General features: G+C 46.5%; 3 protein-coding genes across 3 annotated transcripts; 1 reads left to right on the top strand and 2 right to left on the bottom strand.

The window, feature by feature from the left end:
* Positions 1-12734: 12734 nt before the first annotated feature.
* On the bottom strand, positions 12735-23214 carry LOC135904904 (isatin hydrolase-like). The gene is made up of 4 exons (XM_065435908.1): positions 23093-23214; positions 21757-21993; positions 16670-16934; positions 12735-13112 (listed from the first exon to the last, which is right to left on the bottom strand). The coding sequence occupies exons 2-4, from the start codon at positions 21969-21971 to the stop codon at positions 12798-12800; spliced, it is 795 nt and encodes a 264-aa protein (XP_065291980.1). The 5' UTR covers positions 21972-21993; positions 23093-23214; the 3' UTR covers positions 12735-12797.
* A 3514-nt stretch (positions 23215-26728) lies between these two features.
* Positions 26729-39078, bottom strand: LOC135904905 (isatin hydrolase-like). Its single transcript, XM_065435909.2, has 3 exons — positions 38704-39078; positions 30951-31215; positions 26729-27885 (listed from the first exon to the last, which is right to left on the bottom strand). The coding sequence occupies exons 1-3, from the start codon at positions 38955-38957 to the stop codon at positions 27568-27570; spliced, it is 837 nt and encodes a 278-aa protein (XP_065291981.1). The 5' UTR covers positions 38958-39078; the 3' UTR covers positions 26729-27567.
* Positions 39079-39601: 523 nt separating this feature from the next.
* LOC135904906 (isatin hydrolase-like) lies at positions 39602-60255 on the top strand. Its single transcript, XM_065435910.1, has 5 exons — positions 39602-39702; positions 39949-39976; positions 55747-55967; positions 59059-59323; positions 59928-60255. The coding sequence occupies exons 3-5, from the start codon at positions 55747-55749 to the stop codon at positions 60240-60242; spliced, it is 801 nt and encodes a 266-aa protein (XP_065291982.1). The 5' UTR covers positions 39602-39702; positions 39949-39976; the 3' UTR covers positions 60243-60255.
* The last annotated feature ends 6109 nt before the right edge of the window (positions 60256-66364 follow it).

The raw sequence follows: 66364 nt of genomic DNA, 5'->3' as shown, positions 1-66364 counted from the left end.
GTTTGCGGGCGTTCAGCTACCATAGCTAGAAAACGATATGAAATACCTTGTGCGAGTGTGCCAGCCTGCTACCTAATTCACGACCAGAACTTGAGTAAAATTGGATTTGATTGGAGCAGCGTTTCAGCGTAAAACAAATGTATGCTGGTGTCCCTGAGGCCCTGCGATGTGCTCTTAACAAAGTGAGGGCACTGCCGCCACCAGTCGACGAACTAGGTAGCTTGCGGTGTGTGGCAAATACACCTAAAAACTTCAATTGTTACTCTGGATGTTTGCCTGGTGACATGCCGACTGAGGCATGCCACGACCCTGGCAGTAACATGCCGTAAATTTAACTTCATGAACAGACAAGATAGAAAACAGGCCCAAATATGCAAAGCCGTACATCAGATTGTGTCTCAGAGAGAGAGAGAGAGAGAATCAACTTTTGTGCTGAGCCCTTAGTGACGGGTGGTGCGCGCTTGCACCAGATGGGGTGGAACCTTATTCTCAGGTCCCATATGTGTCCAGCAGTTCCTGGCCCCTAGCCGCCAGCGCGAGCTGGGTCGGTAGGTCGGGGCTGGACAACAAGGTCTCCCATCGCTCGGGGGGGTTGGGGCTGGGGAGGGTGGGGGGTAGGGGTGGTGGGGGGTTCTTGAGCTTAGTGCACTCTGCAAGGATGTGTGCTAGAGTGCCTTTTGACCGTCTGCAAAAAGGGCATGAAGTGTCATGCTCTGTTGGGAACATCTTATGCAAGAGCACTGGATGCGCTAGCGACCCCGCTTGCATGCGTCGCACGATCGTTTGCTGAATTCGGTTGAGTTGCGGATGCGGACGGGGAAGCCTACATCTGCCGCTTCTGTACATTTGCGTGATGTCTTTGTAGCTTGTCACGGGGTGCGGTAGCCCTGGCTCGTCCTCGGCCCGGATCGATAGTTCTCGGGCATAGTGGTCGGCGAGTGCGTTGCCTTCCACTTGCGAGTGAGCCGGGACCCACACGAGCTCAACGGCCCGCCCCGGTGATTTGCATTTGTTGAGGATCGCTAGTGCCACGGAAGAGATGTTCCCCTTGCGGTAGCTTGCGTAGGCGGTCTGGGAGTCTGTGACAACGGTCCTCACTCCCGGTTGTGCGAGTGCGAGGGCCACGGCCACTTCTTCTGCTTCGGCTGTATTCGTCGTCCGTATCGACGCGCCTGTGACAAGTTTATCTATGGTGGTGACGACCGCCGTTGCTCTGGTTCCGTGCTTGGGAAGTGAGGCGTCCGCGTAGAGGACCTCGGGGTCCTCTTCCAGCTGTCGAGCCAGTGCCTTGGCCCGCGCAGAGCGTCTCTCGTTGTTCCTCCCCGGCTGTATGTTCCGGGGGAGGGGCTTGGTCTTAATAATGTCTCTCCACGTTGTGGGGAGCGGCTCCGTTGTCGGTAGCTGTTCAATTTGCCATCCTATCTTGCGTAGGACGGCCCGACCGTGCTCTGTCCGGCTCAGCCTTACCCTCTGGTGGGATAGGTGTGCTTCTACCAGCTCTTCCACCGTGTTGTGGGCACCCATTTCCAGCAGCTTCTGCGTTGACGAGTAGACTGGGATGCCCATGGCGAGTTTTACTGCTTTCCTTATCGTCGTGTTCAGCGTTTCGCGGTTCACCTTCGCAAGCTGGAGGTACGGGGCGGAGTACGTTACGCGTGACACGACGAATGCCTGCACCAGGCGCAGTGCGTCTTCTTCTTTGATTCCTCTGTTCCGGTTGGTGACTCTCCGGATCATGCTGAGGACTTGCTCGGATGTGGTCTTGATTTTGTTGACGGCTGCGTGCGCCTTGCCGTCGCTGCACAACAGCAGGCCCAGTATCCGGATCTGCTGCGTTGGTTTGATCTCTGTGCCGTCGATGGTGATGATTATGTTTGGCGGCGGCTCTTTCTTCGGTCTTCCGGGCTGTACCATGAGCAGCTCCGATTTCTGTGGAGCGCAGCTCAGGCCACAGGTCCTGGCATACTCGTGGACGGTCGTTGCCGCTCTCTGCAGGGCTTCCTCCACCCAGGCATCGGAACCCGCGCGGTTCGTCCACACCGTTATATCGTCGGCATAGAACGCGTGGTCCACGCCCTCGATCTGATTGAGTAGTTCGGGCAGGGGCAGGAGTGCTAGGTTGAAAAGCAGAGGCGACAGGACAGACCCCTGTGGGGTACCCCTGTCTCCGAGCTCCACAGGCTCTGACCGTTCATTTCCTATCCGGATAGTTGTTGCTCTATTGGTTAGGAAATCTTTGATATAACCGTAGGTCTTGCGGCCACACCCCGTCTTGCGCAGGTTCTCGAGCACGCTGGCGTGGGACACGTTGTCAAAGGCCCCTTTGAGGTCCAAAGCCAGTATACCCCGGGGCGCGTGCCTCGTTGCTTTTTTAATCACCAATTCGTGTAATTGGATCAAGACGTCTTGGGTGCTCAGGTGCTGGCGGAATCCATACATGGTCGCCGGCATCTGATTTGTCTCGTCCAGGTGTGCTTGAAGTCTTCTGAGAACCATGCGTTCCATGACCTTGCCCACACAGGACGTGAGCGAGATGGGGCGCATGTTCTCGATGGTCAGAGGTTTGCCGGGTTTAGGTATGAACCGTACCTCGGCCTCTTTCCATTCTGCGGGCAACTTCGAGCTTTCCCAGGTTCTGTTGATGTGACCCAGGAGCCCACGTGCCGCCGCATCACTCATGTTATTGAGCAGCTTGTATGTAATGGCGTCCATTCCTGGTGCGCTCGCCTTATTACTCTCGTCTATGGCTGTTAACAACTCCGTGATGGTGAACGGTTCATCCAATGCCGGATTTTCCGGTCCCCCGTACTCCTCCGGTATCGGAAATCGCCCTCTCTCCGTCTTGAGGTAGATCGCCTTGAGGTCTTCAATGAGCCTTTGGCCGTTGCCATCGTAAGCGTTCAGAACTTTGGTGAGGTTGCGGTTGGTTGCGGTCTTGCTGCTCAACGGGTCGATCAGGTGTCTGAGCAGGCACCAGGTCTTGCGCGCCGACAGCGTTCCCTGCAGCCCGTCGCACGTACTCATCCAGTTCTCTCGGCACAGCTTGGTTGCGTATTCAGCGATCTGTTTGTTGAGGAGCGCGATGCGTTTGACGAGCTTCTTGTTTCGTCGTTGACGCTTCCATCTTCGCGTGAGCGAGTGCCGCGCCTCCCACATGTGTGCTAGTTTGGCGTCGACGAAGGGCGTCTGCATCGTTGTCACAACTTCTTGAGTAAATCTGTCGAGCGCGATCTTTTGTTCTCGCGCCCATTCTGCGTACGTTTGATGTCTGCCCCCCTCCGCGTTTTCTCCGGAGGTCTCGTTTTCTTCGTCCGTGTGCTTGCGCATTCGGTCCCAGTCGGTGATCCGGGCTTTGCCGAGGGCTGCCCGGTACCTTGGTCCCTTGATCGTTACACTTATGATACTGTGGTCGGAGCCCAGGTCTACGTCTTCGTTCCGCCAGGCCACTTCTAGGGAGCCCGCCATCCACGACAGGTCCGGGGTGGTGTCCCTGTTGACGCTGTTTCCCTTTCGGGTGGCGACGCCCGGTTCATTGAGGAGCGCCATTTCTTGGTCCTCCATTGCCTTTGCTAGAGCCTTGCCTCGTTTAGATTGGTATTTGTAACCCCATGTAGTGTGAGGGGCGTTGAAGTCGCCTAGGACCAGGAGCGGCCTGTTTCCCGCCAACCTCTTCGCCTGGCTCACTGTTGTTTCAAAGTCGTACTGCCTTTGTGACGGCCTGCAGTATGCGCTCATCACAAACAGGTTTCCGGCACTGCCAATAGTCCTTGTGTGAACCTCGACCAGCGTGTGTTCGCAGCCCTTTTGCGCGGTGAGGTGCTGGGTGGCTGCTATGTTGGTGCGCACCAGTAACGCCGTCCCGCCTTCCGTCGGATCCGTGTACGTGATGTAACCCGGGAGTCTGGGTCTGCCGTGTGTCTCTTGTAACGCGATAATATCCGGTTTCTGGTCGAGCCCATCTAAGTGAAGTTGTAACTCGGCTTCCTTGGTGCGGATGCCCCTGCAATTCCATTGGTAAATGATCGTTGTTTCCCCCCCGCGGATTTGCTTTTTACTGTTCGGCGTCTGCGCCATCTTCCTTTGACGTTTTGATGCGACCGCGCCTGTACGCGATCGATTCCTTGACTTTATTGGCGCGTTCTTTCCTTAGCGCTGCGAACTTGTTCTTCACGGTTATCGTCGCTGTCTTCGCCGCCAGTCGTTCGTGCTTGACTGACAGGATCTTAATTTGACCCTCGAAGACCTCTAACCTGGCATTCATATTGTCGAGATTCTCGTTAATTTGATTGATGGCTGCGAGTATCGCTGCCAGTTTGCCCTCTTGCGGTGGTTGCTGTTGTTGATTTGACGGCTGCGGTGCCGCTGCTGCCGTCTTGCAGTCAGCTGTGGTTTCAGCGTCCATCGCTTCTTGAACATTCAATGCTTGGTGCATGGGCTGCGCCTCTCCTCTCCGCTCTAGGCGCGGCGAGAGGGGGTCCCTCCGCGGCACCTTGCGTTTCTCGTTGGCGTCCTCGGGTGACGGGCTCGTTTTGGTTAATTTAGTCGCTGAGCTGCCGCTAGCTAGCGCGTCTATTTTACTCATGAGTGCTCTGATCTGCACATTCTGTTCCTGAATCTGGGCGTTTTGCCTTTCGATTAGTCTTTTAAGTTCTGTACATTCGCCGCACTCTTGGCGTGTTGCGGCGTTTTGGCTAGAGGGGGCAGGTTGGTTAGGGTTGAGGGGTGGGAACTCTCTGTCGTCCCCTAGAGCGACGGAAGACCTGTTGGTCCAGCCCACCTTTTTCTCGGCGAGTATCCCTCGTTGGTTGGACTCGACCCGGGTTCTTGATCTGGTCCGGGACCTCGAACGGGATCCCCGGCGTCTTCCACTCGAGCTACGACTGCCTCCTTTCCCCATCGTCTCCCAGCGGCGGCCGTCCTTGGAGCCAGCCGATGGCGCCTGGTCGGCCCTGTTCGGGCCATCCCGGGAACGGGATCGCGATCGTTGGCGGCTTTGGTGGCTGCACTTGCGGGCCGGCGTTCTCGAACGGCTCCGCGAAGAGGTGCTGCGTTGGGCACGGCCTGCAGGACCTCTATCTTCTTGGCTACTGTCGTCGATGGCCCGGCGCCGTTCCCAGCGCCGGCGCCGCACCACGTACGGCGTCTTGAATTTTGCCTTACAGGCCCGGTCGGCGGTGAGATGCTTGCTCAGAGATGCTCAGATGCTCAGAGATGTGCTGAATGTACGTAGACGCAAGTCAGCTTACAGTTTTCATTTCAGCATTTTTGGTAAGGAATGTAACTAGTAATATCATACCGACGTACGGAATCTGATGATTTACCAGCCGCAACTATAGGGGGGAGGGGCGGAGGACATTATGGCGGATACAGCAGTAGATTTGCATGCGTGTGAAAGCAACGCATCATCCAGCGAACTTCGGCGGTAAACAGCGGCACTCCTTAGGTTGCTAACACACAGCATCACGCGGACAACAGCGTAGATGCGCGCATATCTCGGCAACAAAAGAGCTATTCAGCTAAGAGAAAGCACACTGTCCACGGATCGTCGCTTGCGCCGCTGACAGAGACGCAGCTCGGTATGTGGTTGTAGAAACTTTGTAGATACTAGATTCTGTGTGTGGTGAAATGCGGGTGGCACCTTCTGGCAGGGCCCCACTGGGTTCCGTGGCTCACCAGGCCTGGTCTAGGGTCGCCAGTTAGCTTCCCGAGTCCAGTTTGGAGTGCTAGTGCCAAATTTCCGCGCCATCAATTAACTGCGCCACAGAGCGGCTGGTTCACCGGGACACAAGCTGAACGCCTCATCAGGCGCGTCGGCGTCCCTGTTTACCTTACTCCACCGTGCTTTGTAGTTCACGCGTCAACGTGGACTACTCAAAGCACTTGCCTAAAGAAGGGAGAGAAAAAGAAATAAGAAGCTTACAATAAACTTGGATGCAGTGACTATAGAAATATAAGACGCGCAGCAGAAACATATGCTGCCGAAGGAAATGCTGCAAGGGAATTGGAAAACTGGTGCATCGTATTTTCCTGTTTGTAACTGCCACATTGCTGCCACAAGTGAATAGCCCGGTCATTAAAATTCAGGCACTGGTACCAAGGAATGACATACGGCGCTACGAGACTCAATAACCATTCGGCATACACTGCACCTGTTTGTGCTGCCTTTTCGTCTAACTTGTGTCTTTTCATCTAACATGCTCATTTCTATCTCTCAGTATATTTTTTATGGGGGGGAGGCAGGAAGGACGTGGTTTGAGTCGCCTACGTTGATGCCTGAACTACGAAGTCGCTAAGTAGGCGATCACCACACTGATGATCACATCATAACACAAGTGTAATACAGTGTCCAACTATAACTACCACCAAAATATGCTTAGCGTTGCGGTCCATGTAAGTCACTAATAAATGTTACTGATGTATTTATACTACGTTCTTTATTGTAGTTGGTAAGCACCTTAAGGTAGTTTACAAGCAGTGGTTGCCGAGAAAAGCTATTTCTCCTTTCCCGTACATTTAGATCAGAGTTCCTCAGCTAAAGCTTCCTCTTAATATTATTCAGCAAAATTGGGCACTTAGTTTGTTCCTTTTCCTTTCTTTTTATTCCCTACCCCTACGGGCCCAAAATGTCGATAGCTAAAGGCTTGTGTGTGTGTTTGGTTCTCCCTTTGCGTTTATGTGTAGTTCTGTTCCACTCTACTCTTTCACGACGACGTACTATCAGAGTCAAATGAAATGTAAACAGCGGAGCACGTGGCCCAAGCATAAGTAAAAGTATAGCGTGTGTCGTCCAGCCATCACCATTGACAAGAATGCATTTGACGATTTGGCCTCACCGCGCTATCCCCCTATAGTGAAATATTTTCGCCTATGATCAGGTTCTTACATTTGAAAGATGGAAATTGAGAATGAAATACAACAGAAGCTAAACATTGCAGTTTACGGCGAATGTTGTCCCACAGTTCACAGACGCGAACAGTGGTGCGCGTGGAGCAGTTTGCCCCGTCATCATTATAGATTGGCTCATGTGGTTTCCGCTTGTGCGCCACATCATTCTTTCAATCGGTGAACTTTCGCAGCGTGGTATCGCTGGCAGCCGCGACGGTGGCCGGCATTGGTGTGCCGAGCGCGTTTGGCCATTTGTTTGACTTGCTGCCAAATCGGATGTGCGCGTCTCTCATTCGTGATGATCGGACGGCGCGCACTGCACATTCACTTATGCTTGTGCCACGCGCCCCGCTGTTCACGTTTCATTTCACGCTGATAGCACCTACAAGCTCTAATCACAAACAAGAGGTACTATGCAAGCACGCCCGAGTTTGGCGAAGCTCTTGATCACTGTGAGCTGCGGGGTCGCCCTCAGATGAATGAGCTATTGGTACGCTATTAGGCAAAGTACACCCTTTGGGGTGTATCTCTGCCACACAGCTGTAATCGTCATCTGCCTTGCTTGCGTTTTCTTTCTTGAAGATGCTGCACCCGCTACTTTGCCGTCGGGAACGCTATGTCATGCTGATAAGGCGCATGCCGTTCGTTAGTGGAAAGTACCGGGCTCGCCTTGTTAAAGAAATGAAATGCCTACAAGACAGATGACGATTATCATTATGGCAAAAGGGCGTAATTTTGCTTCAGAGTGTATCAACACTCTTAAAACGGTTGCACCCTTTCGGGTGTATATTTGTCACACAACAATAATCGTTATCTGCCTTGCTTGCGTTTCCTTTCCTGAAAACTCGGCGCTCGCTACTTTTTTGTCGAGAATGCTGCGTTACACTGATAACGCGCATGCCGTTCGTGACTGGGAAGTACCGGGCTCGCAGCGTTAAAGAAAGGAAACGCGGGCAAGCCAGATGACGATTATTGTTGTGGGACAAGATAATCCCCAAAGGGTGTAAATTTTTCTGAGAGTGAAGACCTAAATTTAAACCACCTGCACGTCTCAAAGTTCATTGGCTCATCTATATTTACTCTTGAGTTGTCATCGCTTGGGCGTTGTCACCTCATAACCTCTTGTTTTTCAAGGGGTGCTATGCAAGTACGCCCGAGTTTGGCAGAGTTCCGGATCACTGTCAGCTGCGGCGTCGCCCTCAGATGATTGAGCTATTGCTATCAAGAATTAAATTTAAACCCTCTGCACGTTTCTAAGTTTTTTGGCTCATCTATATTCACTCTTGAGCTGTCATCACTTGGGCGTTGTCACCTCAGGGCTGCCGAAAAGGAGTCACGTGGCGAAACCGTCAGTAGTTTTTGCGGCCAAAACTGTTAAGGGCTAGTCCCCCAGGATTCTGTACGTGTGTAGACACAAAATCCTGAAGATGTGCAATGCCGGGTGGATCCGCTGCGGAGGTGAAGCAGGCGTTAAGCACTCCCCATATGTGGGCTGATCGCGAACATAGTGCAATGCTGGGCCGACCCGCGGCGGAAGTGCAGTTCGCCATTAAGGGGCCCACATACACAGCATCGCTGGTCGTCTTTCTTCCCAGAGTGGAACGTCACTGATTTCTTTGTTTCATCTTATCATTCCACCAAGCGAATTACCGGTCCATGTAAGTCATAAATAAAGGTTACTGATGTGTTTATATTACGCCCTTTATTGTAGCTTATCACTTTATGGTAGTTTACAAGTAGTGGCTGCCGAGAAAAGCCTTTCCCATACATTTAGATCAGAGCCCGTGAGCTAAAGCTTCCTCTTAATATTATTCAGCGAAATTGGGCACTTTGTCTTTTCTTCCTTTTTCTTTCTTTTTATTCCCAGCAAAAAAAATCATTTTTTTCCTCCAAAAGTCTTAGTTTCTTGTTTTACAAAGTCCACACATCTCTACCTAAACCACGACTGTAAGCGGCCTTCACCTTCAGCCGAAAAATGCCGACTATCGAGAGGCTACCTGCGTCGCTGTAAAGGTATGCGGCTTTCGAGTGTTGGTAGAGCACTTCTTCAGAGTTAAGGATATTCTTGCTTCGAAAGCCCGGGAATTCGCGTACTTCTTTTACAGCGAAGCTATGAGCCTCTCGTTGGTCGGAATTTGTCCTGTCGATGTACGTGCGCAGAGTGTATCCATGGCAGAGTGTATAAGCGTGACTGAACGAGGACGTAGAAAGAAACTATGTCTGTGTCTGTATCTGTTTCTACGTCCTCCTTCAGTCGCGCTTATACACTCTAAACATGTAGCGCTCCCCGCATAAGTTTCCAGGTAAAGATTACTGTTGCAAAAGCTGCCGTGGCGACGGCAGCTTGCTACGCAGTGAGTGACGTGACTAGCCTTTCCTATATAAAAGAACCAGCCTAGCAACTGATTTTATTGTTGTTGCAGCACGGCAAGGCAACGCATACTTATGACAACCGAGGATCAGCATGAATACGAGCAGCGGCAGACGGGAAAAGAAACGGCAGTACCACCTGCGGCAGCATGCTGTACAAATTACCATTACTCTCATTACTATCATTACTCTAACTTACCATTGCTACCATTACTCTAAAGCGACATCCACTTTCGCAGGGCGCAGATGGCGAGTCATTTTCATGCGAAGCATATTACGAGAGCTCAACCCAGCTCCTCAGACGCGGCGGTGTCGCCTTCAATGACCTTTGACCCCATGCCATACCACGTGACACCGTGACGTCACGACAGAGGAGAAACGGGGCTCCAACTCGCGCCGTCGCACGCGGCGTCGCCTTCAAGGCTGACCACGTGACACCGTGACGTCACGACAGAAAAGAAACGGGGCTCCAACGCGCGCCGTCGCTCGCGGCGTCGCGGCGGTATATAAGCAGCTGCGCTTGTTTCTAGGTGGCTTTGGCTCAACTCTTGCAAGATGGGCTGGGTTGGAATCGAGCCAGGGTCTCCGGAGCGTGAGACGGAGACGCTACCACTGAGCCACGAGTACGATGCTCCAAAGCGGTACAAAAGCGCCTCTAGTGAATGCGGTGTTGCCTTAGAAACGAGCTGTTTGTAAGGCTCAGGCGTGCGTCGCTTGCTCAGACGCACATTTCGTTGCCGCGCCGAACGCTGCGTTGCTCGACGCTCACCGCGTCCAATGCGGGGCGCGTAGTCGCGGCGCCGTAGCCCATTGTCTTACACCCCTTGGCGGGTCGACGGGAACGCTGTCGCGTTCCACTCTTGAAGGCGAAGCAGAGTAACGCATGAGTTGTTTCTTCGTCTAGCCGAACCAAATATAGCCAAGCAACAGCAGTTCACCAGGCTAAACAGTGGTTCAACAACTAAAATAAAGGCTAGTATGCTTCGCATCCTGGGCTTAACCTTAGCTAAGCCACAGCCATTTTTTTTTTTCATATTTGCTTCCGAGAGCCTGCTAGTGATGTTACAAGGAGCCGTGAAGATACTGGGATATCTCAATATCTAACTCATAACTGCTTAACACAGTAACACCCCGCTGTGACGTTTCATGACAGCCATTGACAGGTTGGCCTCGCAATGTGGTTGCTGGTGATTCATTTTGCCCATTTGTTGGTAATAAAGCAATCCATATCAGAAAGGGGGTAGACAGTTGAGCTATAGTTCAGATTCGTACATTTCAAATATAATCTTTAGGTCTCAAATTCTTCCAGGGGATCGCGAAGCTGTGGAAAGCCGTCGCTCAATTACTTGCCAAAATGTGACATTGTATAAAATGGGGTATGTTTTCCGGCACATTGCTCGGCCGTAATATAATTTGCGTCTACATAATTTTCTTTTGGCGCGGATTTTCTGCACAGAATAGGAGAAATAAAATAAAATAAAAAGAAAAGCTTCCAAATCTGCATCGCGCAGAAACTGCATCAACGTCTGCACCGACTTATTGCCCTTCTCCCAAAAGGTGTAGTTTTCGGGTAGGTCAACGTTTATTAATATCTTAAGTTTGGTCATCTGCGTTCCAGGTGACAGCCAAAGCATTTGCGAGCATCTGATGTTGCCACAGAAGCCGAGCACTTGAGGCACTTTCCTTGGTCGTCTTTCGTCAGTCACCAAGCCCAGGTAACTGGCGTTGTAAGGGCTACTGCAGTCCGAAGCATTTGAAGAGATACTTCCTGCACCCGGCTAAGGTTACGGGTAAGGAAACAAGCATACGGGGGAATTAAGGCGCCTGTGTGGCTTCGGAGATTAGATTTCAGTGCTTGGGGGAGAGCGTGGGGATTGGTCGGAAGGTATGCTGGTGTCCAACATGAGGCAGGTGCTCGGGCCACTTGGCCTGCCATCTTATTAGATTCTAATGAAGCTCTTGCACCCACTCCACCTCAGTACTGGGAAGAAAGGACCTGTGGAGTCCGCGAATTGTTTTACAAATGTTTAGCATTTTGGTAAGTCACTTGAAGTACTGGACTGAGTTGATAGCTCCGTGTATGGATTGCAATTCAAGGAGACCAGTATGAACTGATTACATGACTTTTCTCACATGTATAGGCTAGATTCTTGTAATAAGTTCAAGCCACTTTGTCAGTCCGTCAATTCAGTGTGGAATAAAACTAGTGTAGGCAAAGGTAAAGTTCTTCAGACAGGCATTTTCTTTTCAGTTTCTTCCTTTACAAGTGGTCGCCATTGACAGCTGCACCATGGACGTCCCTATACTAACGCGTTAAAACTAACTTGCCAAAGCCATCCTTGACAAAGATAAGTGTGCCTATCGTTATACGTCTATCATCTTGTCAAGGCACTATACTCCAGTTTGTGCATATTTTTCCCACACTGCCGTTCCATCTGTCAGCCCTTATCTCGACTTTGGACAAGAGGAGTAACGCCACTCTTTCGAGTTAACCGTGGGTGCTAGACTATACGCGTCGTCAGTCCACAAAAAAAGAAAAGAAATAATGAAACCTTCCAGCACATGTGGTCGGCATCTACATCAGGACACCAATGTAACTGTGGCGGTAATAAAGAATGTTGTAGCTGTGCATCCGAACAATGTGCTTCGCGTCTCAGAATGGCACGTATACAACCTGGTCCTATGTCACAGCCAGAAAGTTTCTGTAAAAATCGTTCGCACGGCTGTCATCAGTGACAGGGGCGTGACACAGTCACTCTCTAAACTTTTCCTCCTCTCAATTCCGGTCCGTTGCACCAGTTTCGCGTATTATTCCGGTAGACGGTGCGCACAATCGATACATAATGCGCATTACTTCCGTGTGAATATTCTGAAGAACACTTACTAAAGTTCATGCAATCGTTTGATACATATGAAGAATGTTAGTTTTATGGATGTGCGAATATTCTAAATTTTCGCATGACGAATTGTATGTTGCCCTGTTTTATTGAGTCTTGAAATCAATTAGCCACTGCTTATAAATAGGGATACTTCTTGTGCACTTTATGGATAATTCAACTCGCCCATTTGACGACACATTTCATATCGGTGGCCATAGTAGACACCACATACGAGAGGTTACGCAGTTGAGTGCCCTATATGTCCAAGCTTTTCATGTTAAACCGTTATCATTCGTACTTACCCATGAGTCCTTACTATTAGACTAAACTGCGTGTTTTCTCCTAATGCTCCATCTGTGTAATTAAACAACGCACCATACCGCGCAGTGTATAATGACAGAACCTTGCTAACATTTTTAATAAATTTTGTCGTGGAGATCTACGGTAGCAATAGCAGTTTACTATACGAAAAGTATTAAAAAAGTACTCGATTTTGTATAAGCATCGCTTCTGGCACTATTTGACTTCTATTTGCTCCCGCCTCAAAAATCACTATTCGCACACACACCTATAGTCATTGTCAGAAATTACCACACTGAGTTTTTCCATTTGAACCTCTTTAATCTCAAAGCCGTGTCACTTAAGACCCATGTGATGAGTGGTTCACGGCAAGATGGCCACCACCCGCACCGGGGCACCACTGGCTTGGCATGCTTTGATGGGCAGTACGATAGCCGTGGCTCCGAGGGCCGGGAGGCGCGACAGGTCGGCCAAGTTTTCAAGGATGTACACGTTATTGCCAGCAATAATCCTGTGCGTCACCGAAGAGTTGAACAGGTCCACGGACGGAGAGTCCAATCCGATGCCATATATTTGCCGCTGCTCAACTAGGAACCGCGCAGCCTCTGATGACACGGTCGGAAAACGCCGCCATCCATGGTCGTCGATCCCCAAGTAAGCGTCGCGGTTCGGCCACAGCTGGACAAATAGAGCGCATGAGGCGAGATAGATGGCGCATCTTCAAAACCATGGTTAACATCACCACATTTGGCCGGGACAAACGAAACATTTACATTTAAACAGCAGCTAATACAGCCCATTACGTGACTCCTGCAACCCGTGCAAGGGCACACACATCCTGCGTCCCCATAGCAGACGCCAAGGATTTGTGTCAGATGGCACAAGCTAAGAGTAAAAGTTGGGCCACCTGATTAAAAGTATTGGGGTCAATACACATAATAAACTCAAATGGCAGTCAGCGAATGTTCCCTTCGATCTTTTCGCTTGTCCCTGTCAAAAGCCTTGAGTTGTTCAAGATGGATTGTCACCAAGTTGACAAATTTGCAATCCTCATAAGGATTCTGAAAAGATGTCCTGGAAGCATGGTAAATTTGTCTGAAGATAAGACGGTTTTCACATCACGGGAAAACGGGAAACGCGCGAACGTGCTAATTGTGATATTGCAAGTCAGTGGCTACGTCCAGGGACAAAAGGTCACAAGAGTGAAAGTGTTTAGACGTGCTGTGATACAGAAAGACCACTTTACAGAATACAAACAAAATTACGGTCTGCAAGTTCCACAGGCCACGTGTGCCGCTCCTTCACGGAGTAGGCCCGTGCGCATTTATGGGACCATAACATGTCATAATGGCGAAAAAATGTGAATAAAAATAATGTCATGGTACTACAATTTTCTAATAAATTGCTTATACACTACACTGTCAGTGTAATTTTGCTTCTACAGCTAATACCTTACCCTTGACCAAAATGAAAGGGAACGCCAAATTTTTTTTTTCTAGAAAGCTATAGCAACTGGACGCTGAACGCAAACGACTTTATATGAAGGAAAATGCATCATTCCGTATTCACATGGTGATTTCGAAGCATATTCATATGGCGAGTTCAAAGTAACATTTCTCTAGCAAACCATCTTCTGGCTTGTCATTTGCGAACAACGGCACGTCCTTGAACAATTCATTGGGGATCGCTGTTATGGCTCTCCTGTCTCAGTTTGCTTAGCCCACTCCTTAGAAGCCTTTCATTTCCAGACCTTCCGTCAGCGGTGAAATCTGAAGAAAGTGTCAGTTGCATTAAATGTAGCCAGAAAACGAATATACACATTTCCTATCAATACTTCCTATCTGCAATATTTCCTATCTGTAATACTTCGGTCTTGAGGGTACAATAAAATAAAAATAAAAAATAAATAAATACCATTACACGGCTACTGTGATAGCTGTTTTTTGCGACAAACAGCTTACTTGTATGCGCGATTACAGAAAACCACCTAGTCTTGCTGGATCTTTACTCGGATGTAAGACAGCCAGAAAAGGACTCCAAACTCCTGCCTCGAAACGAGAGGACTAATCGCATAACCATAAGGTACACATGCTGTGGTATAAATTATAAATGATCATTGATTTGCTCCATAATTTGTTCTAGTAATGATCTAGATTGTACTTCTTCCCTCACGAAGGTACGGATTTTACTTCACCCCTTGGGCGTCCGATACGCACTGACAGAGACGGTCTCCGCAAGGGAAGAGTACTGGCGCTAAGGAAAGCGGTGATTGGTTCGCTGGATGCTTCGGATGCGAGGAAGCAGGCACAGACGAAGCTTGCACACAATTTGTATTTATAACTTTTTACAAGAGACACACATAGGGGGAAGGCAAGGTGGAACTGGAACACATAGGGTGACCCTATATCGGAAGAAGCGACGGTGCACAGCACTACAAGTTTAATCCAGAGCACTTGGTCGGGGCACCGCGACCACGTTTTCTATCTCTCGGTGACCCGCTCCACACATTTACAGCGGATCGCCACCCAGTGGCTTTGAGAGCGGTCCGCCATCACACTAATCCTGTAGGAGCACTGTGGTGCGGGTAGTCCGCCAACTAACCAAGCATTGAGCCTGGTCAACGCACTCTTTCTTTAAACTCAGTTTAAGGTGCTTGTTTCTCTCACGCAAAACAACAAACACAAAGAACGCAACAAGTGAGGGAGTTGCAAACGCATGGCAGTCGTGCACCGTGCAAGGCAACAGAGCCCAAAACAACGGGCACAATTAAAAACTAATAAGCAGTAAGCCCCTGCAAACCAAAGCTCAAGGGTGATTGACATGCAGTATCCCCCTGTACCATTCTCATAAAGGCTCACTCACACTAGGCCGACACGACGCCGACTTCACCTTTACAGTGTTGCATAGGCGCCTACACAAAGGAAAAAACGCTTTCGCCGACAGTCGGCAGACAAATATCGGTGTCGGATCGGCCTGGTGTGAGTTAGTCTTAACTTTGTACGATCTTTCGTATAACTGATAGCATAGCATTTGCGGGTCATTCATCAACGAAATCTGTGAACGTGGCACATTAGGCTCGCGCACATTTACCGAGTAAACACTTGCGCAGAAAAGGTTTCCCACTGTGGTCAATTGGCCACGGCCTAAGTAAAAGGTTCCCACAGTGGGCAGGGTGAGCGCAGTGCATGATGAGTGCGGCGTTTACGCATTCTGGGCCGTCACCGTGATAGTCACCCGCCGCTGAAAACCAAGTATCCCATTTTGCTTCGCTCGTCAAGCAAGGGTATCATCCACACACTGCTAGCGTGTCTCTTTACCCTTTCTTTGCAGCAAAAAGGAGGAAAGTGCCGATTTCAAGCTTCCCGAGCTTAAAGTAAAGAAATAGCAAGTACTTTTCCAGCAGCAGGCTTACAATAGTGTTTAAAGAAGTGTTAGAAATGTTAAGCAAATAAACGATTTGCAACAGATTGACACCGTTTCATAACCGGTGCGAAATGTCGTCGCCCTCTCCCACTATTAGTGCGATACCACGTAAGTCCGGTAATGTGACCATTATGTCAACGAATAAACAATTCTTAATTATTTCCGACGCACTGGGTTTGTCTTACCAGTACTCACGTACGGGGCAGAAACATGGATGCTCAGGAAAAGGATTCTACTTAAATTGAGGACGACGCAACGAGCTATGGAAAGGAGAATGATGGGTGTAACATTAAGGGATAAGAAAAGAGAAGATTGGGTTAGGGAACAAACGCGAGTTAATGACATCCTAGCTGAAATCAAGAAAAAGAAATGGGCATGGGCAGGACATGTAATGAGGAGGGAAGGTAACTGATGTTCATTAATGGTTACGGACTGGATTCCGAGGGAAGGGAAGCGTAGCAGGGAGTGGCAGAGAGTTAGGTGGGCGGATGAGATTTAGAAGTTTGCAGGGAAAACATGGCCACAATTAGTTCATGACCGGGTTAGTTGGAGAAGTATGGGAGAGGCCTTTGCCCTGCTGTGGGCGTAACCAAGCTGATGATGATGAAGAATTATTTACGCCTCTACGGACCTGAAAGCTTTTCATTGAGAATACGATCTGCCTTTGAGACAATAGCTTCCCAGTCGTCCAAAATTGATTTAATCGAAGCATGTACCATCTCAGACTTAGAAGTCGTCGGCTACTCGAGTTGCTTCGGCGTATTCTGTCCTTTAGGCTTTTCGTTCTGCTCACGAATTCTTTGTCGCCTCACCTTAGAGCGTCCGGTCCTCTCGATAAGAAGAGCACCGCGAGGAACGGGGCCATGCTGTCCTTCCCAGCGCTCGATGTCTTCAACCGACAACTCGTACACGGGGTTCTCGCTCGCCTGTGCCTCAACATCGACGAGTGCGATGGGGACGAACATCAGCCGTTCGAGTGGTATTTGGCTCACCGTCCACTTGTCGGGCGCAAAGTGAATTGGTGCGTCCAGATGCGTGCCGCCATGAGTGGCTAGCTCGATGACGTCAGACTGGTACCTGGAAGAATCAAGATCACTTTTTTTTTCGCGGGAGCTGAATTCTACGAGGTATCGAAACATGTGGTATATAGTACATTTCAGATTTTTCTGATAATTCTACACACCCCGCACACCTGACTGACCAGCGCTAAAATGCTACTTGTTCTTAAAGAGAGCTATTAGTAAACGGGAAGAAAAGCATCAAACGTCGTCAGCGTTGACGATCGTTTTACGAAATGTGTTTTTTTTTCTATAGTTTTGTTGGATTTTCCAGCGTGCAGCTGAATGTTGCCGTTATCAAAAGGGGAGGAAGAGATACTATACTTTGCCCCTCTATGCCCCCCTTCCAACCCCCGGTAATTACGCCTATAACTTACGCCTAAAAGCCGAAGGTTTCTGTTCAATAATAGCGGACACAGTGATCACCGTCAATAAATAAATTCTGAGCGAAGCTACTGCAACACGCATCCCTGAAACGAATGTAGCCCTCTCTCGAAAGTGAGAGGGACGTATCTCCAGAGAGGAACTCCATCCACCTACAAGCATTTATTGTGGTCTGCGCTGGACAGAATCGTGTGCGCCGCTTTATGGCACCGATGTAAAGATGGGCATGGTCCACGTTTTAAATGCTATAATCATGCAATGGAGGCGTTGTTCCTAGATGATTGAAGTCCAGCCGCTTCATACCACTCCTGAAGCCTTAAAAGTCGCCACTCCGACCTACCCACTCCACTGCTCAGCTGTGTCAGAAGCTGGTGAAAAGAATACTCATTACACGCCTCGCACGGTATCTTGAGCGCTGCAACATATACCCCAATATTTTGGATAGGTTCTGAAGGGGCCTCCGTACATTCTAGGCCTCCTGCAACAATAAATACATCTCTAACGTATATCATTTGGCGCCTTTTCGCAACGTGAAACGCGTATCTGATAATGTGCCGCAAAAGGTAATTCTTGATATCCAATCGGATATTGAAATTGGGGGCGAAATGTTTGAGTGCGTTTGAAATTTTGTACTAAATACGGATGGCAAACCACTAAAAATTTTAGCTGCCGTGCCGTCCCGCCCGGCGGAGTTCTCAGAGCCATTTTGTTGAACCTTACGATCACTGCAGATGTTGAGATCTTACCTCAGAACGTCAAGCTTTCAGTATGCTGGTGACATATATACATCCGGGCATCAGCAGTAGTGCAACTCCTGGTGCTTCCACAGTTTCAAAGAGAAACTGACCTCCACGTATACCTGAGCGCCCAAGGCCTTAGCATTTCGACAAAAAAGTAAGCTTTAGTGGTTTTTACTCACACGCCCATGAACTGATACCCCGTTTCAAGTGACCATGAAATGGTTTCATATAAAAAATATTGACCACCTTCTTTCGTTATTACCAACAGAGACTTTTCAGCAGGTCTCCACATCTCTTAAAAAGTAAGCATTAGTGGTTTTTGCTCACAAGCCCATGAAATGATACCCTGTTTCAAGTGACAACGAAATGGTTTCATATAAGAAATCTTGACGAACTACTTTCGTTATTATCGAATAAGACCTCTCAGTAGGTATCCACTTCTTCATGTGGGCTTAACTAATTGAGGCTTAGCTATCGCCCACATACTACGGTTTCCCCCCGGTAAAACCTGGGGCACATCCGTAACGTCTCTAATTCTATATAAGGAAACCGTGTTTATTGGATACCTGCGATATAACAGGCCAGTGCTATATAATGCTGCCGAAAAACTAACCTCCGGTATTCACCTACGTGAGCTCAATGCCGATGTGAAGAGACTAATAATTGATACAGCGAAAAAGCGAAGACGAAAGGGGGAACACAAAACTACAGGACCATTAGCTGCCCATCAACTGAAGAGACTTTCAATTACATCCTCTGCAACTGCTCCTGTTCGACAAGCAACGGCACAATGTACAGTGTGTCGTCAATAGCCCGGACAATTGTCCTTTACCGGAGCAAAGATCCTAAGAGCTCTTCCTCACCGCTCATGAGCCGGAAAACTTACACGAGGCCTGCCATTTCAGAAGGTGATGTACTTAAGCGCCCGGCTGTAGACACGTTGTATTTGTGCAGCTCGTCCAAATGAATGCTGCGTTTATGCCAACATGCAAGCACTTTTGCGGAATCCCCGTGTCCTACGTGCCACGCAACTGTCTCACGTGGTGGGCCATGCTTTCACCCCTGGCGCCTGTGGTGTCAATCTTTTATGTGATTGTTGCTTGTGTACGTGTGTGCAGCACGTCTTCTCTCTCCCTTATATTTTCTTCTTTATTTTCCTGTTGCATTATTTTTCTCATTTTTCTACATTAAAAAAATGGTTGCCTATGTCTCGAAACTTCCTGCTCAGCGTGGCTGGTGTGGGACTTCATCGCGCCCTGCAGCACACTGCGGCGACGCACGATGGCTGCACCGCAATGCTCATGGCACATGTGCAGCACGCAAAAAAGGTGCCACTGTGGCTTCACTGCTCGATCGGGACGGGAGCGCAACCGATTGTTCAAAGTAGCAGTTGCTGAAATTAAGTGTCTCTCTTACTCGCTTATGGTGTCCACGAAGGCTGAAATGGGCATGAAGGAAGCAAGGGTGGTTAGAGTTAAAAACAGAAAATAGACACGATCGAGCTGAAGGCGGCAAACATAGGGGTTCATTGTAAAAACAGAACAAATAAGGGCACATTTATATTATACAGAAGAAAAAAAAACTCGCTTCGCCAAACTGGCATGAGCACTGTGTTTGCAGAGACATTGTACAGGAACTGCAACAGAGTTGGAAACTTCTCTTTTTGTTTTTGAATATTCCTCATATGCCTTGCGTCAAATCCTCATTAAGTGAAAAAAAAATATGATGTGGACACTGTTTTGCTTATCCGCATTTCTTTGGCCCAACAGTGTTATGCATCTTGCTAGAGAAGTGGGGCAGGTTGTGGCTGCACTGATTCGTGCCTTACGCTTGGTGCACTTGCAGAATCAGTCCTCTCAGTTACAGTTAAAATCCCATGCCGGTTCATTAAAGGCAGGTGGTGGCTCACCCACATTTATTAAAATCGCGAATATGCTACGCCACGTCCACATCCTTTCTATTCTCAATGTCAGGACGAAATTAGAAACTGTGAACGACTGCGCAGTACAAGCACATCAGGCCTGAAGGGAGAGTTAAAAAATTTGGCGATTTTCTTCTAAGCTGGCAGAAATTACAAATATGACGTATTGCTGCAGTGAACTTCGTCATGAAATTTCTAGCACATTTGTAACGATGTCTAACAGGACCTGTGTCAGTTATCCAAGTTTGAGAGATTTTTAAAGTGATTAGCATTCTTAGGGTACTTCGCGCACCTTCCTGGGTCTGCCTGTTTTTCCACCAGCCTGAGGTCACCGGGTAATCGATGCTCTGATAGAGGATTGGGCTGCTGCGCTGAGGGACCCGTATTTGGAATGAATTGCCGGATCAACTTGGGCCACGTTTTATGTGCCACTACGTGTGCGCCACTCTTCAATGTACCTCTGCGACGCAAGCTTGGGTCACCGTGTAAGTGCTGCTCGGCATACATTGTTCTTCAGTGAACCTTTTTGACGCAAACTCGGTTATTTATGAGCCATTCAGTATGTGCAGCTCTTCAGTGACGAAAGAAATACAAAATTTCTGCGGTGCTGGGTGGCATTGAATCCGCGTCACAGTAATCAGACAAACTTGTCTCAGTGTGTATTCCCACAAGCTTCATCTGAGGACATTGCGGCAGCGCCTCTGAATGGCGCTGCGTGTCCAGAGGAAGCGCGAGAGATTAGCCCGGCTGCATACCCGCCTTATAATGACGCGTCCCTACCGCGGCAATACGGTACGTCGCTCATTAGCTTGAGCGCTAATTGCCATAACGTCGACATTCATAGTCAGATGTCTTCTGCCACAATTTTTGTCATACAGGTGTGCATCATAAAAGAAAGGGGCTCCACAGTACCAATGCCCATTGTAGTAGTGGTTTCTATGTGGAAAATTAGCATTGGTGCAAAACAAATTACAAGAAAACCGGAGGAAAATGTTTATGGCAATAATGTAATCCTGCGTTTTGTGCATAACTTCGTGCAAAGCACAAAATACGTAAGAACAATGCAAATAAAGCACTTTTGTTACCAGTTCACGCTGTTAGACCTCTTTTAGCTTGTTTCGTTAGCTTCCAGAAAATGTAGCTTAACTGAATACATGTACTTCGGATCAGAGTCAGTATTCATAACAAAACTATTACGATACAACAGCTCGTAAGACCAGGTGCTAGCCACTCCGTAAGGGGGACGTGAATATCGATAGCGGCTTGCCAATGGCACACAGCGGTTACTAATATAAATTCAAACTGAATTCAATTTTAGCTTCCATCATATATATATATGTTGGTGGTTTCCTTGGCAAGAAAGCTGTGTGAAGCTTTGTGAATTCACCAGGTGCTTGGTAGAGCTACTCCTGTACGCTTTAAAACATACAGGGAGCCCTGGACTGATATTGTATCAAAGCTCTAGCACAACACATTCGCTGAGAGAACAATCGGTTGACGTCAGAACAGCACCACGAGGTGCGTTACATTGAATGTCCAAATTTGTGTTGCTCATCTCAATCGCAATCAGGGGACCGACATATATGCGACTACCAATGTACCTGCGCAATATTAGACCAAAATATATGTCGTTGACATGTGTGTACTTCGCACAACTTTCTAAGGTTTGAAAAGCACTTTTATTTTTAACTGCTGCGTGAATGATAATACCAATTCTTTCCCGTATTCGTCTCTAATTGTTCGCAAATGTCTGAACAAACTACGTTCGCGTAGAGAGCACTATATGCCTTACGTACCAGTCTTCAGGCACACTTCCCCTACGCGAGATATTCAGGCGAAATTCGGCGTCATCAGACCAGAAGATTGTCTTGTTGTTGAAGCTGTACGACAGGTCGACGAGTTTCTCGGGCGGCACGAACAGACCTCCGCAGCTTGATGGGATTCTCGCTGCGATGCGGCTTGCTAAGCTAGCACACATGAGCAAGATGATGGCCGAGAACTTTGAGGCCATCGCAACGTTCGTGGGACAAGAGCTGGAAAGATAGAAGATGATACCTGGTTTAGCCGATAATACACGGTAAAACTACAACATACAGGAACTGGGACGGAAACAGCTGGCGCTACACCAGTGTTGGTGTATTTTCTGTTTTTCTTGTCCTGTAGTCTATGGACGCTGTAGATTTAGCGAAAGTCCATTGCTCGCTATGTGGCAACTGCGAAATTGAGTGACATCCGTGTCACGCATTGCGTGCTCTAATCACCTCTCTCTCTCACTCTCAGATGAAAAAAAAACTTCTATCCTGTTTCACACAAATGACATGCACCAGTCATGAAGTTTTGTTACATGCAACATGCGAAGGAATCATGAGAGTGGTGGTGGTGCACTTTTACATTTCGTGGCTTGGTATACAAAAGAAGTGTGCATAGAAAAGCTTTGTTACTGTTCCGGCAAATTCCTCTAAGTGCATATGGCTTTAAGCTACTGGCAATTGCCGCACGACTTGTACTTCTGGCGGTATGTGCGAAACGTAAGGCTTATTATAATAATTGAATCATTCTTCATATTTCATTTACATGGATTATCCTATGCCTTGTTTCTTCATTAGTCGGTTATTTGCACTTAGTACACGAGTAAAGCATTTATCGCCAATAAAGACGACCAAGACGTATTAGAAGACATTAATAAAGTTAAAATGAAACATCCACTCAATCTTAGCAATTGCTACAGAAAAGAACCCATACTGTTTCCTCGAAAGAAAAGCCTCGCAGTTGAAGGAAAATTCGTCCTGGTATGGGACTCGAAAGCGACACCACCGCCTTGCCTGCCCGGGTTCCAGTCACGGACCAGGACGAATTTTTCTTCAACTGCGAGGCTTTTCTTTCAAGGAACCTGTTTGGGTTTCCTTTGTAGCAATTGCTAGAATTAGGTGGGTGCCTCATTTTACCCTTATTAATTACTTCTCTCCACTTTCCGGGTTTTCGCAGAACTATTACGTGAGTATTAGAAGAGGAGTTCAAATTAACGCATTCACATCGTACCCAAACACTTAGTCATGCAATAACACAAAACCCGACTAAGAAGTACAGTTCCGATGACAAATAGCCATGCATGATTTGCAGTAAAACGCTTACAGATGGTCTATGTTTCCAGAAGAGGTGCTACCGCCGCTGGTTCGTCGTACGCAAGTGCTGCAATCGCGTTAGAGTCTGGACTTTCTACTGGGCGCAGCCGTGCGCAAACATTTAAGATATGGTCTTCACGTGGACGATCACGTTACAAAATGAGTAAAAAAAGCAAATCAAGAGATGCTTAAGTAAGTATACATGCATGATAGGAGAGTTGACATCAGAAACCACGAAGGTTCTCTATTTCGAGCTCTCGCGCCACACCTTATCGTTCATCTGGCGTTATTTGAGTTGAGCTCTGCTCTGGAGCGTGTCTCCAGAAGGCGGGCCTGTCGTAACACCCCTTATGCGGGATCTACCACTGGATAGCCTCGCTGAGCCGTTCTGAATTTCGGACGTGATATTTTGTTGCTGTAACATTATTGTTCATGATTATAACACTGTTCCTTGAGCTGAGAGCGCAAGTACGAGAGATTGTTGCATTCAGTGCGTTCAGAGAGCACGTTATGCCGGCAGTGCACATGTCTAAATATTTTTTTCTTTTTTCCGTTAATTAACTATTGCAGGTGCATGAATGCGTTTGTTTACTGCGACAGGAGTTTTCTGCTCGGACCTGGGTTTGCCTTGTACGTCCATTCGTTCATTCAGTTACGCAATTTTGGCAATACTACGTACGACGTCATTTTGTTGTCATCAGGCCGCCTAGTCCCTTCTAGCTTAACGGTCACCCATATATGCCAATAAAAGTAACTTTTTTTCACAACCAGCCCCTCTGCAACTCGTGCCCACGTCATCGCAGAAATGCGTGTTTACAGCTCAGGCGCGCTAAACACTCCGCTATCGCGCGTCAACAGCGACGGGTGATTAGCGCGACGTTTTCCGCTCCGCACCGTCTCTGGGAGCGATAGCGTTTAAGCGTATGTTTCGCAGCTCAAAACAAGTGGCGCTGTTGCGGACGAAGATGGCGTTATGTGCATGCAACATCCCATGCAAGTTGTTCTTGACACGATGGTGGTGTGCAGGTCCATGTAGGTGCATTCTGCTCTACAAACAAAGTGCGGTTGCTATTGCTATGCCCTTCAATTTGCAAAAAGAAAAAAGATTCTCAAGATTCCTTCAGTCATTTATTGAGCTTTACGAAACTGGCTGATGCCTGTATTACCAGATTTGGTGCATTTGGCTATAGAGCACTTGCAGATTTTGGCCATGTAAAGATATTCCAGTTGCAGAAAAAGTCCCGGGCTGCTAAGAATTAACGTCACTAATTATGCGGTACTTGGGACGAAGTTCTGCGGGAAATCCGTGAGATTCCATACTCCCAGAAATTCCGGAATACACGGTGCAAAAACACACTTTGTTTTACCACGTCAAATCCTTAGTTCAGGCGGGGACGGCTGGCCAGATATTGCGCATTTAATGGCGTTTTCCCAGGGCACCTTTACAAAGTCATTGAAAAATTGCAAGCAAGGGCATCTCGACCCTACATTTTGTTTCAATTCAAGGCAGAACCCATATGGCGATGAATGTCGAAGTTAAGGGGATGTGCAATGAAGCACTGTAGTGACACGCCATCTTGCCACTGCAAAGACGCGTCATGTATGGGGTGTGTAGGCAGCTGGGCTCCACTCTGTCGCTTTCCTCTTGACACGCTGCTTCATTCAGCTGCGCCTGCGCGAAGTCAGCCCATGGCGCTTGTGCGAATATCGCATTCACACAAGTTTGTCCGATTATACGTATATTACGCGTGTTTGATAACCGCCTAGAAACGGAGAAATTTTAAATAATTTTTTTCCCAACGAGGAGTGGTACATATTAAGCGGCACGCAGTTACCCAATTTAAATATTACGGGGTTTTACGGGCCAAAACCACCTTCTGATTATGAGGCACGCCGTAGTGGTGGACTCCGGTTTAAGTTAGACGACCTGGGGTACATTAACGTGCACCCAAATCTAAGTACAAGGGCGTTTTCTGCATTTCGCCCCCATCGAAATGTGGCCGCCGTGGCCGGGATTTGATCCCGCGACTTCGTGCTTAGCAGCCCAACACCATAAGCACTGAGAAACCACGGCATGGAAGTTGCCCAAGTCGACCTCAACGGTGACGTGATTGAAGACACCCACTGACCTTAGTTGACGTAAAAGGGATCCATTAAGCCTTTAAGCATGGCAGACCAGCTGAGCTCGTGAAGCGCGTCCTTACAAAAACAGACGAACGATGAGACCAGCTTGTCGAGCGCCTTTTTTTTTCTTTTTGTTTTAAGGCGAAAGCATTAAGTGGCTCTTGCAATGGCTCTTATCTGAAAAAAACGGAGTCTAATCTAGTGAAGCAAAAAATATCGTCAGTAATGGCTCATACCCCCGTGAGCAAGCAAAGATGCAATGGCTGAATATGCATAAAGAAACGAAAGACCAAAGGGAGAATGAAAGAACCTTAAGGTAGATCATTAGGTGCTAGCATGTGTCGTGGAGGAGGTCAACCTACAGCGCCATACGTTAACTTATCACTATGGCCCGTTATGTCATGCAAAAGGTCTGGCCCCTTTGTTCGTCTAACTTCATGCATTACTACATGCGCCGCAGTCTTCACCTTCACGCGTTACAGGAGCTATAATACTGCCGAAATTTTTCATGCGGGCCTGAAGATAGTTTGAGCTCCTCTATTGCTCCACGTTTCTTCAAGATGGTGCGTGTTTATTTTGTGCTTGTTGCAAATAACATTAGATAGAGCAAGGTGCTGTTCAAAAGTGAAGTCCGGAGAATATATATTTTTTACTCTGCTGCCAGCCATCTGCTTTAAAATAGCAGTGTCCATCAATTTAGTGAACGCTTGTGCTTAAAATAAAAAAAATGTGGTGATTCTGAGAATTCCGGCTCTTGGAGTACGAGTGACTCTCAACTTGCCTCAAAAGATAGGGGTAAGTCATGGACAGAAGACCTTAGTTCTAATGGGAGGGAGCACCGAGAACTTCAACTGCGCGCGGGTTTCTGCAAAAATTGACACGACCTATGGTGATGCTCCGCCGGGACCTCTTCGATTCCCATTCTACGGCACTCCTTGTATGAATTTTCAACTTCAGTATAGCGACGAAGCAAAAAATATTGTTGTCCTAAATTCTTTGGTGAAGAGCTTGTGTGCTGTGAAGCCCACCTTCATTCGGGAGTAATTTTTTAGCACCAGCTATGGCTAGGGATTACTGCTGGACTATCAGTACCGGGCCGAGGCTACCTGAAACAGGAGAACCGCCCCTCTCCGGGTACCGAGAGATTTATCTCTGAAATAGACTTTGTTTACTTCCCTCACTTCTAGTAAAATTCAACTTCCTAACCGATTTTTTTTTCGCATGGTCTTCGTTTAAATGATCAAATGAAAACTTAAATTCTTTTCCAAGTTTCCGATTTTTTGCGTCCCTAAAGCGTTGAAGAGAAGTACATAACCAGCGGTACATACCCAGTTATACAAGTTGGCGTGAAAGAAGTTCTTTGAAGAGCGGCGTACGCCCTGTGTTGTGGGTTGGTTACTACTCCGCAGAGTTATTAGTGTCTTCACTATTGAAACAAGCTGCGGAACCATATTGCTCCTTAGCGCTTTCATCGTACTTTTCAAGTTTATTCAGTGCAGCAGATTGTACCGAAGTGGGAGCCTTTCTACCAGGTATCCAGACAAAAAAAAAAGCACATTCGAAAACTAATATTGTTCTTCAGAAATGGTGACACCACACTCTGGAAAAGTCATGAAAGCTTAGACTGTTCAACAAGCTGCACATTAACAACATTAGCTATTATTATCAGCAAGCTACATATTACTGCAGACTTAATGCAGAAAACAAGTAAACATATTGCAATACGCAGTTTGCTCGCCTAAAGTATTATGCATTGACACTGGAATAAAAATTACAGCAGCACCTAGAGTTCATCACCCTTAAGCAACACATACAAGTGCTCCGTCGTTGTAGAGTATTTCAGATTAAGCTTCATGGCATAGAGTTGTTTACGACTGGCATCCAAACCTAGGTACCCGAGAACTTTTGCACATCGCGTTCACTGCAGTGTAGCCAGTGCTGTCTGGAGTTGAACCAGTGACCTTGTCTTCGGCAGGAAAACCTCTTCACCAATGAATCACTGCAGCAGGTCATTAAATGCTCTAAACATCAACTTCAAAACTCTCAGAACAATTATTGCTCTGCTTTGTGATGGAGTGCAGGAACAGGTGAAAGAACTGCTCTGGTGTTATCATGGCAACATCATGCGTGTTCTTTTTGTAAGACATGTGTCTTGACTCTACACAAAATCACGTCTCAAAGTCAACAGAATACCACACCGAATGATAGTATACGACACGCCAAACACTGTGTTATCCTGTAATGCTGAATGGCCAAGTTCCCGTAGAATCGCCACTTAACAAACTGCTTGATCTAACACTGAATCAGTTTTAGCGTAATGGCGCGACCTTCATTCAGAGTGCAAAAAAAAGTACACGCATGCTATGGCGGCGCCAGAGCAACCACTCGTACGGGCGAACCGCTGGCGCCGTCCAGTTTGAGCGGCAGAACGATTGCGTAAGCTCCTCTTGGCGGCAGCTTCTCCAGGCCCACGAGGTTCTCGAGGATGAAGATGTTTGCGGCGGAGACTGCCCGGTGCGCGGCATCGTCAGGAGCCGCGTCCACTGAAGGTGTATCCACACCGACGCCGTACACACTCCGTTGCGTTGCCAGGTAGGAGGCCGCCTCCGGTTGCAGGGCTGGGAAATGCTTGTCACCGTTGGCGTCGATGCCCATATATGCGGTGCGGTTTGGCCAGTGCTGCCCGAGAACAACCGTATACGTGCGTAAGAGCTCTGCTGGCGTCTCTTTAAGCTGTATGAACTCGTCAAAAGACTTCGCGCATGCTCTTTTCTACCGGGAAGCTGGTAAAGGGCCCCTCACCAGGCCCCAGAACAAATTTTGGTTATACGCTGGAAGTTGTTACGTGTCCTCTAGGGAGTGTTCTGCCTCAAAAAGTTTTCACGCCGAGTCATTAATAGCCGAGATATAAATATTTCAGTGCCACGAAACCATGATTTCACCAGGCGGGCTCCACTGCATAGCGAGATTCCTTCTCAACTCGCCCCGTCTAGCCTTCGCAAACGAAATTGCCCGACTTCGAGGATCGCGTGACACATACGTCATGGGCCCCACTTTCATCTTTTTTTTTTCTCCTCGCTTTTATTTTCGGCGATGCGCATTTCACTGGCGGCGTTGTGCGCGAGCTGTTATCGTTTCGCGCAGCGCACGATTTTGCGCGCCGTGCACAAGGACACGTGACTAGCGGTATAATTCAGTGCTACACGAATACTCAGGCAGAACAAGCCGATCGCAGAGCATGATCACGCACCGGAACATGGTAGAAAATGGCTGATAAAAATCACGTGCCCGTACGACCGTGGGAACAAACCGAAGAAGCGGAAGTACATCTCTCTTGCTTCGGTGCGAAGTAAAGCAAAAACAGGCAGACATTCCGCTTGTGTGTTTTATTATTTTCCTAAACTTCAATTCATCAATTCAAGCAAAAGATCACACAAATAACAGATGGTGTCTTCAATAATTATCCAAGTCGAGTAGGCGAGTAGGCGTCCCTGCGCCTAGTCGAGTACGTAGGCGCAGGGACGCGACTACGTCACATCCTCCGGCTTGGAGCGCGGTGGCCGCGAGGAGGAGGAAAAACGGCGTTCGGTCTGAAATTTCATATCTTTCCGAGGCGCGTAGCGATGTAATACTTTGCAGACACGATCGTTATCACGTAAAGTATGATCTGCGCTTGTCAGCTCGAAATGGCCAGACCTAGTGAAGGGCCCTTTTAGGGCTAGTTCCCCCAGTATCATGTCCGTGTGTAGACACAGAATCCTAAAGATAGTGCAATGCCGGGCCGACCCGCGGCGGAGGTGAGGCGGGCGTTAAGCACTCCCCATGCGTGGCCCGATCCCGAAGATAGTGCAATGCCGGGCCAACCCACGGCGGAGGTGAAGCAGGCGTTAAGCACTCCCTATACAGGCGCCAATCCCGCAGGTAGTCTCATTCTGGCTGACCTGTGGCGGAGCCATTAAGTGGCCCACATACACAACTTCACGAGTTTTTTTTTTTCTTCTTACCTGCATCACTACAGGGCAGTACCTCATCATCACTACACTTTGTGGCAGTATCTCGTGACGAAATATAATCTGCGACTTTATGGCCCAAGACCATTACCTGATAAACAGGCACGTCATGCTGAAGTAAATTTGACCACCTGTCTTCTTTTAATATGCACTCAATGCTCGGTACACTAGTGCTTTTTTGCATTCCGCTCCCTTTAGGATGGAACCTGCTACCTTGAGCTCAGAAGCGCAGTGCCATAGCCACTGGCCCACTGCGGCGGCTGACCTCGTGACTTTACTCTGCACATTATTCGTCAGCACGATGTTGAAATTTGTGCATTTAGGAAAACATGCCTATTTTACAATTTCGCTACGTTCATCGAAGGGATGGAACAAACTTCCCAGTGAAGCTACAGCCAATAAAGGTAATGAACATTTTTGTAATGCATTAGCTAATATTGTAAAAAAAATGTAGTCATGTGTAAAAACTGATCTTAGCTGCTAAGTTCTTTACGTTACGAAGAATGACGAGAGCGGATGCCCGTCCTCATCTTTCTTCCTTGGCCACGTCACCTAAGCGCTATGGCCACAATAACTGTATCAAAGAAATTAAGCGTGTAGACCTAGGTATAATGGTAACCAAATGGTTGTGACGCCTTCATGGTCCTTCCATTATCGTTATTCCAGCTTCGTTCTCTGGCTATTTTCATACCATCGTCGTTCAGAAGTTTTCAGGTTCATTTGTTGGCACCCAATTTTCGGCTTTATATTTTTGAATCACGACACCTTGATTATGAACTTGGTATTACAAAGATATTAGTCAACAACCTGCACTTCGGGACTAAGGAACTGCTCTCGACTGTATTTGAAGTGATGTTTAGTCCTCCAAATCTATTGATTGCGGACATCTTCCTTGGCGGCAATTTCACCTATAAACCTTGCCCATCTTCATCACTTTTCCTAGTTTATGTAAGCCTCCTGTAGCACGTAGGCTCCTCCAGTGACCTCCAGCCATGTGTCGGCTCTGCGTCAGCCAATTTGTCGTATTCCATCTAATTTGCTAATGCTATCTCTCATTTTCGTCGCTTTCCACCGCTAACTTGGTCAATCTGCTCTGACACATGTTCGTTTACCCTAACAGACCTCCAATTTCTCACGTGCCTGACCCACCTTCGTTATTAAACTCAATTGCGCAAAGTTATCTTACATGTGTTTGCTCTTTATTACATATTACAATTATATTACCTTTAAAAGCTACACTTTAGGTTCACCGCTTCATTGCTCGTTACGCGGACCATAGTTACATTTAACTTTTTTTTCGTTATACTCCAAGTTTTGTACCCATTGGCAAGTTCTGACAGAACTGATTCAACATATAGTCTTCTCTCTAGAGATATGACAAAACATAGAGGACACATTCCTCACATTCCTCACAGTTCTCAGACAACTTTCTGATATTCTGTACATATCCTTGTAATTATGTGGACCCCTTTTGATTGTTCAGCTTAGACAATCACACTATTTAGCTATTATAGCGTTGTTTCGCTGCACCAAGAATCTGACTACCAACCGCGAATTCTAATCACGTTGTCAGGCTACTAAGCAATACTTTCACGAATAATAATCTCCAGAACGATCCTGTTCGCTTACGCATTCTTTTTCCTTTATTTACCAGTAGTCGTTCAAAAAAGGGCAATGCCATCACTAAGCCGTCACAAGCGAAAATGTTCTGTAGTAAAATGCTCAAGATTTTACCTTAGACTGTCCGGTGTGAGCCACGAAGAGACACCCGCTCGGAAGCTGACCATTCCTTTCCTCCCAGAGCAGTATGTCGCCCACAGAGAGCATATATTCGGGGTTCTGGGCAACTTGCTCCCTCACGTCCACGACTGCCACTGGCAGGAACATCAACCTGTTCAGTGGTATCTGCGTGGCGTCCCACCCACCCTTGTAGAAGTGCACTGGTGAGTCCAGGTGGGTTCCGCCATGTATGGCTTCTTCCATTACGTCCTCTTGGAACCTACACCATCAAGAGGTGAGTTGGCGTAAATGAATGTTCCATAAGTGAAGTACAACAAATGGAATGCAAAGGAACAATACTTTGATCTTTTAGATAAGACACAAATAAAACGCCATCACCTCACAAAAACGATTCCCTCAAATTAGGAATTGTCACTCCGTCATCCGTTGACATGTATAATACGTAGATATGAAATCGGAAGCACGAAATCGTTACGTACACATGGCGGAAAATAAGTCAGAGTTTCACTTATTGTTGATTGAGTGTTGCGCATTCTGCGCAGACTTCATGGCCTCTATACAAGAAACAGCCTCAGTACTTATCCAGCAGATCATATTATATAGCTATAGGGCTCCGGGTTCTCGGAGTTTATTTTTATTTTTATTTCTATTTTTTTGAAATTCAGAGGGTGTTTTTCGGAGCTTATTTTTTTGGCGGAAATTAGGCATTTATTGGAGTTTTTTTCTTGTAAATCCCCAATTCTCCGAAATTCGGAGCTTAATTTTGCATTATTCTCAATACTCCGAAATCTTAGTGAAATGATACCTGAACACGAAAACATCAGAACACATGAAGCGATTTTTAGTTCTCTGGAATGGTTTAATGCACAAACACATCTACACACAAGCACAAACACATGAATACAAGACACCTACGTTTGGGCGTATTACAACATTAAAGCTTGCTGTAATAGAGGCAAGCATACTTTACAAGGTTGCTATCACTAATGGAAGCGTGCTTCTTTTGATTGATGATTATTAACTTGGAAAGTGCCTTTCAACGTTTGCGCTAGAAACAGGTTGAGCCATAAGATTCAGCACGCAGCGAGAATGCGCTGGAAACTAAACAGTGTGACGTTTCCAGAACGACAAGAGTTCAGCAATATTATTTATTTCATAGCTCCTGATAGTTCGAAAAATCACTCATAAGCTGGCTCATGTCGACAGTTTCAAGAAACACTAATTAAAAATCGGCGCATAGGTTTCGAATGCGCGGGGTAGCTCATGCTTCACATTCGGATTCGCAATTCGAACACCGTACCAATACGGTTCACTGGTGTACTGGAGTGCATGACAAAGGTTCCTCTCAACTGTCTGTCTCCACTTTTCAGGAACAGCAGCGTAGTATTCATGAAGGTCTGCGACAGTCGTTGAGTAGTCATTTGCGTCAAGGAAATCCATCAGATTTGCGACATGTAATGTGAAGTCCTCACATGGGTAACGCCATTGGCTGAGGAACGCGTGCAAACGAACCCCCAGTATGGGGCAAACCTGGTGTACGAGGGTAGTCAATGCCTCAAGTTCCGTAATGATTGAGAGCACAGCACACTAATTCATCTTAAACCACAGCTTAATCACCAAGTCGTGCACTTCAGGCGATGAAACAAGAGTTTTGAGCTTCTCACACTTCTTCCCCTCAATAACGACAAAATGGCAGGCCTGTAGTGGAGAACATCTTCTAGGGCTTCATAAATAGAGAACAAGACAGACGCATATACCGTCTTCAGCGACGTGATGAGGATTCCCAAGGCCACGCACGCAAAACAATATTTACGGCGCAGATCCAGCGACGGCTTCAACAGGGCAAGAAAGTGCGTAACAAAATCGTGAACTACCTTAAATAAGCTCGTCTTAATTCCATCCTCCAGGGCGTTGTAAAGTAGGCGGCACGGAACGTTGAAATGAAGTGCCTTGATATCGGGGTTGGAGAGTTGGAAGTCCTTGTGAAGCTTCTGCATGTGGGAAGCTAAATCGGGGCACAACACAGCTGCGTTGGCTAAAGCCTTTCTATCCTTCTGAAGAGCAATTTCTTTGTACATGCCAATTAATAATGCGTTACACTGCTGGACTACTTCCAAGTCTATCATGAAGGTCGTACGTCCAGCAAGCTCGTCGTCGTAGAAGGTTGCAAGCACCACCACTGCCAGACCTCCGCGGAGTTCCGGCGACTCCTCGATGGTGAGGGAAATGGGGTGGTATTTCATCGAAGACCTTATCGTTGCAATGTCCTTCACAGTGACCTCACGGAGGTATTTCCGATATAGTTGATCACTACCTGGCATCGTGCGTTCCGCCAGACACTTGCTTCGAAAGAGGCTGCCAAGAGGTCCATCAGCCTGGTGCGGTGGAATCCCAGCATCACAGAGTGAACAACAAAACTGCCGCGTGATGTCATCCGCGTCTTGTCTATTGGATCGGGCCCGTGTTATGCATTCTTCCGGCGAGCTTTGTTGCGACTAGTTGCCTAAGGGATGGGAATAACAAGACGGTGTGAACAATTTGGATTACGACCATGTGAAGTCTGTTAAGACACCTGGCATAGATGGAAGCGTGCACAACAAACGGAGAAACCGTGTTAGGCTGTACGAACGATTCTACATACACTCTTTCGCCTGGTTTCCTGCGCACATTGGAACCATTGAAGGTGCCTCGATCAACCCCAACGAGGAGGCGCACTCGGCTGCACGAGGTTTGACTGACGGTGCGCTGGGTAACGCATCCTCTCCTGGGTGACCCGAGCCTCTCTGCTCGTACAAAGAAATTTGCAAACATAATTATCTGTCAAGAAGACTCCTGCCTTCGCCGCACTCCTCGCTGTGCAGGACCCAGGCAGTCATTCTCAGACTTCTGCAAACAAGCACTTACCCGAGGCCCGCGGCGCTGCACACAATGTACCCCGAACGGTTTCCAAGCCCGGACTGCCCTTTGTGTGGTGATTATGCGGACTTCGAACATGTCCTGTGGGGCTGCGCCTCCGCCGGTCCCCCTTTCACCCAGGAGGAAATGGTGAGGCTAATTAGGGCCCAGGATCAGACCTCTCAAATCCTGGCAGTCCAGAGGGCTCGCGAGAGGGCCGTCGGGTTTCACCTGATGGTCCCCGAGTGGGCTTAGCCAGGTGACGTTTAGTTCGCTTACGTCTATAGTGGACCAAATAAAGTTGTTTCACTCACTCACTCTCACATAGGCGTAAATTCAGAGCACCAACAGTTAAAGGATTCATGTGTGTCTAAACAGGGCTTCTTTAGCTGAACATGGCGTTGCCACTGTAAATTCTTCGGACTTTTCAATGCGCCCTTGCCGTAGGCAATCCTGCCACACGACAAAACTGGCAAACAATGGTTACTTCAGATCACGTTATACCTTCAATATCACTAAACTCCTTTGCGTAGTCGCTGGAAAGCTTTCGTTTCCTTCCCATTTTGCTTACCCAAAATTTCTGTTCCTCACTGCAGAAATGCCTCTTGTGAGCATGCCATGCTTAACGCCAGCAAGCTTTCCGCACTTGATTCGGTCCCCTGGCACTCGAGTGGCGCCAGGGGACCGTATATCAAGATGTCCTCTCGCGCTCCCGGGGGCGACAATCCGTTTGTTAAATGTGGGACGGCTGCGGTCTGCGAGATACTGTTGACGTGAGGTAAACGTTACATCTGTCAGACTGGCCAGTGTATCAGTGACCACTTAAAACATGCCCTTAATCGATACGCTTTCAGTAAAGAACGGAACAGGGTCATATTGGCCGTTGAAATCGGAGTTTATCGGATAAATTCGAATTGTCAAAAATATTACTGACGAGTGTTTATAGCATTTTTTTCGGGTTTATCCGAAAACACAGAACCCTGCATATAGCCAACGTTTTATGGCGCTTTGTTAGTTATTTTTACCCATTTCCAAGACCTGCACCATAGGAAAAAGAGACAATCTTATTTTTCTAGCAGGATGCCCAGACTTCTTTTGAGAAAGGCAATGAGCTTAATGCCCATTAAGTGATGTGGTTGTGAAACGAGCACAGCTGAGCACTTGCATGTTTCAATGCCAGAGACATGCATTGAGATATGAAAAATGTGCACACGTACACATTTCACAATTTCATCACTTAATGAAATTGTTTCACACATTTAATGTCCGTTGCACAAATTAAGCGAACCTTTAAGAAAACAGCAGTTTCACTGAGCTGATAAACAACTGTACGCTCTCATGCGTCCGTGGATGCAAGCAAACCATGAGCCGGGCCTATAGCGGTAATCAGCTTTATACAGCGCGCGCATTGTGCTTCCTGTCATCTATATATCGCTGCACTTGCTATATGCAGGTTTTCCTTACGGGTAGCGGGTTTATTAGTATTATGGGCTGTGTTTTCTTGTTATTTGACTTGCGTACGAACAATGACACGGATATATTTGAGCACTTGTGTGTGGCTGCGTAGCCGTACAAAGCACACAAGTGTCTCGCGCCGCGTTGTTTGATCACAGGTGGTGCGAGACACGCACTGAAAAGATATAGCTCCACGGCATAGCATCATTCTCATGCGCTAGCATCTCGAGCGTCAGATACTGCACCACTCTCAGCGTTAGTAATATCTTGCATTTGACCTAGTGCACATCCCCAAAAACTAACCATAGAGTGCCGCGGGCCGTTTTTGAGGAGACAGAGGTGAAGGAACATTCTCCTCTGACGGAAACTGGGGCCACCACGGTGATGGAATGGGGTGGATGGTTGCTGTGTGAACCAGGTCGTATTCTAGAAAAGACCACTGACGCTCTGCGCTCTACCTGCGACGCTTAATAATGTGACGGAAGACGACAGCGACTTTTGCTATGTTGCAGTATAGCCTATCATCTGCCGCTTAGCTCCTGGAACAATGCAATCCGCAAGCTGTGGGAAAGCGTTGTTCTTGGGAAATTTATGCCTCACATAGGTCTGCAGTGAATTTCGTTGTATTTCCTCGAGTCTATTGTGGACGAAATAAAGTTGTTTCACTCACTCACTCACTTGCTCGCTCAACCGAATAACTAAATACTGTTATGTCACCGCCGCGCAGCTAGCATTGTGCCTAATGTTGCTTTCATACCCTTTAAAAGGAAGCGCCGATTGTAATATACAAATTTCTTTATATCTCATCATTCAAATGAGCCTTCGCAAATAAGAGTTTGCTCTTGAGGTAGTACTAAATCATGCTTTCAATAAACCACAGCTGTTACGATGTTACTCACTGAATTGACTTGAATAACGAATATTTAAGACAAAGTTATGGACACTTTGCCAGGATTATGCCACGGCTACTTGATCGCGCTGTGATAGTTAAAAGCGCATTTTTGTTGAGAGAGTTTTTCAATAATGGGTTGTAGCTGTTGAATTGACCACTCGATCAATTTATTTATTTATTTATTTATTTATTTATTTATTTATTGAATAATTTATTTCTTTCAAGCTAACATGTCCCAAGATGGCTAGAAGATACTCTAGCGGAAAATATCGGAATAATTTGGACGATGTGGTATTATTAACATGTAATGCAGGCAGGAATGTTTGCGGAACCCCGCGTTCGGCTTCTGAACACAGATTCGCCAGACCTACGCCATAACTATTGAGAACCCTAAGTGAATGTACGACTTTATGCCTTGAAGTGCGATCATGAACTTGAATTCACAAACGCTTTAAAGAAGTCGCAGTCCGTCCGAAAGGAGAGGCATCCATTGCGACAATAAATTAGTGGACAGATATACTAAGTAAGTATAGTAGCTTTATCGGCCGTACAAACATGTAAAACATGGGCATACAAACTAAATATTTGAGCGTGGTGTGACGCACGCACAAGCAAACATGTACACATGTCACTCAATGACCACGGAAAGTAGTTGTCAAAACGGTGTAGCGAGGAAGCGCGTATGCAGCAGCGATCGAATTGGTCTTCGTGCTGCATCTTGCATCAACGCGAACTAAGCCGCGGTAACAGAGCGCACGGCATGCTGCAGACTCTCTCGCTGTCGAAGATGGCTTTCGAGATAGAGTGACCCGGGTGGGCTCACGCGGCCGCCCGGGCAGCTCGTTGTAGAGCGCCTGCCCCTCCCCACCCCACTCCTAGAGCCTTGCGCGAGACGAAAGACGGTGCGCTTCCTCCCCGCTTCCCTCCCTTTCGTGCGCGAGATTGAGTCGCCATCGCCGGTTTACCCCCGCACGCTTTAAGTCGCACATACAGCATGCGGCGCACGACGATGATTTTATTGCCCTTAGACTTTACACAAACCCTCAAGGCGACGCCGATGGCAGAAATGCGCCTGGGGTGTCCAATAATTGCTATCGCAATGAAATGGCACTATGATCACCCGTCATCTGACCGTAACAGACAGAACATAAACCCGAAAGTTTCACTTCAAAGCGTTGGTGTTCTGTAAAACACCAAAACTCGGTCGAATTTTCGGCCCTCCCCACTTACACTCCGCCCCTCGCAAACAAATCATATTTAATCAAATTATTTGCATTCATGCGGAGCGACAAACAGCCTGTTGTTGGCTACTTCTTGTCTTTGTTAAGAAGAAGGTTTAGCTCGGGTTCTCTTATCTAAATACATGAATAAGGAGAATTCGTTTTTGTCGCCGACAACTGCGCCAAATTTGACCAGGTTTGTTGCATTTCAATGAAAAACCTGGAATCTAGCGACTGCTTGTTTTGAGTTTTTGATTTATGTCGTAATTTTTTTTTATTAATAGTTGGTAAAAATCACTAATTTTCAGAAAACGAAACTATCAAGTTTACAACCTTATAACTCTGCATTGAAAACTGATGTCGCAATTCCGTGAATTGCATCTAATAGTATATCTAAAGCGGAAAAAATTAATATATTACACGGAAACCTAAAAAAATGTATTAATATGAAAATACAGCTTTTGGAGAAGCATGTACACAATGTAACGAATTCACGTAAGACACGTCAAGTTGACGCACATTGACAAATGAAATTTATTCGCTTTGAATCATTTATTGGATGCCCTTTACAGAACTGCGATATCTGTTCTTGATGCAGAGGAATTAATTTGTTAACATCGTGTTTCTATTTTTCAGACTTTCGAATTTTTGAAAATTTGTTTAACAATATTCAGACCCTAAATAGAAATTCTGTTTCCGAGCGTCCCTAAAATTTTACTTTCTCTCTCAAATGTAACAAATTTCATTAAAGCTGGTCCAGGGGTTATCTCAGTGAAACGTTTCTGCGTTTTACGTGTATTTAAATGGGCCGCATTGGAGTTGCGTCCGAGCTAAAGCACCCTCTTAAGTTGGTCATTTTCATTTGTTGTCAAATACCGGAATGTGGGTGCAGGGAATCCTAGTCTGAACAGTTACTGCACCCGTCAAAAATCGCGTATAGCAGCTGCACGAATCGCCCGAGAAATTATAAAAAATTAAGGAAATTGTTACAAAATCAATAAGCATCTAAGCAGTGCAGTTTCCTGATATGTGGACGTTCATCTCTGTCTTAACATTATAAACATCTTTCACCGACAGCCTCAAAAACAGAACACTCGCCCTCTTTTATGGCTTCCGCTTCCACCTTAAAATGGTGTTATTAACCACGCTAAATGATCATTTTCATGCTCTCTTTTCCTTGCAAACTTTCACATCAGGACTAACTTATGTTCCACCTGTACTTTTTTTTTGTTCGGCTTCGTCGCTTGCATTTCGCCTTCGCAAAGTGAACAATGCATCTGCCTACCATCCAGAACTCGTGGCATTGTAGATGGTCACGTTCAGCTTGTAGTACCCGTTGTCGTCCCAGTATATCGTCCACTCGTTGAAGTTATGCGACAGATCCACGACATCGTAGCTCTCGCCCCATTGCGCGGGGACAAGTCCTCGAAGAATATCTCCGTGGACCAGGTTCAGCAGCTCCAAGGAAGCAAAAAGCATCCACGTCACATCACGCACCTGAAAATTTAAAGCGCTAGTTCGCGTCATTGTTAAACACATTCAAGTTCATCAACCTCTCGGCTGGAGGAAACCCGAGACGAATGCGAAGTGAATCGCAATGGACTACCCTGTCCCAACATCTTCTTCTTCTTTTTCAACAGCTGCCCCGCCCGTTTCCTTATCTCCCACTCACTGGACAGGCGTCACCTAAAGAAGCGGCGAGCTAAGATGTAGCGCGTCTTGTAAACGATAACGTTCGGGCGTTCCAAGAATTCCGCAGATGGCGTGAGTCCCATGCAGTCTTGATAAGGACGGCCTTGTCTATTGCGGGCAGAGAACTCACCCAAGGGTGTTTTCATCTCTGAGAGACGGGGGAGGGACTTCTCTAAGTGCGCACCTAGTTCATCTGTCCATTTGTTCTGCTACTGAAGTTCTGATTTGCTGGACTGTGGCATGCACGAGGGGACAGGCGTCACCAGACAATGAGCACTTCCACAGCAGACAAAATTACATGTCCACTATATGGACACTATGTTAACTACAAGTATTAGTCCGGAGAACTCATCACAATAAGTGGTGACTAAATGCTTATTACATATAAGTAGATACTAAGTAAAGTTGGATCTGCGTAAAATATGGGGGAATGGTAAAGGTGGATGTAGTGGACATGCATATTTAGGCGACATTGCACTTGCTGAAGAGAAGCATCCTTTATTAAAGTGTTGAAGTGCATATGCTAATAATTGGCACGTTACTGCTGAGATACGCTAGGCGCCGGTACCATATTCGGTGCTGCGTTAGAAAGGTGAGTAGCGGCTTGTGAGAATTGAAGTAGGTGGAACCTTGTATCTTCCAAATTGTGAAATTTTCTTGCAACCACATGATCACTGCGATCCTATATGTGTGCTGTGGTTTATTAGGGCCAAATATGAAATGTCGAGTTGCCGTTCCTTCTTCACGAACGCAGTAAAGCACTGTTCGATCGGTTCAATATGTCTTTGTAACGACCACTGACATGTTTTAATGCGAAGCATTCTTTGCTTCATTCCAGGCGGGCAGACCAGTAGGCGTGTAAGCAGGTAGGTATTTCCTTTCTCGCCTTGTGTTGGACATCTGAAAATAATATGCATAAACTCCACTAGAGTTGTCTAAGTATGCGTAAGCAATGGGCCTCTTGCTCATTTCCATGCATGCGACGCGACATACGTTTATTGCTATTGATGAAGCAGTGGACGGCTCATTAAATGTGTGCTTTCTGGGTCTTGTAATCTGTTTTAGCTCTTATTCCGACCAGTATAATCTCTTATCAACCCTTATCGGTCGTTATCAACCTTATCGGACTCGATCCACCCCTTATCGACACTTATAAACCCTTATCAACCTAATCGGATTTAATTCAACCGTTTTCAGCCCTTATTGATCCTTATCACACTTACCAAACTTTCTCCGACCATTATAAGCCATTCTCGTTCTTTAGTACCATTGCACTAGAATGGGTCTGCATGAATGCTGAATGCATCATTGATGATTCTCAGGCGGCCATTAAAAATTATGTAAAACGTAGGATCTCTCCTGAGGCGTGGCGCATCAGCAGAGTTAACGAAGCAAAATTCTCCAACGCAGAGAAGAACGGCAGGCCATTGCTCTGGTTCCCAGCGCATACGAGCTCAGGCATTCCCACAATCAACCCCAACGAGGTAGCACACCGCGAAGCTCGAGGTCTTACTCGCCGAGCTGAGCAAAGAGTGACTTCCATGGGTCAGGAGAACGCGGAGGAGGATATCTGGAGAGAAAAAGACAGATTAACATGATTTAGCGATATTAACAAATTCTATCGAAATCGCCGGCGAGTATTACCACCACATCACACTAAACTGAACAGTGCTGAGTCCGTTACTTGGAGGCGATTACGAACGGAAGGTTACACAAGTCCCGTGTAACTGAAAACTTTCTACCCCGATATATACGAGAGCAATATATGCAAGCTATGCAAGTCTGCTGGAGTCACCCTTCAACTCATGTTGTGTAGGATGTAAAATATATTAAGATAAAATGGCAGTCATCGCGGAAAATCTACGGGCGCGGTGGTCGGCTGCGCTGCTCAACTCACAACTCTAAAACCAACTTTGGGCCATCCGGCCCAGTGTTGGTATATATATATATATATATATATATATATATATATATATATATATATATATATATATATATATATATATATATATATATATATATATATATATGTATATATATATATATATATATATATATATAGACTCATCACAGACTCATCGTACTGTGACGCCACAGCGTCACAGTACGATGAGAAACGGGCAGAGAGGTCCCATAACTTCTACCTTCATCGTCATCATCGCTCGCTCTTTCTATAAACAATAAACTTGAACATATATATATGTTCAAGTTTATTGTTTATAGAAAGAGCGAGCGATGATGACGATGAAGGTAGAAGTTATGGGACCTCTCTGCCCGTTTCTCATCGTACTGTGACGCTGTGGCGCATTTGCACAAAGTCAGGCACGTTGTGTTTTGTGATTCAACACCTTGCGACGCTGAATAAAAATTCGACTTTCTTTACAAGGTCTGCCATTGTGACTGACTGACACACTCGTCACTAAAATCTCCAGTGCTTCCCAGCGTAATGTGCAATTGCGCCTTGCTGGCTCAAGAAAGTTTCGAGTACGCCGATTCCCATGGACAATTTGTGGGACCTGCATAATTTATTTTGCTTACAAATTTGCTGATTGCGCACAATTTTCGCAATTCAAAGTAAGCTTGCAATCGCAACTCACTAGCTGACATCATGATTATTTCGTCCCAAGAACAAGCATCGAATGGAACCACCTTCCCTGCTGCATTGCTGCCATTGCAGATAAAACCCCATAATATATTTTATTTCAGATGCAGAACGATTCAAGATCGCCTTGAAAAATGCCTTGTAACGCTTTATGTGTTATTTCACTGCAGCACACGTTTGTAACCATGCCACCCCTCTCTGTGGTGCCTTCGGGCCCTGGAAGTATTCATAATAGTTCAATTTATTGATTAGTTAAAGTATTTACTGTTGTTTAAAATCTGATACTTCTCTACAGTTATCGCAACTTTTTTGTTTCACGTCTTTCATTTACTTCTGCGTATTCGCTATGCTCGCCAATATAATCATGGCTGCCCTTCATTTGAAATTCTACAATAGCTTCTTTGAGCTTGTCCTCCCTTCGCTCCTCGTGTGTATATTAGCAGAAATATATGTGCAATTAAGTTTGGCGCGTTTTCTCGTCCGAAAGCAACAAAGTGCCAACCACACCGGCAGGGGAGGGCTTCTGAATATATTTCGTCCCGCTTCAAGCCCATTGAGCTAAACAGCACTAATTCCCTTCCCAGGATAAATTACTCCTCCCGAAATGCATCCTTTCACTCTAAAAAAGTGCATTTGTGAGGCACGCGACAAAGCGCTGTGATGTTTTTAGATTGCTTATGCGATCGGCGCCAATACCTGACGTTCAGGAGCACATATATGCAGATCAGAATTCAAACTGCTCAACTAACAGAGAAACAAGAGTTACATCATTACCAACTCCTTCCGCGAATATCCCGCCTGAGTGTACGTCTCTGTGCTATAAGGAACACTTAGGAGCAAGAACTATGCACTAACCTTTGTTGTTATTTCTCCTGCATAGGCCGAAGTGCAGTGGCAGTTAAAAAAACGATAAATCTTCGTCGAGCAAAATGAGTAGGCTTTTCTCCTACCGCAAGGAGTTCATTGCACCGCACTGTGTGAATACAACTCGCCATAGAACCTGTGTGCTCTCATCCGTGTTGAACAAACCAGGTGCGTTCCCAACAACTCAACTAAGGTGCAAGCGCACGCAGGTGTCGCTCACGTGGCATGAATGACCAGCTGTATTTCTTCAATAGACCTGGGAAAGGACGCGGACAACTTTTTCCACATTCCAGCCATCGTTCTACGCGACTTTTGTCAACTATATGCACTGCAATCAAAGGCCATCGTAACCACTTAGCCGGATCGACATTTCTGTGCGGATCTGTGTAGAGACCGAAAACCTACTCCCAGCATGTTTATTTGGTTACTGTCCTCACGGACTGGCAATATCGTATATACCGGCCTCTTCATCATGAGATGAAGTGTAGACTGTCAGCGGAGAGCCTGTAGCATCGTCGGTTATGTCACGCTTAACGTCCTCATTCTCGTCACCGCAGCAAAACTAAGCAAAAGCAAACGTGGTCATTCTTGAGAAGGGAGCAACAACGGGCATACTGGTGGTCCCCCGGTGGCCTCAAGACAGTTCAGGTAGGCCCGCATAAAAAAACATTGCTAAGGTATATGCACCTAAAACTTTGTCCGTCATCTCACTGTCAACAAATGCCCATTATGGCTTTGTGTCTCTGAACAGGATGTCGTGGGTTCAGCTCCCGGCCATGGTAGCCACATTTCAATGGTGACGAAATGCAAGACTATGACTTCGCACACCATATAACACTGTTAAAGGATATAAGGCGGCATTTGGCTTGTTTCTTTCGCACAGCCTTTGACGTTGCCTTATTTGAAGTACGTGAGCAAAGATGGGCCATCTTAAGCGTGTTCTTCAGTGATAACACGCGCAAGCCTGCAATAGATTCCAGGACAGTCGTTAGCGGCAGCTTCGAACAAAGTCGTTATATTCCGAGTACGTTGAGACCTGAGAACATATTGGATCCTTATTTTACAGCGTAAGCTGTTATGGGCTCATTCCAATAGCCGTTCCAGTTGGCGATGTTGTCCGCCGCCACCGCCAGCTATCGCCATGCTCATTCCTACTATGAAGGATTCACTAAGAAATGATTGTATTGTCTTGAGGAAGAAAAAGATTAAGAATATGTATAAAAAATGCTAGAGTGAAATATTTGTGCGGCATACCTGATTAAATCAAGCAGGTTAGGTCATGTTTTGCGAATATCTCGTTATAAAGGAGATGTCAATCAATCGCAATAATAATAATAATAATAATAATAATAATAATAATAATAATAATAATAATAATAATAATAATAATAACAATAACAATAATCGTATCGTGCCACTTAACACGCGATTACATGCAGCAACTCTATATGCAGTAAGGTGATATGTGCGCTGCGTAGAGTCGACACATGCACAGTTTACATTGTAGTATCATCATATTATTAAAACCGGTGGCACGCTATGTAGCGGTTGCATAGGTAACGGCACAAGGTAGTTTGCTTCATACCAAGTGTGTGGCTAAAACCCACTATGCGGATTGGCCAAGAAATGAATGGATTGTCTTGCGGAAGAAAAAGAAGAATAAGGAAATGTATATAAAAATTCTAGAATTGAAAAATTCGCAGACGATCCCGTTACTCCGCAATGCGAAATTTGAGCGCAGCTCTATACGTGTTTTCGTTTCACGATACATCGACGCAAACAATTTGAGAGAAAGAGAGACAGAAATGTCGCAGATTGGGCGATCATCGAAAATCTGATCTACGGGTCAAGCGCGTCGGATTTTATACATGGCTCGTCGAAGGCACAAGTGTCCGTACTTGCATGATTCTACAGCGCCCCCGTTTGTAACGCACAGTTATCTCACCGCCCAAATATTCAAAAATAACTTTGTGCCGATTCTACCACGCGAATCATGCAGCGAAACCTGAGTCGACGCGTAACGCGTTGAAATGGCCTTGTGGAACATGCAAAAGCACACAGACACGGACACTGCTGAATCTTAGCAGCTATAGTCGCTGGCAAAGTCCGACAACACCTCCTTTTCGCTGTCTGCCGAACAGAGAAAGTCATATTGAGTTCTATATAATGCATTACGAATTCCTTTGTCACGGCCAATTGTCGACGCATGTCTCAGGAACGCCTAACAAACGCGACCTTCTTCGATGGCACTGTGGCTAGCTACCTTGCAATAAAATTTTGTTTCTTTTAGTGAGTATAGGCATTGTTTGGGATATTTAGTAGAAATAGTTACGATTGTAACACGCACGTAAATTTGAACACACTGTTTATTCAAAGAACACGCGCGTTACAATCGTGCAAATACGGTAATATCTGGTGCCCGCGTAGCTTCCAGAAAGTACCACGGAATTCGCGTCGCACATACAAACAGGTTACAAAAAGCTTTGGTGCCAACAGCCAACGAATAGAACTATCGATAACATTCGAGAAACTTCTTATACATGCAGGCGCGTCGTGCGTCGACGGGGAATGTTTAACGTTTCTTAGCCGGTGAAAATCATCTTCCGAAGGAAAATAACGAAGTCATCGGTGGAAAGGCGACGGGGCGCAACTCTGGTGCCATTTCGTAGCGGTGGTCACCGCAGAGCGTCTAGAGCGACGCTACGCTTTTCTTCTCACGCTTTCGCCGTGCCCTCCTTCTCCGCTTTCCTTATCGCGTTCTTTTCGCTCTCGCTGCTTTTGTCATCCCTCGCTGCCCTCCGCGTTCACTCAGTTATGGGATCGGCCCACATTTTTGTGCGAGCAAAGTTCGCACATGTGGACAGGAAAAATCCTTACCAACTTACCAGCTAATAGCTGCACTGTGAAAGCGTATTTACATAGCTAAAGCTGTTCATAAGACCCGCAAACTTGCGATGCCCGCCACTGCAAAGACGAGCGCTGTACCCGAAAAAAAAAAACTGGCTGTGGCTTAGCTAAGGTTAAGCCCAGGATGCGAAGCATACTAGCCTTTATTTTAACGCGACAGCGTTAAGGAGCTCGTGTCCTCAGGCGCACATTTCGTTGTCGCGCCGAACGCTGCGTTGCTCGACGCTCACAGCGTCCGATGCCGGGCGCATAGTCGCTGCGCCGTAGCAAAGCCACCTAGAAACAGTCTCTGTAGCACGCCGCAACCTTCGCTTCTCATTCCAACGAGCAGCTCTGTCTCCAGGAGGCATCTCACCTCGTGAGTGTCTAGCAGAGGCATGCGCAGCTGCTTATATACCAACGCGACGCCGCGAGCGACGGCGCGAGTTGGAGCCCCGTTTCTCCTCTGTCGTGACGTCACGGTGTCACGTGGTATTGAAGGCGACACCGCCGCGCCTGATAAGCTGGGTTGAGCTCTAGTAATATGCTTCGCTTAAAAAGTCAGGCCTGCGCGGCCCACCCAGCTCAGTCACAGCGTAAGCTAAAGAGCGGCTCCATAGGAGCTCCATTTTCGGCAGCACGCGCTAGAGGGTCGTCGCGGCAAAGCCTCTCTGCGTTGTTTTCTTAATTACGATCTGTAATGTCCGCCGGGCGTCGACTGCGAGCTGCGGCTTGAGCACATCAGTACGCTGAGCACCATGTTACCTGGTCGTGGCCGTGCACGTAGCTCTACGATTAACTTCACAGCAGCGGTTCCTACTTTGCAAGGAGCCACCATAGAGTGTACCGAATAGTAAGCACAGGTACCGAGATTACACGGTGCACATGTCACATCCCTTGACACGTGGCACGATACGATGCTGTTGATGATAGTGATTTACTGACCTCCCGCTTTATACGGGGCGTGGGCAAAAAGTCACCTAGCTCATTTGAGTTAACCCTGTCCAGCAACCTGCAATATGCAACTGTTATGTGCAACTGCCGCATGTCGGGACACCTGCTGGAACACAACGCAACTGCAATGCAATGTTTGCGCACATCGACGCTACACGGAGCGCATGTTCCATGGCGTGACAAGTGGCAGGATTCGATGCTGACGTTGCTGCCGCTGATTGATTGCCATCCTCTCTGAAATGGAACGATGACAAACAGTCAGCTAGCCTGCTTGATCCAATCAGCTATGATACGCATGTTTTAGAGCGCAGTTCTTAGGCACCGTTCTTTCATTGAGCGTCGGCGTTCCCGACGTACAGTAGAAACACATGGGAAGCGCACATTGGGCTGCTTCACTAAGAGTCATCACATGACGTCATGTGGTGATATCATCATTTCACAAAGACGTCAACGCGTGATGCCACGTTTGATCTGATGACGTCATCAGATTATGTCATCAGACGATGTCGTCTCGTAACAATGCCGCTATCGCGTAACGTAACGCTTGAAGTGGTGATGTTATCACGCAACCATTGGTGTGATGACGTCATCACGCAACGTTTGAGGTGAGGACGTAATCACGTTTCGTCATCATATCGAACGTGACGTCACCACATGGTCACGTGGGTTTTGGTACCATCGGATGTTGGCACCGGAATTTTAAGCCGAAATTCTTGAATGACTCGTGCACCCGATGGCCTTAAAAAAACACGTCGTCCGGTTGAATGGTACCAAAAAAATCATCATCAGTTATGATTCAGCGAAAAATGCAATGGCTCATTCCTCTCGTAATGAAGAGGCTACAAGCCCGCAGTAAAGTGACGCGTACAGTGCATACAACGCACAGAAACGCAGCGTGCGGTGGAGTGGTACAAAAAAAACCTCGTGAACTTCTCAATGGCTCATGCCCCTGTAAGCAAGCGAAAAATGTCATCACTCGTACCCCTGTAAGACTGAAGCTAAAAGCAGTCAGCAAAGTGAAGCGAACAGTGAATACATTCATTGAAATCACCCGTACAGCACGCAGAACGGCATACATTTTAATCCCCTGCTGAGAGGATGCAATGTAAAGTCGACGAGAAACATCGTTAAATTTTTTAATTATGGGGTTTTACGTGCCAAAACCACTTTCTGATTATGAGCCACGCCGTAGTGGAGGACTCCGGAAATTTTGACCACCTCGGGTTTTTTAACGTGCACCTAAATATAACGTTAAGGGATAAGAAAAGAGCAGATTGGGTGAGGGAACAAACGCGAGTTAATGACATCTTAGTTGAAATCAAGAAAAAGAAATGGGCAGGACATGTAATGAAGAGGGAAGATAACCGATGGTCTTTAAGGGTTACGGACTGGATCCCAAGGGAAGGGAAGCGTAGCAGGGGGCGGCAGAAAGTTAGGTGGGCGGATGAGATTAAGAAGTTTGCAGGCACGGCATGGCCACAATTAGTACATGACCGGGGTTGTTGGAGAAGTATGGGAGCGGCCTTTGCCCTGCAGTGGGCGTAACCAGGCTGATGATGATGATGATGAAATATAAGTACACGGGTGTTTTCGCATGTCGCCCCCATCGCCGTGGTCGGGATTCGATCCCGCGACCTCGTGCTCAGCAGCCCAACACCATAGCCGCTGAGCAACCACGGCGGGTGAGAAACATCAATGGCGCAAATCTGAATCCGCTGTACGAGCGCGCGAAGCCGCAGCTAAGCGTCGAGAACGAGCCGAAGAAGCCAAACTGCGAAAGCAGCAGCGCGATGATGCAAGACGGCGCATTACCAGGTGTCCTGGAAAGCGGAAGTGCAACATGCACCCGAACTTTTAATGCCAAAGCATTATGTGGCTCATGAGGCGGAAAATCCGGCGTTGGTGTGACCACATGATGGTCCAAAAAGGCTTCGAGGCCTCGATCTTTGGTCGGAGTCGAACCCATAACCTTTGCTGTTAATAAAGACGAAGTTAATCGGGGACTGTTAATTAAGGTATAGTTAATTAAGGCACTCGAAACCACGACCATTGGTAGGAGTCGAAACCACGGCCTGGCGTTGTACGCACCTTGTGATGAACATGGTTGATCACGCGACGTCACCATGCTTCTTCTGACGTGGCCGCTGAAGTCATGCGACTCCGTCAGTGGCACAACCGGTTATAAGACAAGAGACTGAAAGATCATAAACATAGTGCGTTGGTTCCAATGCTTTAGCATTCATCCACGAGGAGACAACTCAATGCCCCTTGAAATTTTTGGCTTCATAGGCCATGTAATGATTTCGTATTTATACAAAATAGCCCCATCAGCAGTTGCAGGCGACATTTTTCACAGGTTCGCTGAACATCCACATTCGCAGGGCCGCGGTGGTGAGTGATTTTTTTTCCTAAGATAGTGCTTATGCCCATTTTCATCGTAAGGTCGCTTACTGAATTCCGCCCCAAAATTTTACAACCATGGACATGTTCTTTTTATTACAACATTGTGCTGCTGTAGCGGTGAATGAGTTAGCACCGAAAGAATAGCTGAAGTCAGTTGTGTTTGTTTTTTATGGCGATAGCAATTATATGAACCCTCCACGTAAATTTTCGCCGTTGCCGTGATGCTCGGCATATATTTAAGCATATGTATGCTATACGTTTATCTATACCAATATTCAAGGTTGATGCTACATACATTATTCAACTACCAAAGTTGCTCAGACCAGGGGTCAGGTTCCCAATTATTTCTCAGAAGGTTTTAGAATTTTAGCACGTTTAGAAGTGTCATGAAATATTCCATTCATAGCGCATGGCCTTACTTTAAACCTCCTCAGACTACTAATAAGTGCTAAACGATTCCGGTGCTCTCAATCTGAAAGCGATGTAATTTCACTGGCACCCCTTTTAACGGGCAGTGACGTGGCTCCAGTGCGATGCCATTACGTGCCCGGGAAAGCGTGTTAAAGCCTTTGACGGTGCCATAAATTCTAGCACACCCGCATATGCGGTGCTCACGTATAGAACACCATCAGAGGAGTTCAAGTTCAACGGTAAACGTTGCTATCGCTGCCAGTGCTTCGCCACTCAGGTGAAACTGCCAATTTTTTGACAAGCCATGAAACTTAGTCGCTATACAGCTTAGTAAAAGTATGGGAAGCAAACGGTTTACCCGGAGAGAACGGTGGCTAGGTCGTAATTAAGCATACGACATTTTAAAAGCAATATGGACAGTTTTAGAAAAGCTTTTTTGTCATATGTATGCTAAACGAAAGTGCCTTCGCGGGACGTTACGGCGCGCGTCCCTTCAAAAATTTTTGTTTTAGGATACGTGTACCAGACGTATCCAAGCCAAGGCAATCCATTAGCAACAATCCTGTTTTTGCTGTGCGGACGCGCCTCGTTTAGCCATACGGACGCTGGAATTGCCGAACGATCTCAGAAATTGGACACGCTGTGCGTCCGTTACTAACGTTCAAGGCGAGATTAAAAGAAGGGAAAGCTCATTTCAATAGTTGATGGCGGTCAACGAGAGCGAGAGCGTAGCCATGAGGATAACTCACGCTGAAACGGGAGCCATGGGTGCCGCCATGTTAGACAACGCTATTCCTTAACGTATGGAAACATTACGAACGTCAAACTTGTCAGATAACGTAGTATGTTATCATAGCGCACGTAAACCACAGAACTGCAATAACGTTTGGAACATCCGCAGTGATGACTACGCTATTTCTCCACGTACGTTATGCGTTTACGTTCTGTTGTAGCCGGTATTCTAAAACTGTGTATTATTTTAGGTCTCGACGCAAGCCATGCTCAAGATTTAAATTTGCTAAATTTTAGTCACTGAAATACCATCTTTGTGTTTGCACATAAACAGGCCAGTGGCTGCGCTGAGTGAAAATCCTTTTGTCCCTAAGCGATCAACAGTGACCGAACACGGAATTTCACTGGAGGGAACATTTGGACAAGGTGGTTTGTCTTAGTCCTGGCGATGAAAAGTCCCCTCGTCGAGACATTCACTCCAGAGAAAAGCCTGGTCCCCGATCTTGATATTGAGATGCATGGACGCACTTTGGTGAGAACAGAGAGCACATGTAAACTTTAAGTGCCATGCAATATTTAAAAAGTGCCTTCATTGTTCACATAAAGTGCCCCAAAACAAATACCTAATAGCCTAGAACATTCTTGATATATTGTCGTACATAACATGGGACAGTGACAGGAAGTGTCCCGTGAACTAATGCGAATGTCTGATACGTACATGTTCACGCTACAGCGTCATAGAGTATCATCATGCTACACCAAGTACCTTAAAGGCACTGGATTCTTTTCACTACAGGTATTCACATAAGCCATGGCCACAGGCACCCTCCGGGCAAGTCCTGGAGAAAGCTTTTATGTAGAATCAAATGAATGGTCCCTCCATAAGCAGAGATCACATTTCAGCTTCACAGATTTTCTGAACTTCGAACTATGAATGTCCTTCTTACTCAACCGTAAGCGATATGGCCTGTGCCACATCACTTCCATCTGCGATGTGAGAGCACTTTTCTCTATATGTGAGGAAACTCGGTGGGAAAGCCGTAATCCGATGGCGGTGGCAGGTCGTAGAATGTGACACATGATTTGTGGAAGTCACCACGGCTGCTCCAAGGACAGCTATATGTATGCACCTCCTAAAACGAATTAGTCTTGCATGGAATTTTACCCCAACGCAAAAAGTCACGTGCAATTGTGTCTTATGCAGAATTTGACTCATCATTCTCGGAATCGAGCGTTCTCTACTCATAAACAACAATCTTTATTCTATCTTTACTTCATATCTAATCTGTATTCATAGCAGACATCACTACAATCATTGTTATAGTGTTAATACATGGACATTTTGAGCACTTATGCAGCTACTGCCTTTTTACAGTTATGTTATATCTACCCTTCATAAGTCGTTCCACCATCAACTACTAATTACAATCTCTTGGCGGTTTCTGGCCATCCACACCTGGCCTGGCGCCACAAAATCCTTATATCATCCCCATCATCATCATTATTATTCCCGGTTCGACCACTGTTGATCACTTTGACCTCCCACGTTTCTGTGAAATTCCCTCTTGTTTTCGTTATTCTAAATTGTGATTGTGAACTTGTTTTATGAAATTATGACTTTGGAATCAAGCCCTACCGCAGAGAAGAAAGCGAGCTGAAATCGAAGCCGTCCGGAGATATTTAGCCAACAAAACGTCCACATATTGAAGATCTATAATTCACATAACATTCCTGCACGAAACATCTCGGAATGAGGCCTGCACCTTGCTGCGGTAGCTAATATCACTGGAAAAAATTATTTCCAAACTATCTTTCGTTAAATGTACTTTTTAATGAGAGTACTGAGCATCGAAAATAAATGAACAAAAAGACGCGCAAATAGAAAGTTCTCTTTACAAATAGTGGCGCGCAGCCTTCCATTTACGGTTACAGCTTAACGACCCTTTTGTATATACCTGTAACTCTCACCCCTTTACACTAACTGTCCTTTGCATAGTTCTGCGGCACATCAAGACGCAGCAAAAGATGGCTTGGCATGAATGACAGGACTGAACTTGGTTTCGATCAGTAGCTTAAATCACCTCTCAATCGATTTGATTTTTGTAACATCAGAGAAATGTCATGCACCCAAAGTGCTTTTAAAGGATCGTCTTCTTATTTCCCTAAATTATAGTGTTAATACTTAGTTATCAAAAATTGTATTTCTGACTTTTTGCATTTCTCGCTAATAATTCGTAGCCATAAGTTGTATTTTGTTTGTATATATTTTACTGCATTTGAAAATGGTTTATATAATTGTAAATATCACGTACAGTGATTTCTAATATATTTAAATTTTTTTTCATTATGCACAAAAGGTCCCAATGTTACTTCTAACTATGGGGCCTCCTTCTGTACATACATCTCTCCTAGCTCCTACTTCCCTATTGACATGAATTAACTGATTGGGGCTCGGGAAAAGGGGAGGCCTTTCCTCGTATTCCCGCAAGTGCGAGTAGGCTCGTTTTTCTTCAGCAGAAGCTTTCACGATTAGGGCACGGTTGTCATCCAACATAAACCAATTTGCGCATAAACGCAGCTGTCTCCATTTCAGTATGCCCTAGCACACCCCTTGCATCTGGTGTCCAATCATCTTGTTAGAGGTTGCTTCCCGTACCAATTCTCCTATCCCTTTGCCTTGAAACATAAAAATCCACTGTCGAAACGTTGGCTCCCGCTTTCATCTTGTTCTCGTTTTGCCATCTTGTCACCTTGTCGTCTTTTCCCTCGCCTATCCCTTGCCACGTAAACAAGCAATCGTGATGGTTCACAATTATAAGAGCAGTTCTCTCTACATTCACTCAAATGTTGTGGCCACAAGTCGCAATTATATTTGCTGTTCTGTTCTTTATCGTTGTAGTAACGCCAACAGCTATGTATGCAGGCCACGTGTAGGTCGTTTTAGTTCATCTGAAGAACCTAACGAGCCCACGCCCATTAATCACATTAAGCCCATGCAAAAGCTCTCGACGGCAGGTGCTCCGTTCACGTATTTCTTCACATTTTGACCTCCTTGTCTCCGCACTCGAAATCCAGCAGCACAAATGTTGCAGCTGTGAATCATATGTACTTATTCGCAGGTCAGTGCACTCGTGCAAACGTGCCATGTACGCAGGTTTTCTGATTCATATCGTCATGGCGCCCAGTAGCTAAACTCATGCACTCAAGTATGAATTGAATTTGCCTGGTATGAAGTGGTTTTTCTTTTATTTTTTTTGTGCCATTTCGACGGCTGCTGAAATGCTAGCAGGGGAGCAATAGCCTGATGTAAAGAGAACTGTGCCAAAAATAAATTTTTGTTTACTTGCTCTCACCAAACAATGAAGCGTAATGTAGCACGCATGTGCGCACACACTAACATACATACACTCTCGAATGCACATCGAGTCATGCGTGGATAGCTGCATTAAAGTGTACGAAACCAGCGCACTTCGTGAAGCCCGACTTTCACGCGCCAGAGGATTTCTCAATTGGAAATCAAGGAGGAATCTTTTCAAGGTGAGAAGGTCGTCTTTTTAGAAGCATAGGTGTACGAGTCTTGTTGCGATTTTTCGGATTACATGTTCGTGGGCCGCCGGTATAGCTGGGAGTATTTGACGATGAGAAATCCTGTAAACCGACGTGAAAATCACACAATTTCAGTCATAGAAATCTGATCGAAAGCCCTCTCTACCCTACTTCACTACTACACTGCCAGAGTGTGCCATGTAATTCCCTAAAATATATTCAATTATTGTAAAAACTAAATTCCTGGCAACACATGTATGTCACGAAAGCCATCGTCACATCCAGCTCATGATATGCTTGAAACATTTCTGAAATGTACGGTGTTTTTTATCTACTTTAACATGAATTTTGCTAAATCTTTGAAAAAGATTGTTTTTTTTTTCTAAGTGGAAGACCACTCCTAAAATTATTGAAGAAATGTCTCACTTCCTAATTCTTGAATGGTTTGACTGTCAAGTATCCTCACCTAAATGCTACCAGCATACACTGACATTCTAACTCAGTTATGTTCTTGAGTCCTACAAATTTCTATGCCATATAATTTCTTATGTAAACGGTATTCATGTAAATTTCAGCCAAAGCTCTTCACATGTCAACGCATTTATATTTTTGAGAAGAAATTCCTCGCTGAAGACGACACTTTTCGAAAGTAACCAGCAATATGTGTTTGAAACTGGTCTGCTCATTTTGATTTTACCTTACATTATTTGCTGTGCTTCCTGCTGCTTTAGAAGCTTCTGCGTTCCTTGCTGCAAGTTCTCTGTACAGCGCAACTAACAATATTTCCATAACCAAATGCTGTGTATCTTGGGGTGGCGCGAAGATGGGCCTTCGGTCTTTTCTTCCGAGTTGGTGTTAATGATGTATTGTGTCTAATTTGGTTACTACAGGCCAAGGGGAAATTGTATAAAGGAGGGGCCAAGCCCGGCTGGAGAGCGAAGCCGCCAATTTTACCCAGTTACAGTGATAGGCTCTATGCTTCCAGAGGCAGATGCACAACCAAAGCTTAACTTTGATAACAAGCTATATTTTGTTTAAAATAGCTTTGACAACATATGTCGGGATTTTATTCGTGCTGCTGCTAACGTGCAAACATATACCTCACATAGTTAACGACAATCATTTGTGTTAAGAACAAGCGCGCAGAAAGCTTAGCCTCATATTTTCTCTGCGAATGAAAAAAAGTATTACGTTTTATTTTTTATCCTTACTCAAATTTACCCAGAAACTAAGAGCGATGACCATAATTCATCAAGTTCTCTGGCGCGAAGTTCAGTTTTTACCTCTCTTCCTAAACGCATGTAAGAGGGAGTAATGCGATCCCTGGGACACCTCAACCATTTCGAATTATTGCCGGGGCTGCTGGAACAAAACATATCTTCCATCACTTGGATTCTTCTTATTTATTACCACTTTGGTCTGTTGTTTCAAAATTTTAAGAACTAGGAGCAGTGGCTGTTGAATTCAGCAACAGAAACTGGCATCGCTATTGTGGGAACTGCATTTCTTAGTTGCCCTAAAACAAAGAATGTTGACATAGCACACAAGCACTTCAAAGTTAACTCACGGTAATTTTATGAAAAACGCTATGCTATCTGTGCTATATCTGCTTACACAGGCAGTTTATGTGCTCTGCTGGAAACAACGTTCACGAACAATTAGTCATCAAACCCATAATTAACAAAAACTTCGTAATTTACTTCGTTTCTATTGCGCTTACGCTATATGTTTATATGTAAAGTCAATCTTATTTGAAGACATCACTTTGATTCTCCTGGAGTGTTTCTGTTCCGAGATGTTCACCATCAAATCTGACCCACTTTCGGCTGATTTCGCATTTTTACTTTTATTTCTTGCTAATAAAGTTTGGTGAAATTGTGGGACACCTTATTCCGACAGCTATGTTCCTCCTTGTGGCGTCTAGCAAAATCAACGAAGCAGGCTGTTCGCATATGAGGTACAGCTGATAAATTGAAGTGATAATCAGTGAAGCAGAAAGTATGTTTAATCAGTGAACGGGCACGTGCGAAGTCTTGAATCTGGAGTACAGTGTAATGCCAAAAGGCTGAAGTGCACCACAATTTTCTCACTTGCCAGAGAAACGACCCAAATGCAGAGTTTGTACTCAGTAAAATAGTGAACGACGCCGATAATATTTCAAAAAAGACAGGAATGCTTTCGACGATAAAGTTTTGTAAGTGAACCAGGTACGCGACAACTTTTATTTTTCTCTTTCAGATGCACTTTGGTGGCTTCAGCACGTGGCTGTTTTCCTTTCTGTCGGCACTTCATGCCGAGAGTGACGAAATACATCAGAGTGGCGCTGTTCCGTACAAACTGTGCAGGCACTACGACTTGGTCGACCTTTCGTACAATTTTAACAACGGAACAGTCTACTGGAACGACGGCGAACACTTCAGTTTGCGAGTCACTTTGCACAACGCTACGGAGGCAGGATGGTATGGAATAGAATTTTCAGTGACTTAGAGAAGTTCTAAGCGAGCAATATTGTACCACGTGGAGCTTTGGGCTCTGCAACAAACTGAAACCTTAGTTCCGGGCGATAAATTTGCAAGGTGCGATTTCAATTGATGCTTCAAAGGTAGGACGGGAGCTAATTGACTGTGGCACTCTCTCGCATAGGGTGTTGTGTTAGCTTCGATTGTCAGCCGCAGTTAGCCTGAAGGTGGAATGCGAAAAACGCCTGCGTACGGATGTCTGAGAGCTCGTTAGTGGATCTTTATTGGTCGAAATATACTTCGGCCGCTTCAATATGAGACGTGGCTCACAACCCACTGGATTTTTTCTCTTTTATCTATAAAATCCATTATTTCGAGTGGCTTTGGAGTAAAAAAGGAATGTTACGTAGTGCCTACATTTCAACGGCTAAAAATTTTGGGTCAGAAAACAGCACACGCTGATGAAGAACATGTTATGGTTTAATAAAAGCTAGCAAATTTACGCTCAAATGTATTGCTCTTGCGATATAGTAATCGCTGATTTCTCACAATAATGCGATTTAAGTTCCAATATATATAACACGATGATTACCGTGCGATAACTCGACATCAACAAAAGTTTTTTGTTTTACTGGAAATTTTTCTACTGAGATTTTTTTAGAGAGCGCACATTGGTACCTTCATGTGGGAAAGACGTCGATCATTGCATGCCATGAGAAGCGTGCCTGGCAAGTGTAATAGTACAGGTTGCCGGTTAAGTGCCGACAAGTAGTGCTGAAGCGAGATATATGGCAGAAGCTTTACACAATTCCCAGCAAATTGATTCAGTATATCATAATGCCAATAATCAAAACAACTCGCACCAAAGTGCAAGAATGAGTGAGTGATGTGATTTCCGCTAGGTGCTTGATGTTTCATAAACGTTATCGGAATTAATTTTGATGCTAAAAGCACGAAAGGAAACGACTGAGAGTATGAATGCGCGTCACGAAGCACTTACTATAAACTAAAGATATCTTTATTTCTGTTTTCTAACACTGCAATAAATAGCGTTATCACCTAAATGTGAAATAACTCATTTTCATATAAGGAGGGGACAACCAGTGGCGGAAATCCAGAAGGAAAGGAATATTGGTAAAGAAAACGATAAAAGTAACTCACGCTTCAGCGCACTGATTTTTGCATTGCAACGTCAGGGTTTGTGACTTCTCTGTGGACTGATGCTAAAGATGTCGGTATCAGGCAAGCACCACCACTATTGTTAATCACGTGCACTTCATCAACTATCAGGCAAGCACATGTCCAGTCGTATGTTCCTGCCACTTCGCATTTGGGGAAAATCCGAAGCACATCCACACGTTACCAGTGCCTTGCCATGCTCGCTGCCCTGTTTATGGATTTGTGTGTCTCGTGCGATACACTTGGTCTTCTTGGGATCGTGTTGCCACGCCTACGAAGCCGACTCGTAGGTTCAACAAGGTGACGTGCCTACGATGAAATAGAAGGGTTTAGGCGCGAGGTAGTTGGTGCGGATCATTCATCTCAAACAGCGCCAAAAAAGCACATGGACAAGGAAGCTCTGGTCCTGTGTTCTTCCTCGTCCGTGGGTTTTTCTTTCTTTTTGCGCTGTTTAAAATCTACCGGTGGTGACGCGGCAGCCGCCCACGCCGCCATCACAATGCGTGGAAGCAAGGACGCGTTGCTGGCAATCGGCGCCCTCGCGCAAAAGGCGTGAATCGGCGCTTACTGAGCCTACATGCAAGCTCTTGCATGCGGGCTCCTTACGGCGCTAGCTTAGTGATGCGCCTTGGTGGCGTGAGAGCCATGTACGAGAAATCTAGTTATGTGCGGAAGGCAACACCATCTGGTGGTGCAGCAGGGAACCGAGAGTGCGGTTCCACCAATGGAAGTATCTTATACTTGCACAGGCATCCGACGACGACACATCAGATCGCGGAGTAGTTCGCTACAAGAGGCTTCCCTTTAAAATTCAAGCCCAGTAGTTTCCGTATCTTTTGTTCTTTTGTTCGGGAATCTTCGTTCTCACTTTATTCTCATACGCCGTGTTCACATCTCCTTATGTGTAAAAGAGATCATAGGCTGGTAACGTAATTAATTGAAACCACCTTGCCGCAGAAGCCGCTAGAAAAGCACATGAAGCAACGAACCTTTTTTCTATACCTACATAGAAGTATGACGCAGGCCAGCGCGTCAGCAAGCTAGCATATGACATGGCATTGCATAAGTTAGCACTTACGTGACCTCACTCATCACTGGTTGCGTTCTCTCGATCTTACTATGAAACTGTGCCTGTTACCTGATCGTCTCCGAACTAAGAAAAGAGTGCTCTGTCGTTTGCGCCTTGGCTGCGCGTTCACCAGTGCGTACTCATTCTTCACTGCAATAGTCTATAAAAGCGAGTACAATGCCTGTGCCAAGGAGCCTATGGAACCCCTTCTGCGCTGCTGCCAGTCTGTTGAAAATGAAAGGCCTTACCTCCCCACAACTCTAAACCAGCTTGATAAGACATTTTTCTCAATGGACAACGTCTTGAAACCCTGGCCTCGCATAACACAGCTGCAGACGGCCACAAAAGCACTGTTGCGATTTCTGAAGGCTACAGGACTTATCGGCCGTCTGCGATACCGAGCATAGAACTTCCACTACATCAGCGACTTTGAAACTGCACTTCCTCCTCTTCTATAAATATTTTCCTCCCTCTTTCCATTTTCGCAATGAATTGTAGTCCTAGTCAAAGTCCCTGCCTTTCATTTATCCTTCTCTCTCTCTTTCTCTCTCTCTCTCTCTTTAAGTGCTTTGTTCGCAAATAAAACTTGCAGATTATAGCCAGCACTTTTTTGGTGTGCGTTCCAGCGTCGGTATGCTTGTTACTGAGCTGTTTAGCGCACTAGATAGTCCAGTATCGCACTCCTCTTGGAAACACTTTATTTGAACTGTAAACATAAAATCGTCTTTTCGTCAACCAGTTTCCTGTAAAAAACACTGCACAACTTTAATGACTGCAAGCCGATAGTAGCTAGTGAGTGCATAGGTAGATGCGCTAACTATTGCTTCCGTCCTGATGGTCCAGGTTTCAGGTAGATGCGATGGAAGAACCGATTCACGGTGGAACCCACCTGGACTCACCGTTGCACTTCTACAAGGATGGCTGGGATGCCTCTCAGATACCGCTCGAGAGGCTGCTTTTTTTGCCAGTGGCGTCCGTGGACGTACGGCCGCAGGCAGAGTTGAATCCAGAGTACCTGCTCTCCGTGGACGATATCTTAGAATGGGAATATGAGTACGGGCGCCTGCCAAACGGCTGCCTCTTCCTGGCTCATACTGGGCACTCCAAGGTGACGTATTCACGGGGTGATAGCTGATTCCTTTAATAGGTATTTAGTAGACTGCCAAGAATGTGATCGTTGCGACCGATCCTTACAACACACAATTTGCCAGTTCGCTTCCTTTCGCGGATAAACACTTTCGGAGTGCGGCTTCTTGAGTGAGTTGGAATGAGATATTGTACCGGGGTGCACATTAAAGACGGAGGCGATGTTTGCGGAGATAGATAGACACAAAAGTTTGGAGATGAACACAAATTTTTGGCGATAAATATACGGGACTGTGTCTTCTATGCTTATCTGTGTGTCTTACAACGACCCTCGTCTTTAGTGTGCGCCCCAGCACAACAAAACACATTTAACTCTTAGGGATGCCAGAATAATCGAGTCCACCTAGTCGGTCTTCGAGATGCCTGACAAGTCTATCGTCGTGACGACAAAGAGAAGCGGCCATTTATTTCTCCGTCACAGCTGTTTTCAGTTAGTTCTCAATTGTAACTTCGGCTTTTCTAGATGGTGTCACACAGCTGTAAGACCTCCTCTTCTGTATAGGAGTATCTGCGTAAGTGCACTGTTCACTCCAATAAAATAAAAAACTTGATTTTTTTTTACACAGCACTGGCCCAATCGCACGGCGTACATGGGCATAGACAAGAACGGTGAGAAGCATTTCCCAGCACTACATCCGGAAGCGGCTTCCTTCCTAGCTACGAAGCGCAGCGTTTACGGCGTAGGCCTTGACACGCCCTCTGCGGACGCCGGCAACGGATCTGCCGCGCATCGATCCCTGATGAGCATCAACGTATTTATCCTGGAAAACCTTGTCGGCCTGGAAAAGTTGCCGGCCCGGGGAGCGTACGCCCTCGTGCTTCCGCTTAAACTCGACGGCGCCAGTGGTTCACCTGCGCGCGTGATCGCCCTAGTTCCATAAGGTGTTCAGCAAGAGAAACGCATCACCCTTATTATATGAATGAAATGAAGTAAAGAAAAAACAATGACCAAGAAGTAGTTATCTTCTTCGTTCGCGCTTGACAAAATCTTCTAACTAGACTGGGGCTCCTGTCAATTGTGTGCTTCTAGTTTAGCTATGCTGTCTACGTCTTTCTCACAGCTCTGAGACACGTTGGATAACATGAAATAGTTGCGGTGTGGCTCATTGAAGCGTATCTTCTCACCTTAAGACGAATGCTGTGAATTAGGTTTTAACACGCATTTATATGACGAGACACGGTGAAGACTCACGATCTGCAGGACTTCAATAAAGTTTTACCATACCATATCATACGGTCAACCATGGTAGCATGCTTATAAGGGGAAGCAGTATTTATGTATTACCACCACCATTCATAAACTTAAATGCAATCGCCAAAGCATGCCTTCCAGTGCGAATCATGATAGCTTCTGTCGCACTACAACCTGCAGTTTAGCATCGAATACGTTCACCCTGTGTTCAAAGGCAAGAAGCCTGCACCTGCAAGTACATTGAGTGAGGCACACGTACCAGGCTTACGCGTACTGCAGTGAAAGGCTCCACAACTTGCTTTTACGGTGTCCAGCTTTGAGCATTCATGGTAATGTGCTGCTGAGCAAGTTCCGGCACTTTGGTCTAGCATGATTTTAGCTCATTGAGTTTTTATTCCTGAAAGGTGAAGCTCCAAGATGACGCGATGCCCCCAAAGTCTTCACGGAACTGTTTTCAGGTACGGTGTCTGTTACCTGTATAGTGCTTCTCGACAGTACGTGTTTTTGAGAATGTGCTTTGATATATACATCACCCATTCATTGGTGGACCGCAAGCTTAAACGAGAATCATTAATATCCTCAATCAGTTATGCGCGATTTTCTGACATATTACACAGGGTGTCCCAGCTATTGTTATATGAGCTGTTCAAATAAAGAAAAGTTTAAAATACATGGTGCAAGACGCCTTTGTAAGCCTACATTGTTCGGGCCACAGAACTCTGATGGCTGAACACAGTTCGGCTGCTTCTCAACTAACATTGTGACACAGCTAAAGTTTTGTTCCAGCTAACGTTAACTTGGCTAACGTTAGTTGCAACACATAGTAGATCGTTCGAAGAGCTTTAATCCATTTTGATTTTCCCCGCCATGCTACAACTCTTCAATCTTCACTTTATTTTATTATATTCAGCAATTTTTATACCGTAACATACAGTCCAATATAAAGTATATCAGCACTCGCGAACGTTCAAATGCAACAAATTCCACAAAAACCTGCTGAGCTCTCGCCAAGGGGAGCTCTTCTGCATTTATTAAAGCCAAGATTTCACTGCCTCCCCAGCTCACTTTTCGCATGCTGTCTTGCACGACTGGCCAGTAGCAAGCTTAGTGCTAACAGGTACCGTGCGCAGTGGAAACGGATAAGGTTCATTCTCGCTTATATGTGGCAGGTGATGTACGTAAGCGCAGACGTGAGCTCTAACACAAACGTGCCACCGTCGTCGTACCTTCCACGCCAAATCATCTTTTTGCCGATGCGATCATTCCTTCGTTGTCATGCCATCGTCATCGTTGCGCTGTCTTCATTTTATCGTCATCAATGCGTTGTCATTTGACCATCACCACTACCCTGTAGTCATACCGACATCATTCCATCGTCCTCAAGACCACGCTGTCACGGCATCGTATCATACAGTCGTTATTTTGTAGTCGTCCTGTCGTCGTCATATGCCATCGTCACCATACCACTGTGACCATGCCCTTGTGGTCATTCCATTGCAATCGTGCATTCGAAGCGATACTCTCATCGTGATGCCGTCATCGTCATTTCAACGTCGTCATTCGATTGTCGCCATGCCTTGGTCGCCACGCAGTCGTCATCTTTTCATTGTAGTCATGCAAGCACGTCGTTGCGTCGTCGTCACACAGTCATTGTCATGCCTTCGTGATTGTTTCATGGTCGTCGTTCCAGCGTTACCTTCACATTGTCATCACGCCGTCGTCATAATGCCCTCAATGGCACTTCGTCATCGTCATTGTGCTGCAGTGATCAATGTCGTGGTCACATATTCGTCAGGGCATTCTCATCACGCCATAGCTGGGATGACATCATCGTTGTGCCGTTGGGGCCGCACCAGCATCCCCATTCCGTCGTACTGATTGCAGCGTCGTCACAGAATTGTCGTCAGACCGTTTTCATCACGCCGTAGTCATGATTCAGTGTTTTCCTGCCATTAAATTATGGCGTTTTACGAGCCAAAACCACTTTCTGATTGTGAGGCACGCCGTAGTTGGGGACTCCGGAAATTCGGAACACCTGGGGATCTTTAAGGTGCGCCTAAATCTAAGTACACGGGTGTTTTCGCATTTTTGCCCCTATCGAAATGCGGCCGCCATGGCCGGGATTCGATCCCGCGACCTCGTGCTTAGCAGCCCAATTCCTTCCATCGTCGTCATACAGACGTCATAACGTTGCAATGGTCGTTTCGTCGTCGCCATTCAATATTTCGTGTCCTTCAACAAATCTGCATGCTGTTAGACATGGCGCCGTTTCCTGAGGCTACTTCGAGTTCCCCAGACCACATCGAATCGCAGCACAGCTAATTGAGGAATGCAGAAGCAGGAAAGCACATTCCAGAGGAGCGCCCGAGCAAACAAGTTGAAGGCCACAAGACACGTGCAAACAAGTTTGCGGCCCCCAGGTCGTGTGCCGCCGAGGAACTATTCAATGCTTGACTTTTCCAGAAAGCGAGGGGATAGCACGGCATTGTTGGAAGTAAAGTGGGTGCCAAACCAAGACGGCGGTAATGCACCGTGACAGCTGGACGTGCCGGGAAGGCCCAAGCGTACCTCTTCATCGCCTTTGAAGAAGACATTTGCTACCGCTGCGTGGCCGATAACCGGGAGCAGGTGGGCACTCGGACAATGGAGCATGAGCACCTCCCCATTCTCCGCCTTGGAAGAAGCGCATTGCAAGTCTGCGAGGCAAGACCGCAGAGAGCCGCTGGGTGTGACAACGCGATACGGGCGACAACCATTGGCTGAAAATGGCGTCATCTGAGCGGACTCTCCCATTGGTCGAACATGACGCGACTTCCAGTCCTCGAAGGGTTTAAAAGAAGCATTCCAGAGAGACCAGAGCATTCCCTGATTCCCTCATTGACCTCTCTCGAACTTCTTGCCACGGGCCGCAGCGTCCGAGTTGCTGCCGGCCCGTAATGACTGTACAACTGTTACTTGTCTCTCACCTCTTTGTATATAATGTAAAATAAACCCTCCCAAGTTTGGTTTTCATCCCGAAGTCCGTCCTCCAACTCCTACATTTGGTTGGAAGCGGTAGGATCGCCTCCGAATGCATCAGCTGGTGGCAGCGCTACGGATCAACCTTCGTCGAGAGAGATCCTAAGGAACCGGGAAGAGCGAAGAAGAGAGAGCCTTCATCGAAAGAGGTCTGAAGAAACTGGGAGTAGCGAAGAAGGAGCGAGCCTTCGACCCAGGGAGTCCGGAGGAACCGGGAACAGCAGACGAATGAACCGGATGGCAGGGTGCTGCAACCGTAAGTGAGTGCGTGGTTTTTTTCCTTATGATTCGCCAGACTCAAATGTTGTGTGTTCATTTTGATAGTTCTGGGAATCGGGAGTTTGATGCATTGTTTGTTTGCACAAATTAATTAAGGAAAACAGTTTTAGCCACCTGTCGGGGCAGCTGCCATGGATCTTAGAAGGTTGACGAGGTTAGACTTGTTGTTGGTGCGCGACGATTTGGGAGTTGAGGCGGACGAACGGATGAAGACGCCAGCTATCATAAAGGCAATTAACGATAGTGGCAATGATGGCAAAAGCATTGAGCTTGCTTGGGAGGTGATACAGGAGCCACGGGAGCGTGAGCGTCGTGTACTTGTGCGAGAGCGTCGTGAACTTAAGAGTGAGCGTAAGCGTCAAGAACGCGAGAATGAACGGAAGCATGAGCTTCAAGAACTTACTCTTAGGTGTGAGCGTCACGAACGTGAGAATAAACGCGAACGTGACTATCAGGAACGTAAGCATGAGAGTGAGCAAAAGTATGAGAGAGAGAAGGCAGCACTGACCAAAGAGATACAGTATTGTGATCAGTTATTGGCACAGAGACAACGGCTGTCTGAGAATTCTGCAGGTAGTACAGAGCGAAAGAATGAGGAAGCATCTAGCAGATTTTCGCCAAAAGCCGACGAAAAGAGTAGTGCCTGTGAGATTGGCTGCAGATTCATAAGTGAAGGGAAAAGGCTAGCTGCTAACGATGCCTTAGTGGCAACAGAGGCCGTTAAAGGCCGCAAGGAGAGCGACGAGGTGCTGTGCCAACAGATGACTGTAGAGACAGCTAGGCCAGCTGCGAACAAATTGGCACAGTTACCGAGCGTGTGCGTCGCTGGTAATGTTAGCGAGGTTGCTAGCGAAGAAAAGGGTACTGTTGACGCGACAGACGCGAGCACCCATGTAGAGCCAGATCTGCGTGCAGAAGTGAAGTGCGAACTGGACGATGCAGTTGAGAGTAGTTCTCGGGATGGCGAGCTCCGTAGTTCACGAGAGAACAACTGCATTGTTCAGGGATCGGTGCGGCTCTCCGCCAGTCTAGATGGCCTAGATAGGGATGATTCAGTTGTTAATCATTCGGACAGTGCGCGTGAGACAGCGATCGATACCGACGGGCTGTGTGCCGATGCACAGCGTGAGCTGGGCAATGTAGTAGAGGGCAGTTCGCAAGAGTGCGAGTTGTCTTACTCGAGTAAAGCCTGCTGCATTGTGCCAGAGTCGGTTGGGCTGTCCGCCAGTCGAGGCAAAGTGAGAGTAGATTTAAATGTAAATCACTCAGACTGTGCGGGTAAGAGACCGATCCGGGCCGACGAAATGTGTACCGGCCAGCACGAGGCACGAGAAGGTGACAGGAAAGCGAGTGCAAATAGAAAGCGCAGTAAAAAGAAGCGCGGTAAAGACCGAAAGACGGTAACTAATGTAGCGCCGCCAAAAATGGCGAGAAACCCAAAAGGGCAGGGCGCGAGGAAAAAGGTGCGGTCGTCAAGGACGATGTTGACGCATCCAGAACGCTCGAGCCACCGGTCAAAGGGGGACCGCGAAGCATGTTCTCCACGGACGTGGACAAAGGGCACGGGGCAGCTAAACTCCTCGTCGTTCCGTAGTTCGTTTCAAAGCTCAGCGTGCAGTTCGAAGAAACGCAAGGTGGCAAGACGAGACCAGGTGGGGAGTAGCGACGCGGTCAATCGAGTTTGTGAGGAAAGCGGGGCGCCAGGACGCAAATTGGCAGGAGACCGTAACGTCTTGGGGGAGCTGATAGTGAATCAGCCCTTTTGTTGTCTCTCGGCAGCCAGAGTAGCTTTCAAACCGCGACCACCTCGGGTTCGACTCAAAGTATGAGTCAGACGTAAGCGTTTGGAAAGGGAGGCCAAGAGCCCTTCCGTAGAAACGAAGTGGGTTGGTTTTTTTAATTTGAGCATCGGAAAGTTTTCGCGATTTGAGACTAGGATTTCTTTCAATATGTAAAGGTATGAGCTTTGTTTGTGTTTTTGTTCGAGAAGCTCGAGATTTGAAAGATGCGTTTTGAGTAAACCTGTAGTCTCGCGAGATGTTCAATAATAAGTACATAGGCTTTCTTTTTTTTGTGTGTGTGAGTAACCTGAAGGTCAAGGTTATCGTCGAAAGGCCTATGGTAAAGCGCGTGTGTTATTTAACCTTCTTTCTTTTTAAGTGTTTTTGAATTTTCTAAGGTTAAGCGCGTAGATTTTCAGTGAGTGCATGATTTGCACGGAGAAGCGTTTTTAGTTCCATTAACGCGTGTCCTGTGTGGACGGAAGGAAGCAGATTTATGACTGGGTTGCTCGTGTGTGTTGAGGGCAGCCGTATTCTGACTTCTCTGATAAGTATGCGTGGAACGAGTTATTAAAAGACGCATTATTTTAAGGGTTCTGCGGAGTGTGTAGGTCCCGCAAGTTTAATTGTTCGTTTAAGTCACGTGTCCTGTAAGACTTTCAGGGAAGAAACGTGAGTAAGCGTAAATGAAAAGTCTGCCTACAACGCAAGTACGCGTTCTGTTCAGTGACCA

This window comes from Dermacentor albipictus, chromosome 3 (assembly GCF_038994185.2).
Source record: "Dermacentor albipictus isolate Rhodes 1998 colony chromosome 3, USDA_Dalb.pri_finalv2, whole genome shotgun sequence".
Taxonomy (NCBI): domain Eukaryota; kingdom Metazoa; phylum Arthropoda; class Arachnida; order Ixodida; family Ixodidae; genus Dermacentor; species Dermacentor albipictus.
Note: the sequence above shows the minus strand (reverse complement) of the source record. Positions and strands in the feature narration are given on the sequence as shown.

What these genes read in the sequence shown, in the direction of transcription:
- LOC135904906 (XM_065435910.1), top strand. Translation starts at nt 55,747, where the DNA reads ATGCACTTTGGTGGCTTCAGCACGTGGCTGTTTTCCTTTCTGTCGGCA. An exon ending in AACGCTACGGAGGCAGGATG is followed by an intron (nt 55,968 to 59,058) that starts GTATGGAATAGA and finishes CTGATGGTCCAG; the next exon opens with GTTTCAGGTAGATGCGATGG. An exon ending in CTCATACTGGGCACTCCAAG is followed by an intron (nt 59,324 to 59,927) that starts GTGACGTATTCA and finishes TTTTTTACACAG; the next exon opens with CACTGGCCCAATCGCACGGC.
- LOC135904904 (XM_065435908.1), bottom strand. Translation starts at nt 21,971, where the DNA reads ATGGCCTCAAAGTTCTCGGCCATCATCTTGCTCATGTGTGCTAGCTTA. An exon ending in GGAAGTGTGCCTGAAGACTG is followed by an intron (nt 16,935 to 21,756) that starts GTACGTAAGGCA and finishes TGATTCTTCCAG; the next exon opens with GTACCAGTCTGACGTCATCG. An exon ending in AGAGGACCGGACGCTCTAAG is followed by an intron (nt 13,113 to 16,669) that starts GTGAGGCGACAA and finishes CTATTTGTCCAG; the next exon opens with CTGTGGCCGAACCGCGACGC.
- LOC135904905 (XM_065435909.2), bottom strand. Translation starts at nt 38,957, where the DNA reads ATGTGTTTAACAATGACGCGAACTAGCGCTTTAAATTTTCAGGTGCGT. An exon ending in AATGCCACGAGTTCTGGATG is followed by an intron (nt 31,216 to 38,703) that starts GTAGGCAGATGC and finishes TTGATGGTGTAG; the next exon opens with GTTCCAAGAGGACGTAATGG. An exon ending in CTCACACCGGACAGTCTAAG is followed by an intron (nt 27,886 to 30,950) that starts GTAAAATCTTGA and finishes GTTCTCGGGCAG; the next exon opens with CACTGGCCAAACCGCACCGC.